Source organism: Bombina bombina, chromosome 10, assembly GCF_027579735.1.
Source record: "Bombina bombina isolate aBomBom1 chromosome 10, aBomBom1.pri, whole genome shotgun sequence".
NCBI classification, from domain to species: domain Eukaryota; kingdom Metazoa; phylum Chordata; class Amphibia; order Anura; family Bombinatoridae; genus Bombina; species Bombina bombina.
In genome coordinates this window covers 90436613-90508701 of record NC_069508.1, presented here as the reverse complement: position 1 = coordinate 90508701, position 72089 = coordinate 90436613, and the positions used below count along the sequence as shown (strand labels likewise).

Below are 72089 nucleotides of genomic sequence, written 5' to 3'. Positions count from 1 at the left end.
TTATTACATAATGATACAGGAGTCCAGGGGCACGATCCGATATACGGCGTAGTTTTCGGGGCAAGCGAGGGAACCCGCGCCACCCTTAATTTCACCTCGCACATCGGGGTATTACATATACTGCGCCGTCAGATGCTAAAGTGGCGTAAGTAGGACAAACTGGTGTTCTTCCGAAAAGTGCGCAAATACACATTTTACTCGTCGCAAGTAACTTACGCCTGTATTTTGTCCACGTAAAGTCTCAATAAAGAGTAGTTTTATGCAAATTAGGCTAACACTCGTAAAAATCACCCACGACTACATCTAAAAATGCGCCACGTAATTACGCTATTTAAAAGTCATATATAAACCCATGCGCAGCCGCCATTTTCTTCAGTGTGTTTGGATGGTTCGTTAAACTACAGCACACTACAGTGGAGTGGAGGATTAGTCAGAGTAGAGAGAGAGAGGTGCAAACAGAGGAGTTATTTAGGTTGCATTGTTGGTTGTTTAAGCTTGTACACTTACACATATTTTTACATATTGCACATACAAATTACACAACACTTTTTTTTTTCTAACACCTCACACATTTTATTTCAATTTTACAGTGTGATAGGCTGAGTGTTTGGTTGTGATTGTGTGTGATTGAACTGGGAGTGAGTGTGGCTGTGTGAGTGTGTGTAGTGTGAGGATGGCAATGAGAGGTAGAGCTGAGGGGAGGAGGGGAGAGGAGTGGCAGGGAGTGGAGTATTGTAGAGGACAGGAGGAGCAGCGTGGTCCCCATCAGGGAGTAAGTGGAGTAGGGAGAGGGAGAGCTAGAAGGGATGATGGGAGGGGAGATGTCCAGAGACCAGGCACATCTAGAAGAGGGACAGAGGGTGCATATGGGGACAGAAGGGGGGAGGAGGGAGAGGATAGGGAGGAACCCACACCAGGGACATCACAGGGAACAAGCCAGGTGTCCACAGAGGATGAGAGGATGAGATGTCCAAACTTTTCATTCAATGAGAATGTTGCCCTAGTCCAGGCCATCAAGGACAACCACAGTGCCCTCTTTGGCCAGGAGAAGGGCACAGGTGTTGCCAGAAGGCGAAAAACAGCATGGTTGGCGGTAGAGGATGCCGTCAACAGTGTGGCCCCGCAGAGGAGGACTGTTGAGGGCCTTAAAAAAAGGTGGAATGACTGTAAGAGGTGGGTGAAAGAGAAGATGGGGCAGGAAGCCATGCACCAGAGGGGGACAGGCAGTGGTCCACACCTGGACACAGAATACAACACCTGGCAGGAGATGATACGCAGGTCCCTGAGTATCACAGCAGTCCGTGGACTTCCAGGGGCTCGTGACTCAGGGGCTGCAACCACAGCACATCATGCTGGTGAGTAACATCCCACACACCAGTATGATATGTATTTGAGATATAACATCTTTTAACGTCACACATTCATGTACACAATGAGGAGCATGGTATTTGGCCTACTAACAAAAACATCTACAATTATATTTGACATTAATGCTACTTAACACAATGCAATTCATGATATGAGGTGGAATAGTGCAATACTAACATGTCTCAGAGTAACACAGGCCACAAGCCACATGTAGAGTTTTCAGTAAATGGACACTATAGCCATTCCAATACTTTTAGCTAAGAAAGCAGGTTCTGTGCCTATATCAGGCTAAAGTAAATTGTGTGACCATAGTGTCACTTAAAGAACACATTTTTTCCATCATTGACATGTACACATAACTATTGTATGAAACACATACCTGTATAGTGTGCAGATTAAAATCCCTCATATCACAAATCACATTGTGCACATGCATGTTATAGAGTTTGACATGAGAATGAGTATAGGCCCTAGAATGTATCAATGACAATGTACATTGTATGCCCACATGGACATGGACATATATATGACTGTACTAATCCCTCTAATCATTTGACTCCTCCACAGAACCTCCTGTCACCAGGCTGCAAACAGGTATGCCGCCACCTCCACCACTACCACCAGTCACAGGCATGCAGCCACCTCCACCACCACCACCAGTCACAGGCATGCAGCCACCACCAGTCTTCAGGCAACCACGTGATCATTATGCTTCCAGGCATGAGCAGGGTTGGATGGCTTCAGTTGAGGACCCGGCAAGGCTAATGGCCAGATGAATACTCTTCTTTTGGCTTTGAGGGGGAGCCAAGTCAGCCACAAAGGGTCCATGTCTTTACCCCCCAACACAATATCATGGGATTCATGGCTTTTACACACAGGGGATGTCACAAGAAGTGCAAACTGGACAGGCTGAGTGGTCACACACTGGTCATCAATGGGACTACCAATCCACCCTGAGAGCTCCACCATCCTCTTCCCTTGGGAGAGCTCCACCATCCTCTTCACTTGGGAGAGCTCCACCATCCTCTTCCCTTGGGAGAGCTCCACCATCCTCTTCACTTGGGAGAGCTCCACCATCTGCAGATGAGCATATAGCTGAAGATATCCGTCAAGCACCAGCAGATGCAGCTGAAGATGTCCCACAAGCACCAGCAGATGCAGCTGAAGTTGTCCCACAAGCACCAGCAGATGCAGCTGAAGTTGTCTCACAAGCACCAGCAGATGCAGCTGAAGTTGTCCCTCAAGCACAAGCAGATGCAGCTGAACCTGCACCTCAAGCACCTAGAAACCCTGCTGCTCAAGAGCCTGTGGATGAACTGTGTTCTCCCCTGGGTGAGGAATACATTTCACTCCAGAGGAGGCTCGTAACAAGCTGTTAGAGCAGACAAAGAGGCCAACAGAGGTTTCACAGGAGCCAAGAGAGGTTACTCAAGCATAGCATAGAGCTGCAGAGGGACATGGCAGCATCATTAAATGGAATTGTTCAAAACCAAGCGCAGATGATGAGAATTCTGTCTGATATGCAGATGCAGACAGATAATAGATGGCGGGAACAAAATCAACTCTTGGGTGTGTTGGTTACACACCAGCAGGACACTGCCTCCAGCCTATCATCTGTGACCAGCATTCCAGCAGAATCATCTGAATCTTCACAAACCAGGAGAACAAGGAAATCCACTACAGTCACCTCAGTCCCCTCATCCAAGAAGCCTAAAAAGAAATAAATATTCTTATAGTTCACAATAAATCTTGTCCTCTGTTATTTACCATATAATTGTCATCCACATCCATGTGAGGGGTGTTTTAGTACACTAATATTGTTTAAAAATATAATAAGGCCTGTGTGGAAATGGGCCCAAAAAGGTAATATTATCATGTTTATGACAAATTCATGTTCTATAAACAACATCACATAGTTGTGTATGAAGGGTGCATATAGTAATATTCACTTCTAAGATGTAATTTAAGGTTTCTCACATCCAATAGAAATTGACACATGGGCAGGGATAGGCATGAGCCAAGGCTGTGGCGGACATTTTCTAAAGTAAAGACCTTTAGTGAAGGACACCTTGCCTATCCCTGCAAATGGGTATATATATCTAAATATAATGTATTTACAGAAGGTGTGAACATAAGGTATAAAAATCTATTTTCATTCTTCTTAATGATAGTCAATAAATCATAGTGACCTAAACATGAATTAAACTAATGAAATATTTTCAGTAATTAGGGTGGTTAAGGGAAGGGGGGTGGTAGTAGTTTCACTTACATGCAGTGGAAATCCGCAGTATGTAATTCAATGACCAGCTGCAGCAGGGGCAGTAGCAGGGGCAGCACCATGACCAGGGACCGCAGCAGCAACTATAGAATCAGCATGTATAGACGGAACAACAGGGGCTTGTAGGGCTTCCAGCACCCCTTGTGCCCTATGATGCACCCCTTGTGCCCCATGATGCCCCCCTTGTGCCCTATGATGCTGCTTCTCTATGGAAAGCAGGGGAAACATGGTGGCTAATGAGGATGTGCATTGGCGGGTTTTTTTAGGCTTCCTGTTCAGAGGTTGTGCTGTTTGTGATTGGTTTGACACACTTGCAGGGGCAGGAATAATAAATGCTTGGGAGAGGATTATGTGATACCAAACCCGCGCAAAAAACGGCATTGCCGGCTTTTGCGGGCGGCGCTGCATATCGGATGGGGCCCCAGGTCTCCTTGTGATTCACTTCAGCTGGCGGTTTAGTACAGGCACGCCTGATAATTTAGAGCTTATTGTAGAAGCTCTACTAAATGTGAATAAGCAGTTAGCAAAGAAATTAGAGAAAAATGTTGAATGCATCGTGGACATTGTGAAGCATAGTTTAAAGAAATGAAGCCAAAAATGAAATACTTTGTCTACTCCAGATTTTATTTATTGTATAAAAAAATAGATAATCCTTAAAGGGACACTGAACCCAAATGTTTTCTTTCATGATTCAGATAGAGAATGCAATTTTAAGCAACTTTCTAATTTACTCCTATTATCAATTTTTCTTCATTCTCTTGCTATCTTTATTTGAAAAGAAAGAATGTAAGTTTAGAAGCCTGCCTATTTTTTGTTCACAACCTGGGTTGTCCTTGCTGATTGGACAGCACAAATAAACAAGTGCTGTCCATGGTCTGAACCAAAAATGCTCTGGCTTCTTATCTTAGATGCCTTTTTTTTCAAACAAAGATAACAAGAGAAGAAGAAAAATTGATAATAGGTGTAAATTAGAAAGTTGCTTAAAATTGCATGCTCTATCTAAATCAGAAAATAAAAAAATTGGGTTTAGTGTCCCTTAAACCATTCCCTAGCATTGGATAACCAACACGGTTATATTCATATACTTTTTTTTTTTTTACCTCTGATTACCTTGTTTCTAAGTCTCTGCAGACTGCCCCCTTATTTCAGCTTTTGACAGACTTGCATTTTAGCCAATCAGTGCTGACTCCTAGGTAACTCCATGGGAGTCAGCAGACGTATATGTGACACACATGAACTAGTACTGTCTAGCTGTGAGAAATTGACAAAATGCACTGAGATAAGACACGGCTTTCAAGGGCATAGGAATTAAAATATGAGCCTATCTAGCTTTAGCTTTCAACAAAGAATACCAAGAGAAAAAAAGCAAGTTTGATGATAAAAATAAATTGGAAAGTAGTTTTAAGAATGCATGCCCTATCTGAATCATGCAATTTAAATTTTGTCTAGACTGTCCCAGTTTAAGGAACATGAAAGAATTAAACTTTCTTTTCTTAGATACAGAATGCAATTTTATGAGATGTTTCTATTTATTTCTATAATCAAATTTACTTAGTTTTTTGGTCTCCTTTGTTGAAAAGCATACATAGGTAGGTACATGAACAGCAATGATCTACTGAAAGCTAACTCTAACTATATAATTAACCCCTTTGCAAGTGTTAGTTGTATGTAATAATAAAATGCTGTAACCCATTTAAGCATTTTTGGCACTTTTATGTCCTATTAAAGGGACAGTCTAGGTCAAAATAAACTTTCATGATTCAGATAGAGCATGTAATTTTAAACAATTTTCCAATTTACTTTTATCAGCAATTTTCCTTTGTTCTCTTGGTATCCTTAATTGAAAGCTTAACCTAGGAGGTTCATATGCTAATTTCTTAGACCTTGAAGGCCACCTTTTTTCAGAATGCATTTTAACAGTTTTTCACCACTAAAGGGTATTAGTTCATGTATTTCATATAGATAACACTGTGCTCGTGCACATTAAGTTATATGGGACCAGGCACTGATTGGCTAAACTGCAAGTCTGTCAAAAGAACTGAAGTAAAGGGACAGTTTGCAGAGGCTTAGATATGAGATAATTACAGAGGTTAAAAGTATATTAATATAACTGTGTTGATTATGCAAAACTGGGGAATGGGTAATAAAGGGATTATCTATCTTTTAAAACAATAACATTTCTGGTGTAGACTGTCCCTTTAATTCACCTAGCACTAGCTATATATCAATTTTAGCTAAATTGTTTCCTTCACAGAGGTATTGCACTATTTTACTACTATTATGGTTTCAGATTTATTTTCAATATATTCCAATTTTTTTTATTGTCACATCTTTATAGACCTCAATTTATATGTTTGTAAATTAAGCAGTTTGTTGTGTAAATAAAACTATTTCTTAAATCATTATGAACTTGGTGTTCATGTTAAAGGGATAGTTAACCCCTTCCCACCGTTAGGACGTCCCATGTCTTCCTAACTGCCCTATACTTAAGCCCTGTTAGGATGAAATGGAACGTCCTAGCTGTTTGGCTGTCCTGGGGTTAAAAGGACAGTGTACTTTAATATTGCATCTCCTTTAATGTGTTCCCAATTACTCTGTTTACCTACTGGAGTGTATTAAATTGTTTAGAAAAGGCTCCTTCAGCTTTATCTTCTCATTTGAAATGGCAGATTTTTCCTATTTTTTCCATCTACTGTATCCTCCTCCCCCACATATAGTGAACATTTCTGGACTTAAGTTATGGTTGAAAAAAAGAGAGGGGAAAAAAGTAAACAAGGTTTAGATAAAATAATTCTCTGTGTGATGTTGTGAGGTACTAAAATCTTCATTTATGTTTCATAGGCAACCCTTTCTGCTTGCAGGTTTAATGTTAAGACCTGCAGTCAGTGATGACTGTGTCACTGCTGTTGGGTGTGATTCTTTCAGAACTTGTTTCTGGGGAATCCACCCAGGATGAGATTTAGGATTTGTGATGCAGCAGTGGAAATTATTTGTGTTTATGACAAGAATACTGAATTAGCTGTGCATTGTCTGAAGTCTTGGTCTGCTGACAGTTTCTAAATGCAGCCTGTTTTCTCTGCTTTTCCAGGGTAAATCTGTTTGTGCCTGGACTGATTGCAGCTATTATGAAATTAATTTGTATACAGCGCCAACATTACACAATACAAGCTCCCAAAATGAGATCCCTAAAAACTCAAAGATAATAGATATAAATAGAAGGAGGGAGCGCCTAAAAAAGGCTAAAGTATCTACATATGCTAAAATATCAAAGATAAAAATTAATTTATTACAGACTTAACATACGGTAGGGTACCATATATACAATTCAGAATGACAGCTAAAAACTATTAAAACCAATTAAAACCAATTATGATCAGTTGATTAGGGGTAGGTCAATTCCTCAAGACAAGTTTCATCAAATTTGTGAGGAAATAATATAGCTACTACTAGATGAAATGCCAGTGACACGTTTCTTAATTCAAGCAGCACCCAGGAAGATTACATTGGTAAACATTGGAACCCATTGGGCATATCTACAAGCTAATACAGTGTGGAAATTTACGGCTAGATTTAGAGTTTGGCGTTAGCCATCAAAAGCAGCATTAAGGGGTCCTAACTAGTGATGGCGCGAACCTAAAAATTTAGGTTCACGAACGGCGGACTCGAACTTCCGCAAATGTTCGCGAACCGGCGAACCGGGCGAACCGCCATTGACTTCAATAGGCAGGCCAACTTTAAAACCCACAAGGACTCTTTCTGGCCACAATAGTGATGGAAAAGTTGTTTCAAGGGGACTAACACCTGGACTGTGGCATGCCGGAGGGGGATCCATGGAAAAACTCCCACGGAAAATTACATAGTTGATGCAGAGTCTGGTTTTAACCCATAAAGGGCCTAAATCACCTAACATTCCAAAATTGTTTGGAATAACGTGCTTTAAAACATCAGGTATGATGTTGTATCGATCAGGTAGTGTAAGGGTTACGCCCGCTTTACAGTGACAGACCAAACTCCCCGTGTAACGCACCGCAAACAACCGCAAACAGTCCATTTGCACAACCACGAGATAGATAGATTTGATAGATAGATACATTGAAGGCAACTTCAATTAGATTACACTAGCAGACTGATGTTTCACAGTCAAAAAATATTTTTTTTAAATATTTACACTACTGTTATAACAAATATGATTGGTGGCACTAGTTGGCAAGTGGGCCTGGCACACATGCTGGGAGGAAGGCAACTGCAATTAGATTACACTAGATGACTGATGTTTCTCAGTCAAAAAAGTTTTTATTTTAAATATTTACAATACTGTTATAACAAATATGATTGGTGGCACTAGTTGGCAAGTGGGCCTGGCACACACGCTGGCAGGCAGGCAACTGCAATTCAATTGCACTAGCAGACTGATGATTCACAGTCAAAAAAGTTTTTATTTAAAATATTTACACTACTGTTATAACAAATATGATTCGTGGCACTAGTTGGAAAGTGGGCCTGGCACACACGCTGGCAGACAGGCAACTGCAATTAAATAACAATAGCAGACTGATGTAAAAGTTTTTTTTTTTAAAAAGTTACACTAATGTTACAACAGATAGGAGTGATGGCACTCAGGATAGAAGTATGCACAGTATGTGCTGGCAGCCTGACACACAGGCTGGCACTAGTGGCAGGCTGGCCTGGCAACTAAAATTAAATAACACTAGAAGACTGATGTAAAAGTTGTTTTTTTTAAAATTTAAACTAATGTTACACCAGATAGGAGTGGTGGACTGGCACTGAGGATGGAAGTAGGCACAGTATATGCTGGCAGCCTGACACACAGGCTGGCACTAATGGCAGCCAGGCTGGCCTGGCAACTAAAATTAAATAACACTAGAAGAGGACTGATGTAAAACATTTTTTTTTTTTTAATTTACACTAATGTTACACCAGATATAAGTGGTGGAAAAAAGAGCTATTAATCACACTATATGATGTGGGCCTGACATACAGGCCTGATGGAAAATTAAATTAGATTACACTAGCAAAATGATTTTAAAGTTTTTTTTTTTTAATTTACAATAATGTTAAGCAGATATGAGTGGTGGCTGGCACAGCAATTAACCACAGTATATGCTGTGTGAGCCTGAGACACAGGCCTGATAGAAAATGAAATTAGATTACACTAGCAAAATGATTTAAAAGTTTTGTTGGTTAAATTTACACTAATGTTAAGCAGATATCAGTGGTGGCACTAATCACAGTATATGCTGTGAGCCTCACACACAGGCTGAAAGCCAGGCAAATGCAAATAAAAATCCAAAAAAAAATGACTGAAGTTATAGCCCTAAAAAGGGCTTTGCAGCAGAGATTAGATGAGTCCTTACAGCAGAGATTAGATGAGTCCTTCAGGACTATAGTGGACAGTAAATACACTAGCCTAGCTATCTATTTCCCTATAATGTCAGCAGCAACACTAAAGCTCCTCTCACTAAGAAAGCAAGATCGTAATGAATCTAAAATGGCTGCTGCCAAGGAGCTGGGAGGGTCTGTGAGGGAGTGTCTGCAGCTGATTGGCTCAAATGTGTCAGAAAGCTGTGAGATACAGGGTCAAAGTTTCCTCAATGATGACACATAGGGGGTGGATCGAACATCGCATATGTTCGCCCGCAGCGGCGAACGCGAACAAGCTATGTTCGCCGGGAACTGTTCTCCGGCGAATAGTTTGCGACATCACTAGTCCTAACGCTGCTTTTTACCGCCCGCTGGTATTTAGAGTCAGGCAGAAAAGGGTCTACCGCTCACTTCCTTTCCGCGACTCCAGGCTACCGCAGATCCCCTTACGTCAATTGCGTATCCTATCTTTTCTATGGGATTTGCCTAGCGCTGGTATTTGGAGTCCTGGAACAAGTGAGCGGTAGAGCCTCTACCAACAAGACTCCTACCGCCAAAAAAAGTCTGTAGTTAAGAGCTTTATGGGCTAACGCCGGAACATAAAGCTCCTAACTACTGTGCTACAAAGTACACTAACACCCATAAACTACCTATGTACCCCTAAACCGAGCCACCCCCACATCGCCAACCCTCTAATAAAAATTTTTAACCCCTAATCTGCCGACCGGACACCGCCGACACCTACATTATAGCTATGAACCCCTAATCTGCCCCCTCAACGTCGCTGCTACCTTACCTACACTTATTAACCCCTAATCTGCCGACCGGACCTCGCCGCCACTATAATAAATGTATTAACCCCTAAATCGCCACACTCCAGCCTCGCAAACACTATAATAAATTTTATTAACCCCTAATCTGCCCTCCCTAACATTGCTGCCACCTACCTACAATTATTAACCCCTAATCTCCTGCCCGCAACGTCGCCGCTACTATAATAAAGTTATTAACCCCTAAACCAAAGTCTAACCCTAACCCTAACACCCCCCTAAGTTAAATATAATTTAAATTAAATTAAATTTAATCAGCCAATCGTATTGAGCTCGCATTCTATTAGCTGTTCCGGATAGAACTTCAATCTGATTGGCTGATTGCATCAGACAATCATATTTTTCCTACCTTAATTCCGATTGGCTGATAGAATCCTATCAGCCAATCGGAATTGAAGGGACGCCATCTTGGATGATGTCACTTAAAGTTAGCGTCATTGTGTTCGAAGACTCCGGATGAAGAGGATGGCTCCGCGTCGGCTCCTTCGAAGATGGCTCCGCTCCGGATGGATGAAGATTGAAGACGCCGCCTGGATGAAGACTTCTACCGGATGAAGGACCTCCTCTGCGCACCTTGGATGAAGATTTCGGCCCGGTTGGGTGAAGACGACTCAAGGTAGGGAGATCTTCAGGGGGTTAGCATTAGGTTTTTTTAAGGAGGGTTTGGGTGGGTTAGAGTAGGGGTATATGGGTGGTGGGTTTTAATGTTGGGGGGGTTGTATTTTTTTTACAGGTAAAAGAGCTGATTACTTTGGGGCAATGCCCCGCAAAAAGCCCTTATAAGGGCTGGTAAAAGAGCTGATTACTTTTGTAATTTAGAATAGGGTAGGGCATTTTTTATTTTGGGGGGATTTTTTATTTTATTAGGGGGCTTAGATTAGGTGTAATTAGTTTAAACTTCTTGTTATTTTATTTTTTATTTTTTGTAATTTAGTGGGGTTTTTTTGTATTATAGATTAGTTTATTTAATTGTATTTTAGTTTAGCTATTTGTAGTTAATTTATTTAATTAATTTAATCATAGTGTAGTGTTAGGTGTATTTGTAACTTAGGTTAGGATTTATTTTACTGGTAATTTTGTACTTATTTTAACTAGGTAGCTATTAAATAGTTAGTAACTATTTAATAGCTATTGTACCTAGTTAAAATAAATACAAAGTTGCCTGTAAAATAAATATAAATCCTAAAATAGCTACAATGTAATTATTAGTTATATTGTAGCTATATTAGGGTTTATTTTATAGGTAAGTATTTAGTTTTAAATAGGAATAATTTATTTAATTATAGGAATATTATTTCGTTTAATTTAAATTATATTTAACTTAGGGGGGTGTTAGGGTTAGGGTTAGACTTTGGTTTAGGCGGCAATGTTAGGGAGGGCAGATTAAGGGTTAATATAATTTATTATAGTGTTTGCGAGGCAGGAGTGCGGCGGTTTAGGGGTTAATACGTTTATTATAGTGGCGGCGAGGTCCGGTCGGCAGATTAGGGTTTAATAAGATTTTGGTAGGTAGCGGCGACATTGGGGGGGGGCAGATTAGGGGGTAATAAATATAATATAGGTGTCGGCGATGTTAGGGGCAGCAGATTAGGGGTTCATAGGGATAATGTAGGTTGCAGCGGTGCCCGGAGCGGCATATTAGGGGTTAATAATATAATGCAAGTGGCGAGGATGTCGGGGGCGGCAGATTAGAGGTTAATAAGTGTAAGGTTAGGGGTGTTTAGACTCGGGGTTCATGTTAGGGTGTTAGGTGCAGACTTGGAGAGTGTTTTCCAATAGGAAACAATGGGGCTGCGCTAGGAGCTGGTGTTAGGTTTTTTTTCCAGCCAGCTCAGCCCCATTGTATCCTATGGGGATATCGTGCACGAGCACTGCTGGTATTGAGAGTTGAAGGGAAGGTAAATTATGCTCAACGCTCCCTTTTCTGAGCCTAACGCAGCCACTCAGACAACTCTAAATACCAGCGTTGTCTTAAGGGTGCGCTGGAAAAAAAAGCAGCATTACCTACGCGGGTCTTTACTGACAAAACTCTAAATCTAGGCGCTAATTTTTGAAACTCTAATTCATCCCAATTTTACAATATCTCTACTAAGGACAACACTGGTGACTATTGTTTTTTAGATTGTTTTTTAAATGTATATGTTTATATTGGTATATTTTTATATATCTCTTACTGTGAGATTCTGGTTGCCTTTTTTGCATTGTGTATTTGTTTGTATATATATGTGTGTGTGTGTGTGTGTGTGTGTTTCTGTGAATATATATATATATATACAGGGAGTGCAGAATTATTAGGCAAGTTATATTTTTGAGGATTAATTTTATTATTGAACAACAACCATGTTCTCAATGAACCCAAAAAACTCATTAATATCAAAGCTGAATAGTTTTGGAAGTAGTTTTTAGTTTGTTTTTAGTTATAGCTATTTTAGGGGGATATCTGTGTGTGCAGGTGACTATTACTGTGCATAATTATTAGGCAACTTAACAAAAAACAAATATATACCCATTTCAATTATTTATTTTTACCAGTGAAACCAATATAACATCTCCACATTCACAAATATACATTTCTGACATTCAAAAACAAAACAAAAACAAATCAGTGACCAATATAGCCACCTTTCTTTGCAAGGACACTCAAAAGCCTGCCATCCATGGATTCTGTCAGTGTTTTGATCTGTTCACCATCAACATTGCGTGCAGCAGCAACCACAGCCTCCCAGACACTGTTCAGAGAGGTGTACTGTTTTCCCTCCTTGTAAATCTCACATTTGATGATGGACCACAGGTTCTCAATGGGGTTCAGATCAGGTGAACAAGGAGGCCATGTCATTAGATTTTCTTCTTTTATACCCTTTCTTGCCAGTCACGCTGTGGAGTACTTGGACGTGTGTGATGGAGCATTGTCCTGCATGAAAATCATGTTTTTCTTGAAGGATGCAGACTTCTTCCTGTAAAACTGCTTGAAGAAGGTGTCTTCCAGAAACTGGCAGTAGGACTGGGAGTTGAGCTTGACTCCATCCTCAACCCGAAAAGGCCCCACAAGCTCATCTTTGATGATACCAGCCCAAACCAGTACTCCACCTCCACCTTGCTGGCGTCTGAGTCGGACTGGAGCTCTCTGCCCTTTACCAATCCAGCCACGGGCCCATCCATCTGGCCCATCAAGACTCACTCTCATTTCATCAGTCCATAAAACCTTAGAAAAATCAGTCTTGAGATATTTCTTGGCCCAGTCTTGACGTTTCAGCTTGTGTGTCTTGTTCAGTGGTGGTCGTCTTTCAGCCTTTCTTACCTTGGCCATGTCTCTGAGTATTGCACACCTTGTGCTTTTGGGCACTCCAGTGATGTTGCAGCTCTGAAATATGGCCAAACTGGTGGCAAATGGCATCTTGGCAGCTGCACGCTTGACTTTTCTCAGTTCATGGGCAGTTATTTTGCGCCTTGGTTTTTCCACACGCTTCTTGAGACCCTGTTGACTATTTTGAATGAAAAGCTTGATTGTTCGATGATCACGCTTCAGAAGCTTTGCAATTTTAAGAGTGCTGCATCCCTCTGCAAGATATCTCACTATTTTTGACTTTTCTGAGCCTGTCAAGTCCTTCTTTTGACCCATTTTGCCAAAGGAAAGGAAGTTGCCTAATAATTATGCACACCTGATATAGGGTGTTGATGTCATTAGACCACACCCCTTCTCATTACAGAGATGCACATCACCTAATATGCTTAATTGGTAGTAGGCTTTCGAGCCTATACAGCTTGGAGTAAGACAACATGCATAAAGAGGATGATGTGGTCAAAATACTCATTTGCCTAATAATTCTGCACACAGTGTATATATAAAATGTATATTTTTGTGTATATATATATATATATATATATATATATACATATATACTATTTAGGAGATAGAGTTCATACGTATTTTATGAACCAAAGCAGGACTTGGGCCGCACTGGATACTTGTAACCACACTATTATTGCATCAGTGATACACTCACAGAGTTTGCCTTAACATATATAGTTTTATTAAAATAAAAAGCCACAAACAAGAACAGATGATAGTTCCGTACAGAGGTATATATAAACTGTCACAGTTCCCCCAAAGAAAAATCAGCATGCTAGCTTGTGAATAAGCTGGCTATTCAACAGTCCACCTGAGTATCCGGGCACTTAGTGTTTGCAACATGCTCCGGTCAAAGTGAACAATAATACCGTCCTTAACCCTCTTTAGCTCCGGATGCTTTTCTGGTACCGGACTCCATTTTGTCTAAGTGTGTCAGTAATGGACAGTAGATAAATGCCAAGCTTCTTATTTCTTTGCGTGATTAGGGGACCACTGGGTGCAAGACTTATTGCTGCACGGCTTACCTTCACTTTTCCGATATCACTACGGGTACCTTCCGAACACATATCCCTTCCGTAGTATAATCAATTGTGAAGCAAACCAGCCTGTGCAGCGCTTCACTTGACACGCCAGTAGTGTGTAGACCGACTCTCACGGAAACCACCAGAGCTGCTCCACCATGATAGCGTTATTATTGACGGTATTATTGTTCACTTTGACTGGAGCGTGTTGCAAACACTAAGTGCCCGGATACTCAAGTGGACTGTTGAATAGCCAGCTTATTCACATGCTAGCATGCTGATTTTTCTTTGGGGGAACTTTGACAGTTTATATATATCTCTGTACGGAACTATCATCTGTTCTTGTTTGTGGCTTTTTATTTTAATAAAACTATATATGTTAAGGCAAACTCTGTGAGTGTATCACTGATGCAATAATAGTGTGGTTACAAGTATCCAGTGCGGCCCAAGTCCTGCTTTGGTTCATAAAATACGTATGAATAAAGCATTAACAAGGGGCGCCAACATAGTGTGAATCGTTCAAACACAAATGGGAGTAAAAGGTGTACAATGCTGCCTGATGATGCCTGATGAAACGGTCTTCTATAGACTGAGAAACGCGTTGCAAATAAACCACTATTTGTCTTTTAAACCACGACCCGGCTTTTGTGGTATTTTTGTTCTTTGAAAAAGACACCTACTCCTGAACCTGTGCACTGACACCGTCAGCTTCCTGAAACGAATTTCTATTGTGAGAGCAGAGTTGGGGAAAATTCTCTGGTTTCCAGAAGCACATATCTGGCTTTTGGCCTTTAAGATTACCAGTGCTACTCTCCTGTCGTCCATCTTGATTCTGTGGGTTTCCCAGGTGAGACCTCCAGCGTACTGACTGCTGGTAATGAATGTCAGCCTGCCTGTCAGCACCTTATTGATTTAAGGTGCCACTTCTCTTGTGAGTAGTATATTGTACACCTTTTACTCCCATTTGTGTTTGAACGATTCACACTATGTTGGCGCCCCTTGTTTATGCTTTATCCTAGACACCTGACCCATTACACCGTGGACACAAGTGGAGCACGCCAAACATCAAAGTACCATAGCATTGCTATTTTTGTTTCAGATTTGGACATTTATTTTATCATGTCTTATATGGACACTGACACGAACTCTCTACCATCATTATAAGCATATTTTATATTATTTGGTGATTTTATTTTCTGCACATTTATGTATGTACAATTTTTACTATTTATACTCTGATTTCTATTTTTTTTTATTATTCACTAATAGTCGCTTATTTTTGAGGACATACACAAATTGATTACAATATTTCATTTGGTGTTTAACAGCGCATCCTCTCAGTATTTTCCTTCTTAGGAATTACTTTATAAATACGTATGAACTCTATCTCCTAAGTAGTATATATATATTTTGGGACTGCTGGCACAGATTAATGTTTTTTATACATAGCAATCTGAGTGCCCCCTGCCCTATGTATTATTTATCTATCTATCTATCTATCTATCTATCTATCTATATATATATATATATATATACATATGTGCAGGGCCGCCATCAGGGGGTGACAGGGGTGACTCCTGTCAGGGGCCCAATGGGCTAGGAGGGCCCCATGAGGCAAGAACTAAAAAAAAAAAAAATATTTTTTTTTTTTTAAAATTTTGGCAGCCACCAGTGGGTACTACAGCAGAGTGCTAATTGAGCATGGGAAATGTTATTACAATGAGTAAAGTATTAGCATTTGAGAGGATTTCTGAGTGTGCACTAAACCACTATGCACAGTGTAAGACAGACTTGGCACTTTGCTTGTAGAGTGTGTGCCTGAGTCAGACGGCTGATCACTTTCATTTGCAGAGGAGGTAGGAATTACTTAGCAAATGTTTTTTATTTCTTTGTGCAATTTAAGTTTGTAACTTCAGTGTGGTAGTAGTTGTATGGTGGGGCCAGGGGTCCATAAAAACACATTTTTTAGCAGCAGTGTATTTATGATTATTTGACAATGCTGTAGAAATTCTATATTTAAAACCATGCAGAAATGTTTCCTCCTCAATACACAAATTATATATATAACATTCCAGTTTACTGCCCCTTTATGCAAGGACTTTCCAGATACAAGGAGGCATTTTATCTAAGATTTTTACATCTGCATAACATGTTATACTCTCAGACTAAGATTGTTCAGTGTTGGAAATGAGACAGGTTAACTTAAAACTGTTCAGTTTACTCTACAACTGACTTAATTTTGAAATGCATACCATCAATCTTAAATCCTGCATTTAACCAGATCTAATGGCATGAGTACCACAGCTTATGGTTCCACCAAGACCATATAGAGTACAGCATTTTCAAAATCCACAAGTACAGCTGACAGATGGGAACATTTGTACACTATATTTGAAGTGGTGCTCTTGGTTGGGGAAAATGGAGAAAATATCAAACATACATATGTCAACCTTTTAAAAATACTTTTCTTCATCTAGCCATCTACCCAGATCATTAATGTACAATTTTGAATTCACAGAATTATTTTTGTTTGCACATTTACAAATATGATTCTTTAAAAAGTGATCTCTTAATTTCTGCATTTTTTTATCATGCATGTCACACACTGTTGATTTAGGGGATGCAAGGGTGGGTGTGTATGTCTTTGTGCATTTTCTGTGGATGTCTGTGAGGGTGTGTGCATATGTCTTTGAGCTTTTTCTATGGGTGTCTCTGTGAGGGTGGGTGAGTGTTTGTCTTTGTGTATTTTCTCTGGATGCCTCTGTGAGGGTGGATGTGTATGTCTGTGTTTTCTGTGGATGTCTCTGTGAGGGTGTGTGTGTGTGTGTGTGTGTTTATGTATGTCTGTGTTTTCTGTGGATGTCTCTGTGAGGGTGTGTATTTTCTGTGGGTGTCTCTGTGAGGGTGTGTGTATGTCTTTGTGTGTTTTCTGTGGATGTCTCAGTGAGGGTGTGTATGTATGTCTTTCTGTGTTTTTGTGGGTGTCTCTGTGTGTGTGTGTGTGTGTGTATGTCTTTGTGTGTTTTCTGAGGCTGTCTCTGTTGGTGTTTCCTTGGGTGTATGTGCAAGTTTGAGTTTGTTTGTGTGTGTGTGTGTGTCCATTGTCTGTTAATTTTTAGGACATTTTGATCTTACTATTGATTATTCACATCTTTCTACAGACTTTGAGACTAATGAGACCTTTCCGGAAGTCACCAATCTACTATTTAACCTTTAAATTATTGTTTAGGCAGTTCAGAGCCCTTCCTTTCAGCCACTGCATGCTGTTGTCATCATCATTTACTTGGTATCTTCCTTTACAAAAAGATAATCAGAACTCCATATTTTGTTTTCTAAATCTCCTTTTTTTTTTTTTACAAAACTGTAGTTTACCTTATTACTTGTCAGGTCAATGTAAACCAGTGCTAAGTGTCTGTTTGGGTGTCTGTGTCTGAGTTTCTTTGCGTGTTTCCTAGAGTGTCTATATGTGAATTCTTATGTGTGAGTGTGTGTGTGTTTCAGTGTATGTTACTACCTTTACAACATTTCCAAGTTTAAACAGACACTTAAGAATAAAGTGCATATAAGTTTTAGTCACTTGGTCAAAAATTGCACATGTCAAAGGAGGGGGGGGCCCTGATCAATGGTTAAGTCAGGGGCCCCAAAATTTCTAGTGGCGGCCCTGCATATGTGTGTGTGTGTATGTGTGAGTATATATATATTTTTTTATATATATACTGTATATATATATAAAATGTAAATTTGAGTGTGTGTGTGTGTATGTATGTGTGTATATATATATATATATATATATATATTTATAAGTACAACACACAGAAAACCTGTCTCTCACCAGCAGATTCACAGTAATGTTTAAAAGCAAAACTAGGGGAAGTCAGTTAAATTTGGCGCCAAAGGATCAAGCCAAGGACCAGGACAAGGTCCCCCCCTTCCTGGGACCCTAAACCAGCACCCACACAATGCATACATCCAAACAAACCAACTGGGAACAATCCCAGGGTGACACAGGCTTTGTAACCTCCCCTAAGTAAATACAAAACCCAGGAATGGACCACACTCACAGACTGGACTGGGTACACATCCTAAGCCACAGCAAACTCCACAGCCCTGAACACTGAAAGACAGCTGCAAAGTTCCCAGCAGCCCAGGCAGTTAACCCCAGAGCAGCCTGGGTTACAGGCCCACAGGGAAGCATTACAAACATTATCAACACAACATATATACTGTATATATATATATATATATATATATATATATATATATATATATATATATATATATATATATATATATACAGGGAGTGCAGAATTATTAGGCAAGTTGTATTTTTGAGGATTAATTTTATTATTGAACAACAACCATGTTCTCAATGAACCCAAAAAACTCATTAATATCAAAGCTGAATAGTTTTGGAAGTAGTTTTTAGTTTGTTTTTAGTTATAGCTATTTTATGGGGATATCTGTGTGTGCAGGTGACTATTACTGTGCATAATTATTAGGCAACTTAACAAAAAACAAATATATACCCATTTCAATTATTTATTTTTACCAGTGAAACCAATATAACATCTCAACATTCACAAATATACATTTCTGACATTCAAAAACAAAACAAAAACAAATCAGTGACCAATATAGCCACCTTTCTTTGCAAGGACACTCAAAAGCCTGCCATCCATGGATTCTGTCAGTGTTTTGATCTGTTCACCATCAACATTGCGTGCAGCAGCAACCACAGCCTCCCAGACACTGTTCAGAGAGGTGTACTGTTTTCCCTCCTTGTAAATCTCACATTTGATGATGGACCACAGGTTCTCAATGGGGTTCAGATCAGGTGAACAAGGAGGCCATGTCATTAGATTTTCTTCTTTTATACCCTTTCTTGCCAGCCACGCTGTGGAGTACTTGGACGCGTGTGATGGAGCATTGTCCTGCATGAAAATCATGTTTTTCTTGAAGGATGCAGACTTCTTCCTGTACCACTGCTTGAAGAAGGTGTCTTCCAGAAACTGGCAGTAGGACTGGGAGTTGAGCTTGACTCCATCCTCAACCCGAAAAGGCCTCACAAGCTCATCTTTGATGATACCAGCCCAAACCAGGACTCCACCTCCACCTTGCTGGCGTCTGAGTCGGACTGGAGCTCTCTGCCCTTTACCAATCCAGCCACGGGCCCATCCATCTGGCCCATCAAGACTCACTCTCATTTCATCAGTCCATAAAACCTTAGAAAAATCAGTCTTGAGATATTTCTTGGCCCAGTCTTGACGTTTCAGCTTGTGTGTCTTGTTCAGTGGTGGTCGTCTTTCAGCCTTTCTTACCTTGGCCATGTCTCTGAGTATTGCACACCTTGTGCTTTTGGGCACTCCAGTGATGTTGCAGCTCTGAAATATGGCCAAACTGGTGGCAAGTGGCATCTTGGCAGCTGCACGCTTGACTTTTCTCAGTTCATGGGCAGTTATTTTGCGCCTTGGTTTTTCCACACGCTTCTTGCGACCCTGTTGACTATTTTGAATGAAACGCTTGATTGTTCGATGATCACGCTTCAAAAGCTTTGCAATTTTAAGAGTGCTGCATCCCTCTGCAAGATATCTCACTATTTTTTACTTTTCTGAGCCTGTCAAGTCCTTCTTTTGACCCATTTTGCCAAAGGAAAGGAAGTTGCCTAATAATTATGCACACCTGATATAGGGTGTTGATGTCATTAGACCACACCCCTTCTCATTACAGAGATGCACATCACCTAATATGCTTAATTGGTAGTAGGCTTTCGAGCCTATACAGCTTGGAGTAAGACAACATGCATAAAGAGGATGATGTGGTCAAAATACTCATTTGCCTAATAATTCTGCACTCCCTGTATATATATACAGTATATATTATATATGGTGTAGTTTTCCCATATTATGATGTCTGCAAACTAGTCATTTTCTAAAAATACTTGGCGTGTTTAAAAAACAAGGTATGATTTGTTTGAGTACCTCAAGGAAAAAAAGTAAAAATTTTTATAAATACCACAAGTGATAAACAATTGAAAAAAAGAAAACATAAATTTAAAAAAAACCTTTCTAGGACAGGGTGTGAATTTGCTCACCTATGAAATGGTTAAACATTTTTGTTTTCTTTTCTGAATGCTTAGCAGAGCTTTTGTAAAAAAACTATAAAATATCAGACGTCTCTCTTAAACTACCAGACTGTATTGAATTACTTGGAAATACCATAGACTCCGATTTTCTTGTTAGAATAAATGCTACAATGCATAAATATCTTCATCAATTTTCTTGGCTGCAATATAAGGTCAAAGGTAACCATAAAACAAAAGGATGATGATGGGTTTTCAATCCCATTTGCCTTTATAGTTCATCTTTCCATCCCATTTGCCTTTATAGTTCATCTTTCCATCCCATATGCCTTTATAGTTCATCTTTCCATCCCATTTGCCTTTATAGTTCATCTTTCCATCCCATATGCCTTTATAGTTTCTATCCCACCCAGTGACAAATGTTATCTTGTAACATATGAAATGACATTTTCTTTTTTTCTTATTACATAATGATACAGGAGTCCAGGTCTCCTTGTGATTCACTTCAGCTGGCGGTTTAGTACAGGCCCGCCTGATAATTTAGAGCTTATTGTAGAAGCTCTACTAAATGTGAATAAGCAGTTGGCAAAGAAATTAGAAAAAAATGTTGAACGCATCGTGGACATTGTGAAGCATAGTTTAAAGAAATGAAGCCAAAAATTAAATACTTTGTCTACTCCAGATTTTATTTATTGTATAAAAAAATAGATAATCCTTAAAGGGACACTGAACCCAAATGTTTTGTTTCATGATTCAGATAGAGAATGCAATTTTAAGCAACTTTCTAATTTACTCCTATTATAAATTTTTCTTCATTCTCTTGTTATCTTTATTTGAAAAGAAAGAATGTAAGTTTAGAAGCCTGCCCATTTTTGGTTCACAACCTGGGTTGTCCTTGCTGATTGGACAGTACCAATAAACAAATGCTATCCATGGTTCTGAACCAAAAATTGTCTGGCTTCTTATCTTAGATGCCTTCTTTTTTAAATAAAGATAGCAAGAGAACGAAGAAAAATTGATAATAGGTGTAAATTAGAAAGTTGCTTAAAATTGCCTGCTCTATCTAAAGCATTACAGAAAAAAATTGTGTTTAGTGTCCCTTTAACCATTCACTAGCTTTGGATAACCAACACTAGTCTCTGCAGACTGCCCCCTTCTTTCAGCTTTTGACAGACTTGCATTTTAGCCAATCAGTGCTGACTCCTAGCTAACTCCATGGGCGTCAGCACACATATCTGTGACACACATGAACTAGTACTGTCTAGCTGTGAGAAATTGTCAAAATGCACTGAGATAAGAGGCTGCTTTTAAGGGCGTAGGAATTAGCATATGAGCCTATCTAGGTTTAGCTTTCAACAAAGAATACCAAGAGAAAAAAGCAAGTTTGATGATAAAAATAAATTGGAAAGTTGTTTTAAAAATGCATGCCCTATCTGAATCATGCAATTTAAATTTTGTCTAGAATGTCCCTTTAAGGAACATGAAAAAATTAAACTTTCTTTTCTTAGATACAGATTGCAATTGAGATGTTTCTATTTATTTTTATAATCAAATTTACTTAGTTTTTTGGTCTCCTTTGTTAAAAAGCATACCTAGGTAGGTACATAAACAGCAATGATCTACTGAAAGCTAACTCTAACTATATAATTAACCCCTTTGCAAGTGTTAGTTGTATGTAGGGTCAGTGCAATAATAAAATGCTGTAACCCATTTAAGCATTTTTGGCACTTTTATGTCCTATTAATTCACCTAGCACTAGCTATATATCCATTTTAGCTAAATTGTTTCCTTCACAGAGGTATTGCACAGAGGTATTGCACTATTTTACTACTATTATGGTTTCAGATTTATTTTCAATATATTCCAAAAATTTTTTATTGTCACATCTTTATAGACCTCAATTTACATGTTTGTAAATTAAGCAGTCTTTTTGTGCAAATAATAATATTTCTTAAATCATTATGAACTTGGTGTTCATGTTAAAGGGACAGTTAACCCCTTCGTACCGTTAGGACATTAGGATGTTAAGACGTCCCATGTCATCCTAACTGCCCTATACTTAAGCCCTGTTAGGATGAAATGGAACCGTTTGGCTGTCCTGGGGTTAAAAGGACAGTGTACTTTAATATTGCATCTCCTTTAATGTGTTCCCAATTACTATTTTTACCTACTGGAGTGTATTAAATTGTTTATTAAAGGCTCCTTCAGCTTTATCTTCTCATTTGAAATGACAGATTTTTCCTATTTTCTCCAACTACTGTATACTCCTACCCCACATATAGTGAACATTTCTGGACTTAAGTTATGGTTGAAAAAAAGAGAGGGAAAAAAAGTAAACAAGGTTTAGATAAAATAATTCTCTGTGTGATTTTGTGAGGTACTAAAATCTTCATTTATGTTTCATAGGCGACTCTTTCTGCTTGCAGGTTTAATGTTAAGACCTGCAGTCAGTGATGACTGTGTCACTGCTGTTGGGTGTGATTCTTTCAGAACTTGTTTCTGGGGAATTACCCAGGATGAGATTTAGGATTTGTGATGCAGCAGTGGAAATTATTTTTGTTTATGACAAGAATGCTGAATTAGCTGTGCATTGTCTGAAGTCTTGGTCTGCGGATTGTTTCTAAATGCAACCTGTTTTCTCTCCTTTTCCAGGGTAAATCTGTTTGGGCCTGGACTGAATGCTGCTATTATGAAATTAATTTGTATACAGCGCCAACATTACACAATACAAGCTCCCAAAATGAGATCCCTAAAAACTCAAAGATAATAGATATGAATAGAAGGAGGGAGCGCCTAAAAAAGGCTAAAGTGTTTACATATGGTAAAATATCAAAGTTAAAAATTAATTTATTACAGACTTAACATACGGTAGGGTACCCTATACACAATTCAGAATGACAGATAAAAACTATTACAAACAATTCAAACCAATTATGATCAATTGATTAGGGGTAGGTCAATTCCTCAAGACAAGTTTAATCAAATTTGTGAGGAAATAATATAGCTGTGTATAAAAATAAGTGTCCAAAAAAATAATTATATATATATATATATATATATATATATATAGAAACACATAGATATAAGGAAAGTTGTAGGTAGATATTATTTAGCTTTGGAATTCAGTACGCTGTCGTCCTCACAGCGTGTAACAGTGTATCCGGAGATCCGACACTCGGCGTGGGGGTTGTCCCCTTAGGCAGTTCACTGTTAATTGTATCAGAGAGAAAGAGGAAAGAACTCCCAAAAGCTAAATATTGGTAACAATATTAGCAATATTGTAGGCACTAAAGTTATTTAGCAGTATTTCTGGTTACAAAGTCAACACGCTTAAATCAGAGATCCTATGGATACACAAAAACAAGGATAGCACGACACAATATAAACTAAGAGAGGTCACGAGTATAAGATACTTAGGAATTATGTTACATAAAGATCCTAAGTGTTGGTATCAACTTAACTTTATGCCCTTCTTCTCACGGATTAAAACTAAGCTGCAAAATGGGCGTTACTTCCAATCTCCCTGTCAGCTAAAGTTGCGATGATCAAATCTATCCTATTTCCCCAGATAATTTATATTATGAATAACTTACCATTATTCATCAAGGCAAAAGATATTAAAATATTTAATCAATTATGTGCTACATTTCTTTGGAGCAAGTCGCGGCATATGATAGCTATTAAAAAATTGTCACAACTAAAGGACCTTGGGGGACTAGCTTTCCCAGACATCAAGTTATATAACATGGCCATCTTAGCAAGGAATGGGGTGGATTGGCTTCAGTCTGCCGAGGTACTAACTAACCTAACTTTGGAAGAGAGCTTGATATACCCGTTCTCATGTAAAGCAATTTTACATTGCACTCTCGTAGATCTTCCAGACAACATTAAAAGGTTTATTAGTATCTACAACGTGGTTAAAGCGTGGCAAAAGTCATGTAAATATCTCAAAATTAATTTTTACTTTTCCCACCATCTTCCGATCAGAGGGAATCCTGAGTTTACAGCTGGATGTGACTATAAGGTATTTAAAGAGTGGGCGGATAAAGGACTTGATAAGTTAATACAAATTTTTGATCAAAGGTTTAACTTAAGAACCTTTGAGAGCATTGCCAGTGAATTTGATCTCCCCAAGAAGAGTTGTTTTGCATACCTTCAAATACGCCACTTTGTCAACAAAAAATTCAAGTTAGGGATCTGGCCGATAGGTCTTGAACAAATTGGAGACTATATCAATGTATATAATCAAGGAAAGCACTCAATTTCATTGCTATATAAAATCTTATTGGCAAAGCAAGGACAATTAAATTGTGAACAATACATAGGCTACTGGGCAAAATATTTTCCAGAACTTAACTGTGATCACATTAAGAAGGGTATCAAATGGCTGATTGAAGCTCCACTTCGTTCCTCCTGGCATGAATCTTTTTTAAAACTACTTAACATTGCCTATATCTCACCGAAAAAACTGGCAGTATGGTCTCCTGAAATTACTGGAATATGCTATAAATGTTCAATGCCTAAGGCAGATTTGATGCACTGTTTCTGGTTATGCCCAAAAATAAGACAATTTTGGCAAAAGGTCAACTTCTGGCTAAATAAATTCTGCTCTGAATACCTAGTTTTGGAACCTACAAATATTTTTTTCCTAAATACAACAGCTCAGAATCATGATTTGATTAATACTAGTATACTTATAGGTCGCAATTTAATATAATGAAATTGGAAGCAGACGAGATCACTACCTTTCAAGGTATTCCTAGAAGCAGTGAGACAACAGATTATGTTTGAACAATATAATACCCCAAACCTACATAACAAATCAACTCAACGTTTCTTTAACAAATGGGTAAAAATTATACAGACATACCCGCTTCCCATACAATATATACTTACTAAGGCATTCCATAAAACAGAATACTTTGAAGGTCTGATACTAAGAAAACTATTTCCAGTATCCTGGTTTTGAAAAGTTCCGCACCATAAGACACCTTTCTTCTGGCGCGGTGGAGGAGGAGGAGGTTGAATTTAGTTATTTTTTTTTTATTTTATTTTTTTCTCTCTTTCTTCTTTTTCTCGCATCTTGCTCAGGTCAATAAGAATAATATGCAGTATTTCTATTTATGTGCAACACAGTATTTCGGGTTTTGTTTTTTTCCATGTCTACAATTTTTATTTAGTATATGGTGCCTAGAAGGTAATGGGTATGGATCTAGAGTTATTCTGTAGGCATAAGTGTTATATATCTATTTTTTATTTTGAATACATGACTGGAAAAATTTTACCCTGCGTGGTGCACAGTGTGAGCAAATGAGCTCTGTTATAGTTCTTTTGACATTTATGGAGAACTAAATAAACACGTTAAAAAAAAAAAAAAAAGCAATATTGTAGGCTAAGATACAGCACTATGCACAGCACTTTTAAAACATTGATAGAATCATTTATTGATATACATTAAAAGTCCACACATAAATCGTGTATAAGACAAACTCACGAGTTGCTGACAGACACAGGCACAAACAATGATGACGTCAGCTGACGCGTTTCATGCCGATAGTCGCTTTCTCAAAGATAGCCAAGGAGGGTTCCTAGTAAGGCTTAAATAGCCATAGGTTATTACTGGTACACATCCTGGCTTAATGACATATAGTATCAGCTGTGCAAGCTGCCGCCCATATGATCAAGTCATTCATAGTTAGCCAAGTAAAAAGTATAGCGCTTCTATGATGAAGTGCTGGGCGGAAAAGATACAACTAGATCATAGGTTGCACAGCTGAAACACACCTATCGCTATTTAAGCCTTACTAGGAACCCTCCTATATTTCTTTTGGCTTTATGCTACCTGTTTATATGTACAGGGAGTGCAGAATTATTAGGCAAATGAGTATTTTGACCACATCATCTTCTTTATGCATGTTGTCTTACTCCAAGCTGTATAGGCTCGAAAGCCTACTACCAATTAAGCATATTAGGTGATGTGCATCTCTGTAATGAGAAGGGGTGTGGTCTAATGACATCAACACCCTATATCAGGTGTGCATAATTATTAGGCAACTTCCTTTCCTTTGGCAAAATGGGTCAAAAGAAGGACTTGACAGGCTCAGAAAAGTCAAAAATAGTGAGATATCCTGCAGAGGGATGCAGCACTCTTAAAATTGCAAAGCTTCTGAAGCGTGATCATCGAACAATCAAGCGTTTCATTCAAAATAGTCAACAGGGTCGCAAGAAGCGTGTGGAAAAACCAAGGCGCAAAATAACTGCCCACGAACTGAGAAAAGTCAAGCGTGCAGCTGCCAAGATGCCACTTGCCACCAGTTTGGCCATATTTCAGAGCTGCAACATCACTGGAGTGCCCAAAAGCACAAGGTGTGCAATACTCAGAGACATGGCCAAGGTAAGAAAGGCTGAAAGACGACCACCACTGAACAAGACACACAAGCTGAAACGTCAAGACTGGGCCAAGAGATATCTCAAGACTGATTTTTCTAAGGTTTTATGGACTGATGAAATGAGAGTGAGTCTTGATGGGCCAGATGGATGGGCCCGTGGCTGGATTGGTAAAGGGCAGAGAGCTCCAGTCCGACTCAGACGCCAGCAAGGTGGAGGTGGAGTACTGGTTTGGGCTGGTATCATCAAAGATGAGCTTGTGGGGCCTTTTCGGGTTGAGGATGGAGTCAAGCTCAACTCCCAGTCCTACTGCCAGTTTCTGGAAGACACCTTCTTCAAGCAGTGGTACAGGAAGAAGTCTGCATCCTTCAAGAAAAACATGATTTTCATGCAGGACAATGCTCCATCACACGCGTCCAAGCACTCCACAGCGTGGCTGGCAAGAAAGGGTATAAAAGAAGAAAATCTAATGACATGGCCTCCTTGTTCACCTGATCTGAACCCCATTGAGAACCTGTGGTCCATCATCAAATGTGAGATTTACAAGGAGGGAAAACAGTACACCTCTCTGAACAGTGTCTGGGAGGCTGTGGTTGCTGCTGCATGCAATGTTGATGGTGAACAGATCAAAACACTGACAGAATCCATGGATGGCAGGCTTTTGAGTGTCCTTGCAAAGAAAGGTGGCTATATTGGTCACTGATTTGTTTTTGTTTTGTTTTTGAATGTCAGAAATGTATATTTGTGAATGTTGAGATGTTATATTGGTTTTACTGGTAAAAATAAATAATTGAAATTGGTATATATTTGTTTTTTGTTAAGTTGCCTAATAATTATGCACAGTAATAGTCACCTGCACACACAGATATCCCCCTAAAATAGCTAAAACTAAAAACAAACTAAAAACTACTTCCAAAAATATTCAGCTTTGATATTAATGAGTTTTTTTGGGTTCATTGAGAACATGGTTGTTGTTCAATAATAAAATTAATCCTCAAAAATACAACTTGCCTAATAATTCTGCACTCCCTGTATATTGTACACCCTGATCCATAAAATCGCCCATTTCTGGTCCTTCCTGTAAGGTAAGGTATTAGAACTGTGGCTGTGGCTGCGATTTTCACTAAGTGGACACAGGTATTTGATATTTGGTTATTACTCATATATGTATATAAGTTTGTATGTTTAACACCTCTTGTTATGCTGATGAAGGGGAGGAAATCCCTGAAAATGTTACATTAAAGAGAGCTTTGTTTTTTTACCTTCAAAAAGTCCTGTGAGTGCATTTGTATTGCAAGGAGTATATATATATATATTTATACATATAAAAATATAGTAAAGCAAATAGTGTCAGCACTAATTGATAAAAAAAATTCCACTTTATTGAGGTAACAAAGTTAAAAACAGCAACGTTTCGAGTCAACACAGACCCTTAGTCATGCTATGGATTATGGGAAATCACCTTCTTATATAGCACCTGTATATTAATTAGCTTGATTTATCTGTACACATTCTAGGTTCCATTTTGGATATTTGCCCCCTAACGGGTCAGAATGTTCAGCAGTAATCTTTGTACTTAAATCACAGCCTTTTTTATGTATTAATATTTCTATCTAGTGATTATAACCCAAGACTATACTTCAACACATATTATTAAAAACATTTCATACAAAATTACAAAATTACAAAATTACTATAAAAACAAATGAAGATCATAGTCTTTGTTTAGACCATTCGGACTAAGTGTTTTTAGATGCTGTATCCACCATACCTCCCTTTTTTTTAGCAGTAACTCTCTGTTACCCCCTCTTCTTTGTTTTGGCATGTGGTCAATTATTTGGAATCTTAACCTTTCTTTGTATGTAATATGTGTCTTGGAACAAGAAATAGTTAAGATGTAATATAATATTCAGCATTTCTTCTATAAAGTCACATTGTGTATTAGTATATACCTGATCCTTTTTAATAAGATCCAATACTGATTGTACTCCTGATTCATGTGGGATTGAAGTATATAAACTCACTATGTCTAGTGTGAATAATATATCATTCGCACTTACTATCACCTCATCTATTTTGGTTAAAAAATCCCCTGTGTCTTTTAGAAAGGATTTCTGACCTGCCGCTATGGGATTCAAGATTTTGTCTAGAAAAATTTCTATATTGGCAAAGACTGATTCTGTGCTCGCCACTATGGGTCTACCCGGTGGCTCCTTCAGGTTTTTATGGACTTTCGGAGTGGTATAAAATAGAGGTGTGATGGGGTCTTTCTTAGTTAGAAACGTGGCTAGATCTTTGGTAATAACTTTATTAACCAAAGCTTTATCAATTACTGCCGCTATTTCTTTTTTAATATCTGGTAAAGGGTCATGGTCTATTATTAAGTACACTCCACCATCTGATAGTTGGGTGAAAATTTCCTGTATATAATATTCTTTATCTAACACTACCACCACACAGCCCTTATCAGCATTTTTAATCTCAATTAAATTGTTTTTAGATAGATCTTTCAAAACTTTACGTTCTGCTGCAGTGACATTAGAACTTATTCCATGTTTAGGTGTTATATACAATTTATGAATGTCATCTTGAACTTACTTGATGTATGTTTCTACCCCAGAGTTAGAAGTACTGGGTACAAATTTAGACTTATTTGTCAGTCCTAAAGGTTTAATGTCAAATGTCCCTCTTTCATCCAATGTATTACTAGGTCCTTTACCATTATTAATATCTAATATATTACCAAAATGTGCTTTTAACCTTAAGTTTCTAAAAAAGCGGTACAAATACTTCTCTATGGTAAATTGATTTGCATATACAGTTGGACAAAAAGATAACCCTTTATTTAGAACACTTAGTTCATCTTTAGTGAGTTCATATTTGGAAATATTTATAACCAATGTCTCTGCCAAAGCTGACATCTCACGCTGATTAATATCACTATATGTTGTATTATCTGTTGTACTTGATGTTATATTTTGTACGTTACCATCTTCATCACTCCCGGCAGTTTGTAGTGATACACCGAAAGTCCCATTCACTTCTTGCGGCCCCTTGGAAACCGCCTGTTCCTTAGCCTGTTGGATTGTCGGGGATAAGTGCCTCCCCTCCGGTATCAGCATCTGTTCCCATATATAAAAACTCCTCCGATGAGGATGAGTCACTATTCACTGCCGTTGTTTTCTCCATAGTGTGTCTCATTCCTTGCCATGTTCCGCGTCCTCTTCCTGGTCGCCTCCTTCCGACGTCATAGATCTCATCCTCATTGGTCCAGCGGTACACATGATTTGCTTTGTAATCCTCGTCATCCCGATTGAATTTATTTCTCTTGATATCTTTTAACTCCTTCTGGTAGTCATCAAGGATTTTATCTATCTCTTTCTTTGTTTTAGCCAAATCATCAGCAGAAAAGTGAGTATTTACTTTATTTTCACTCTCAGATACCACTGCTTTTTGTATCTCAATTTCTTCCTGCAAGCATTCCACTGTCCAAACGATAATGTCAAATGAACATTTGTTCAGAATACATTCAATTTTTTTTTATACGTGTCATTGTTGGTCATAATTGTCGGTCTCAGCTTTATTCTTAGACCCCTTGGGATTCGTCTCACACGGAAATATTCCGCCAGAGTAACACTATGCAGTTCATATGACAAAAGCTAGAACCTAGAATGTGTACAGATAAATCAAGCTAATTAATATACAGGTGCTATATAAGAAGGTGATTTCCCATAATCCATAGCATGACTAAGGGTCTGTGTTGACTCAAAACGTCGCTGTTTTTAACTTTGTTTGTTACCTCAATAAAGTGGAATTTTTTTTATCAATTAGTGCTGACGCTATTTGCTTTACTATATTTTTATATATGTGGGCTGGCAGACCCCACTCAGCGTACGTGCACTACTCTAATTCTGCTGAAATATGCTGGAAAAAATGCTGAAATAATAGCATAAAGAAAGGTGCTGGACTTACCTGTTGAAATTGTGTCTATATTTTCCTGCCACAAGTTACGTGCACCTGAGGATAAAATAGAGGTAACAGATGAAGATACGGATGTTTTTTCATATTTTGACTTAGATGCCTCAAGAATCACAGCTCTGGCAAGGGGTCCAAGAGATTTCCTAAAAGGTATATCAAATGCTAACATTGTTAGAGTTTGGGAAAAGGCAAGGCAAAAGCTTTTGTCATATGCACTGCATAGTGTTACTCTGGCGGAATATTTCCGTGTGAGACGAATCCCAAGGGGTCTAAGAATAAAGCTGAGACCGACAATTATGACCAACAATGACAAGAATAAAAAAAGATTTGAATGTATTCTGAACAAATGTTCATTTGACATTATCGTTTGGACAGTGGAATGCTTGCAGGAAGAAATTGAGATACAAAAAGCAGTGGTATCTGAGAGTGAAAATAAAGTAAATACTCACTTTTCTGCTGATGATTTGGCTAAAACAAAGAAAGAGATAGATAAAATCCTTGATGACTACCAGAAGGAGTTAAAAGATATCAAGAGAAATAAATTCAATCGGGACGACGAGGATTACAAAGCAAATCACGTGTACCGCTGGACCAATGAGGATGAGACCTATGACGTCGGAAGGAGGCGACCAGGAAGAGGACGCTGAACATGGCGAGGAATGAGACACACTATAGAGAAAACAACGGCAGTGAATAGTGACTCATCCTCATCGGAGGAGTTTTTATATATGGGAACAGATGCTGATACCGGAGGGGAGGACAGAAACACAAGTGCCGGAGGCACTTATCCCCGACAATCCAAAAGGCTAAGGAACAGTCGGTTTCCAAGGGGCCGCAAGAAGTGAATGGGACTTTCAGTGTATCCCTACAAACTGCTGGGAGTGATGAAGATGGTAACGTACAAAATATAACATCAAGTACAACAGATAATACAACACATAGTGATATTAATCAGCATGAGATGTCAGCTTTGGCAGAGAGGTTATAAATATTTCCAAATATGAACTCACTAAAGATGAACTAAGTGTTCTAAATAAAGGGTTATCTTTTTGTCCAACTGTATATGCAAATCAATTTACCATAGAGAAGGATTTGTACCGCTTTTTTAGAAACTTAAGGTTAAAAGCACATTTTGGTAATATATTAGATATTAATAATGGTAAAGGACCTAGTAATACATTGGATGAAAGAGGGACATTTGACATTAAACCTTTAGGACTGACAAATAAGTCTAAATATGTAAACAGTACTTCTAACTCTGGGGTAGAAACATACATCAAGTTAGTTCAAGATGACATTCATAAATTATATATAACACCTAAACATGGAATAAGTTCTAATGTCACTGCAGCAGAACGTAAAGCTTTGAAAGATCTAGCTAAAAACAATTTAATTGAGATTAAAAATGCTGATAAGGGCGGTGCGGTGGTAGTGTTAGATAAAGAATATTATATACAGGAAATTTTCGCCCAACTATCAGATGGTGAAGTGTACTTAATATTAGACCATGACCCTTTACCAGATATTAAAAAAGAAATAGCGGCAGTAATTGATAAAGCTTTGGTTAATAAAGTTATTACCAAAGATCTAGCCACGTTTCTAACTAAGAAAGACCCTATCACACCTGTATTTTATACCACTCCGAAAGTCCATAAAAACCTAAAGGAGCCACCGGGTAGACCCATAGTGGCGAGCACAGAATCAGTCTTTGCCAATATAGCAATTTTTCTAGACAAAATCTTGAATCCCATAGCGGCAGGTCAGAAATCCTTTCTAAAAGACACAGGGGATTTTTTAACCAAAATAGATGAGGTGATAGTACGTGAGAATGATATATTATTCACACTAGACATAGTGAGTTTATATACTTCAATCCCACATGAATCAGGAGTACAATCAGTATTGGATCTTATTAAAAAGGATCAGGTATATACTAATACACAATGTGACTTTATAGAAGAAATGCTGAATATTATATTACATCTTAACGATTTCTTGTTCCAAGACACATATTACATACAAAGAAAGGGAACAGCTATGGGCTCCAATGTGGCCCCCTCATACACCAATATATTTGTAAGCCATTTCGAAAATAGATATGTTAATCTTAATAATAAATATCAAAGTCATTGTAAATTATGGCTACGCTATATAGATGATATATTTGGCGTATGCGGGGGTACATTGGAGACCCTAGAGAACTTTGTGGAGGAATTAAATAACTGTACTACAAGCTTACAATTTACTATCAGTCACTCACAAGTGAAAGTGAGTTATCTTGACACTCTGGTATATAAAAAAGATGACCTTCTAGTAACAGATCTATACTGTAAACCAACTGATTGCAACACATTACTTCATTTTGACAGTTACCACCCATGCGCAATGTAAAAGAGAAAGATCTACAAGAAGTAAGATTGAAACAAATGGGTACAAAATTTACAGATAGAAGTTATCCACAAACAGTTATAACCACCAGTGAACAAATAGTTAAATCTAAAATTAGAGAGACTCTGGATCCAATAGCCACAGAAAGTAAAAGTAAAAATAAAAATCAGATTGACAAAAAACAACTTATCTTTTCTTCAGTATATAACCAATTCAGCAGTGACATCACAAAAATTGTTAAAAAAACATTGGTATATACTGAATAAAACCAATCCACATATTGAGGAGTTCTGTAAACCACCAATTAATTCCTACAAACGGGTCAAAAATATCAGAGACCTAGTGGTGAAATCAGATGTGGGGACAAATAAGAAAGATACTATAAATTATCTCACAACAGCTAACAGAGGGTCATACCCCTGTCTTAACTGTGCTCAGTGCAACTCCATGATCAAGGGAAAATACATAGCACAGATAAATGATAATAAAAAACGTGAAATTAAAGGCCTGTACACATGTAACACTGATTATTTGGTTTATATCCTTAAATGCCCATGTGGGCGGGGCTATGTGGGAGAGACCATTAACCCCATTAAAGACAGGATAAGTGCCCACAAGTCCTCTATTAGATGTAAAGACATGACACTTCCTGTATCATCCCATTTTATTAATGCTGGACATACAGTTAGCCAGTTAAGATTCCAAATAATTGACCACATACCAAAACAAAGAAGAAGGGGTAACAGAGAGTTACTGCTAAAAAAAAAAGGGAGGTATGGTGGATACAGCATCTAAAAACACTTAGTCCGAATGGTCTAAACAAAGATTATGATCTTCATTTGTTTTTATAGTAATTTTGTAATTTTGTAATTTTGTATGAAATGTTTTTAATAATATGTGTTGAAGTATAGTCTTGGGTTATAATCACTAGATAGAAATATTAATACATAAAAAAGGCTGTGATTTCAGTACAAAGATTACTGCTGAACATTCTGACCCATTAGGGGGCCAAAATGGAACCTAGAATGTGTACAGATAAATCAAGCTAATTAATATACAGGTGCTATATAAGAAGGTGATTTCCCATAATCCATAGCATGACTAAGGGTCTGTGTTGACTCGCAACGTCGCTGTTTTTAACTTTGTTTGTTACCTCAATAAAGTGGATTTTTTTTTTATCAATTAGTGCTGACGCTATTTGCTTTACTATATTTTTATATATGTGGGCTGGCAGACCCCACTCAGCGTACGTGCACTACTCTAATTCTGCTGAAATATGCTGGAAAAAATGCTGAAATAATAGCATTAAGAAAGGTGCTGGACTTACCTGTTGAAATTGTATATATACAGGGAGTGCAGAATTATTAGGCAAGTTGTATTTTTGAGGATTAATTTTATTATTGAACAACAACCATGTTCTCAATGAACCCAAAAAACTCATTAATATCAAAGCTGAATAGTTTTGGAAGTAGTTTTTAGTTTGTTTTTAGTTATAGCTATTTTAGGGGGATATCTGTGTGTGCAGGTGACTATTACTGTGCATAATTATTAGGCAACTTAACAAAAAACAAATATATACCCATTTCAATTATTTATTTTTACCAGTGAAACCAATATAACATCTCCACATTCACAAATATACATTTCTGACATTCAAAAACAAAACAAAAACAAATCAGTGACCAATATAGCCACCTTTCTTTGCAAGGACACTCAAAAGCCTGCCATCCATGGATTCTGTCAGTGTTTTGATCTGTTCACCATCAACATTGCGTGCAGCAGCAACCACAGCCTCCCAAACACTGTTCAGAGAGGTGTACTGTTTTCCCTCCTTGTAAATCTTACATTTGATGATGGACCACAGGTTCTCAATGGGGTTCAGATCAGGTGAACAAGGAGGCCATGTCATTAGATTTTCTTCTTTTATACCCTTTCTTGCCTGCCACGCTGTGGAGTACTTGGACGTGTGTGATGGAGCATTGTCCTGCATGAAAATCATGTTTTTCTTGAAGGATGCAGACTTCTTCCTGTACCACTGCTTGAAGAAGGTGTCTTCCAGAAACTGGCAGTAGGACTGGGAGTTGAGCTTGACTCCATCCTCAACCCGAAAAGGCCCCACAAGCTCATCTTTGATGATACCAGCCCAAACCAGTACTCCACCTCCACCTTGCTGGCGTCTGAGTCGGACTGGAGCTCTCTGCCCTTTACCAATCCAGCCACGGGCCCATTCATCTGGCCCATCAAGACTCACTCTCATTTCATCAGTCCATAAAACCTTAGAAAAATCAGTCTTGAGATATTTCTTGGCCCAGTCTTGACGTTTCAGCTTGTGTGTCTTGTTCAGTGGTGGTCGTCTTTCAGCCTTTCTTACCTTGGCCATGTCTCTGAGTATTGCACACCTTGTGCTTTTGGGCACTCCAGTGATGTTGCAGCTCTGAAATATGGCCAAACTGGTGGCAAGTGGCATCTTGGCAGCTGCACGCTTGACTTTTCTCAGTTCATGGGCAGTTATTTTGCGCCTTGGTTTTTCCACACGCTTCTTGCGACCCTGTTGACTATTTTGAATGAAACGCTTGATTGTTCGATGATCACGCTTCAGAAGCTATGCAATTTTAAGAGTGCTGCATCCCTCTGCAAGATATCTCACTATTTTTGACTTTTCTGAGCCTGTCAAGTCCTTCTTTTGACCCATTTTGCCAAAGGAAAGGAAGTTGCCTAATAATTATGCACACCTGATATAGGGTTTTGATGTCATTAGACCACACCCCTTCTCATTACAGAGATGCACATAACCTAATATGCTTAATTGGTAGTAGGCTTTCGAGCCTATACAGCTTGGAGTAAGACAACATGCATAAAGAGGATGATGTGGTCAAAATACTAATTTGCCTAATAATTCTGCACTCCCTGTATATATATATATTGTAATACTTAAACAAGAATTGTGTGAAAAATCTTTTCAACACTAAGTTCCCTATATCCAGCAGCAGATCATAGGTTATAAATCAATAAACTAGTATTACCATATTTTGGGACTATGTCTATTGGAATTACCACACAATTATTACATACTAGTCATAATAAATAACGACAAAAAGAAAAAGAAAGAAATTAAACATTTGCAATATGTTTACTGAAATTACCTTAAGAAAGCCAGATAACAAATTAATAATATACGAACGTGGGCCCACTTATGTATTTAAATATTGGCCAATATTTCAAATGTCCATTTGTAGACTTTATCCTTATATATTCAAGGTAGTAGTATTCTGAAAATATTGTTAATGTTCTTAACATATGGGATTTCATTTATGTTAGCCGTACAGCGGGCTTATCCTTTGCTCGCATAGAAAAAAGTTCTCAGCGATATTGTATGAGAAGGCTTTTCAACACTCTAGGGGTGGGATAACATTGTAGCAATTTCTATAACAATTTCTTGTAAGCTAGTAAGTTCATCAAAGTATACTCTTGTTTTTGTTTCTAATTGTGTCACAGCGTGACGCCTCAAGGGATTATGGCTTCAGAGATTTTTTACAAATACACACCTCCTGCTCACCTTGCTAGGCTGTCTTTCGCAACTTTGGTCACATCACAAAACTTATTTTACCTTGATTGTAGCTTGTCTCCGTTATCCATATATAAAGAAAGTTACTCAATTGTCTTCTTATTTGTGAAAATCCGACCCTCAACGAATGGACCTTACTCAGAAATCACTGTTGTTTTCCGGTCTTTGCTTTCGGTTAATCCAGCTTGTTCATGAGGGCTCAGCTGTAGCCCTCAGTTTGAATTTCATGCAGCTACGCGCGTTTCACCCTTACGGTTATTTGCATAGGGCTTCATCTGGCTTCATTTCTATCTGGTCCTAGTGCCGACCTTTTATTTGATTTTTGAATCTGTTCCGCCCATAAGGTGAAATAAATATTTACATATTGCTTCAATGTATTACTTTATATTTTAATTCCGTTATACATCTTTGTTGTTGTAACAACCTTTAATAAACCATTTTCCAAATATACATTAATTGTTTATTTTACATATTTATGACTGGCAGATTACTTTCATTTCTATATACTGTTATCTCATATATAACATCATAATCGATGAAGAATTTACACCATTGGTGAAGATATTTAACATTCCATTTATTTTATAACATTTGGGAAATGCAAACTTAAATTGTTTAAGTACTTTTATTTTAATATTATTTTGGTTTTGACGGAATTACTGAGTGGTTGGGTTAAAGATAGAATTTTTTCTCTTTTTATTAAATTAGACAGCAATAATAAAAGGACTCTTTCTATTGTTATTAAGTGGTAGGGGACAACCATTATTGTCATGATTTAATTTTCTTGAAGAAAAGGAGCATAATTTATCTCCTCATTCAGTCCATAAGGTTTCAAAGCTTTGAGATCATATATCCACTTACATTGTTTTTGAAGCAATCTATTATCAAAGTTGCCACCCCTTGCTGATGTATCTACTTTTTCCAACCCCAGGAATTTCAAGGTTTCCTCATCACTATTGTGAAATAACTTAAAGTGTCTTGCTACACTACTGGTTTTAACTTTATTGGAAATGTCTCTTTTATGTTCCTTAATCCTTTCTTTCAATTCGCGATAGGTTTTACCTACGTAGTACAGGGGGCAGCAACAAAAGATTAAATATATAATTCCTTCACTTCTACAATTAATTCTTCCTTTTATTCTATAGCTTTGACCACTTTTATCTACAAAGCAAGTGCCTTGTTGCATATTGCTACAAACTGAACATTTATTACATCTGAAATTTCCTTCCCTTGTTTGATGCTTTCCTAACCAACTACTTTTGAATGTATCTATATAATGGCTTTGAACCAGTTTATCCTTGAGGTTTGGAGCCCTTTTAGCTGACATTAGGGGTCTATCTCCCACATAATTAATGATCTCCTTCTCTAAAGTCAAAATTGGCCAATGTTTGTTTAGTACGGCTCTAATATGCTGCCATTTATTATTGTACTTTGAAATAAATCTTATCTTATTGTCTTGATTTGTTTCTTTAGTCTTGTATAGCAATTCTTCTCTATTTCTTTTAATAGCTGACACATATGCTTTTTTGAGTACATTATTAGAGTATCCTCTGTTTCTAAATCTTTCTCTTAAGGAGCCAGCTTCTTCTTTAAATTTAGTTACATCTGAACAATTCCTGTGATGTCTCAAATATTGTTCTTTTGGAATATTGTTTATTAAGGAGGGTGGGTGGTTACTCTCGGCCATTAGTAGAGTATTTCCTGACGTTTTTTTCCTATAAGTACTGGTACATATTTTATTATTCTGTATATTAATCCTTAAATCCAAGAAGGTTATTTCTGTCTTATTAGATTCATAAGTAAATTTAAGATTGTAATTGTTTATGTTAATTTCATTCATAAATTTTTTTAACATTACTTCTGTTCCTGACCAGAATAATAGGATGTCATCTATGAAGCGAAGCCAGAGCTTGATGTTATCCCCCTGGCTTCCCCCATAGATGACATCCTTCTCCCATTTGCCTAAGTATAGGCAAGCATAGATGGGGGCACAGCAAGTTCCCATTGCCGTGCCCCTCACCTCTTGATAAAACTTACCTCCAAATGTGAAGAAATTTCTTTCCAATACAAAATTCAAAAGCTTACTCACATATTTGGTGTGCTTTGAGAATAGGTGGCCTCTTTGATCTAAAAAATATTCACATGCCGCTATACCTTTCTTATGTGGTATTGAAGAATAAAGTGACTCAACGTCTATTGCCACTAGTATCCACTCATTCTCAAAACACATACCTTCAATGATTTTCAATACATCCTGAGTATCCTTCACATATGAAGGCAAATTTAGGAGACTGGGTCTAAGTATATAGTCAATGTATTGTGATGCTTTTTCTGTTAAGGAACCTTGACCTGAAATTATTGGTCTGCCTGGTGGTGGAACTTTACCTTTATGGATTTTTGGTATTGTATAGAAAGCTGATAATTTAGGAAATTTTACTCTTAACATTTCCACTTCCTTTTTATTAAGTAAGCCTCCATCTTTGCCCTTCTTAATAAATTTTTCTAATTCATCCTTATATGTTTCTGTTGGATTAGTTTTAAGAATCATGTATTGTTTTCTATCCAAAAGTTGTTTAGAGCATTCTTTTATATAATCTGTGGTTCTCAGTACTACTACATTACCGCCCTTATCGGCTGGCTTTATGGTAATTGTTTTATCATTTGACAAGGACTTAAGTGCTTTTCTTTGTTCCTGTGTTAAGTTATCATTAAATGCTGTTGCTATATTTAATTCATTAATATCTGCCTCAACTAATTTTACGAAATTATTCACACAAGCCACCTGTGAAAGTGCTGGCATGTGAGAGAAATTATTTTTAAGAGTGGTGTGTCCAATTTTTTGTTGCTCAGGGTTCATCTCCTCTGCTAATTCTTCTAACTGTGCTAAAGTTGCTCTATCATGAATATCTAACATTTCAGTAGTGTTTGTATTTTTAGTGCTAAAAACCTTTTTCAGGACTATTTTTCTAGCAAACATATGGACATCTTTTACTATTTCAAATTTATTGCATTTGTTTGTTGGTACAAAGTTTAGTCCTTTTTCTAATACTTTAATTTCACTTGTTGTTAAAACTCTGTTGGATAGATTTATTACGTCTTTATTTATTTCTGTACTTGCTGGTTCCTCAATGGGTACCTCTGTTGTTTTTCTGTAGAATCCTCTCTTATGCTTTTGTCCCCCTCTCCTTGTCTTGTTCTTCTTCTCCTGAATAAAAAACCTCTTCTATTATAATTCCCTCTTCTCCTAGAATTATCTGCTGATGTGCCTGAAGTGTCTGATTCTGAACTACTTGATTGTAGATAAGTATACTCATATACTTTTCCTTCCTGGTAGTCCCCCCAATCTCTTTGGAATTTTCTTTTCTTTCTATACTTTATTTCTTCATGGATTTTTCTAACTTCCATTTGGACTAAGTCCAACTGTCTACGATATTCTTCTAGACTTTCCCATTTTTTTAATTTTAATTCTAGTTCTTTTATCTCATTTTCTATTTTTAATTTCCTTAATTCATTTTCACCCAGCATTAATTTCATCCAATTCAATGAACATTTATTTGCATATTCCTCCCATTTTTGTTTAAAATTCTCTGTAAGAGGATCATTTAGATTAGTTCCTGGTCTTTTTCTAATCCTGAGACCTCTTGGTATCATTTTTGCTTCTGTATATTTTGTTAAACTTGAAATTTCTGTTCTTTTAACAATTTCTGTTTATACTCTTTAAATGATTTATATATGTTATCTGTAGTATTTGAATCCCTATTCTCAGTAGATATATCTGATGTAGAGAATGTTTCTGCCATATCATATTCCCATTCTTGTTCATTAAAGAATGCCATCTTAATTTAATCACTCCCTAAACAAATATGGATGACTATATTTTAGAAGTGTGCAATCTAGATTTGAAAGATCCCTTAAGGAGATCAAAAGGAAATAAGTTTTTAGAATTATCCATTTCGCACTACCTCTTGTTATTAACACTCTAAATCCTTCTAGTGGTCTGACTTGTAAGTTAATATCAGAACCACCCTGTGCACGGAGGGAAGAGAAATATAAATTGTAATACTTAAACAAGAATTGTGTGAAAAATCTTTTCCACACTAAGTTCCCTATATCCAGAACCAGATCATAGGTTATAAATCAATAAACTAGTATTACCATATTTTGGGACTATGTCTATTGGAATTACCACACAATTATTATATACTAGTCATAATAAATAACGACAAAAAGAAAAAGAAAGAAATTAAACATTTGCAATATGTTTACTGAAATTACCGTAAGAAAGCCAGATAACAAATTAATAATATACGAACGTGGGCCCACTTATGTATTTAAATATTGGCCAATATTTCAAATGTCCATTTGTAGACTTTATCCTTATATATTCAAGGTAGTAGTATTCTGAAAATATTGTTAATGTTCTTAACATATGGGATTTCATTTATGTTAGCCGTACAGCGGGCTTATCCTTTGCTCGCATAGAAAAAAGTTCTCAGCGATATTGTATGAGAAGGCTTTTCAACACTCTAGGGGTGGGATAACATTTGTAGCAATATCTGTAACAATTTCTTGTAAGCTGGTAAGTTCATCAAAGTATACTCTTGTTTTTGTTTCTAATTGTGTCACAGCGTGACGCCTCAAGGGATTATGGCTTCAGAGATTTTTTACAAATACACACCTCCTGCTCACCTTGCTAGGCTGTCTTTCGCAACTTTGGTCACATCACAAAACTTATTTTACCTTGATTGTAGCTTGTCTCCGTTATCCATATATAAAGAAAGTTACTCACATGTCTTCTTATTTGTGAAAATCCGACCCTCAACGAGTGGACCTTACTCAGAAATCGCTGTTGTTTTCCGGTCTTTGCTTTCGGTTAATCCAGCTTGTTCATGAGGGCTCAGCTGTAGCCCTCAGCTTGAATTTCATGCAGCTACGCGCGTTTCACCCGGCTTCATTTCTTTCTGGTCCTAGTGCCGACCTTTTATTTGATTTTTGAATCTGTTCCGCCCATAAGGTGAAATAAATATTTACATATTGCTTCAATGTATTACTTTATATTTTAATATTGCGAGGATTCCTTTATACATCTTTGTTTGTTGTAACAACCTTTAAGAAACCATTTTCCAAATATACATTAATTGTTTATTTTACATATTTATGACTGGCAGATTACTTTTATTTCTATATACTGTTATCTCATATATATTTGCCTTCATATGTGAAGGATACTCAGGATGTATTGAAAATCATTGAAGGTATGTGTTTTGAGAATGAGTGGATACTAGTGGCAATAGACGTTGAGTCACTTTATTCTTCAATACCACATAAGAAAGGTATAGCGGCATGTGAATATTTTTTAGATCAAAGAGGCCACCTATTCTCAAAGCACACCAAATATGTGAGTAAGCTTTTGAACTTTGTATTGGAAAGAAATTTCTTCACATTTGGAGGTAAGTTTTATCAACAGGTGAGGGGCACGGCAATGGGAACTTGCTGTACCCCCACCTATGCCTGCCTATACTTAGGCAAATGGGAGAAGGATGTCATCTATGGGGGAAGCCAGGGGGATAACATCAAGCTCTGGCTTCGCTTCATAGATGACATCCTATTATTCTGGTCAGGAACAGAAAACATTTTATGAATGAAATTAACATAAACAATTACAATCTTACATTTACTTATGAATCTAATAAGACAGAAATAACCTTCCTGGATTTAAGGATTAATATACAGAATAATAAAATATGTACCAGTACTTATAGGAAAAAAACGGCAGGAAATACTCTTCTAATGGCTGAGAGTAACCACCCACCCTCCTTTATAAACAATATTCCAAAACACCCTAACATGAACGCCGAGTCTAAACATCCCTAATCTTACACTTATTAACCCCTAATCTGCCGCCCCCGACATCGCCGACACCTGCATAATATTATTAACCCCAAATCTGCCGCTCCAGACACCGCCGCCACCTACATTATACTTATGAACGCCTAATCTGCTGCCCCCAACATCGCCGACACCTACATTATAGTTATTAACCACTAATCTGCCACCCCCAATGTCACCGCAACTATATTAAATGTATTAACCCCTAATCTGCCGCCGCCAACATCGCCGCCACTTTAATAAAGTAACACCTAAACCTAAGTCTAACCCTAACCCTAACACCCCCCTAACTTAAATATAATTACAATAAATTTAAATAATATAACTACAATTAACTAAATTATTCCTATTTAAAACTAAATATTTACCTGTAAAATAAACCCTAAGGTAGCTACAATATAACTAATAGTTACATTGTATCTAGCTTAGGGTTTATTTTTAATTTACTGTCAAGTTTGTCTTTATTTTAAATAGGTAGAATAGTTATTAAATAGTTATTAACTATTTAATAACTACCTAGTTAAAATAAAGACAAAAGTACCTGTTAAATAAAACCTAACCTAAATTACAATTACACCAAACACTACACTATAATTAAAACAATTCCCTAAATTATCTACAATTAACTACAATTAAATTAAATAAACTAAAGTACGGAAAAAAAACAATAATTACAAGAATTTTAAACTAATTACACCTACTCTAATCGCCCTAATAAAATAAAAAAGCCCCCCAAAATATTAAAAATCCCTACCCTATACTAAATTACAAATAGCCCTTTAAAGGGATTTTTGCGGGGCATTGGCCCAAAGTAATCAGCTCTTTTACCTGTAAAAAAAAAAAAAATACAATACCCCCCAACATTAAAACCCACCACTCACACACCCAACCCTACTCTAAAACCCACCCAATCCCCCCTTAATAAAACCTAATACTAACCCCTTGAAGATCACCCTACCTTGAGATATCTTCACCCAGCCGGGCACAAGTGGTCCTCCAGAGGGTCCGAAGTCTTCATCCGATCCGGGCAGAAGAGGACCTCCAGATGGGCAGAAGTCTTTATCCAGGCGGCATCTTCTATCTTCATCCATCCTGAGCGGAGCGGGTCCATCTTCAAGCCAGCCGACGCGGAGCATCCTCTTCTTCCGACGACTCCCGACGAATGAAGGTTCCTTTAAATGACGTCATCCAAGATGGCGTACCTTGAATTCTGATTGGCTGATAGGATTCTATCAGCCAATAAGAATTAAGGTAGGAAAAATCCTATTGGCTGATCCAATCAGCCAATAGAATTGAAGTTCAATCCTATTGGCTGATCCAATCAGCTAATAGAATGCAAGCTCAATTCTATTGGCTGATTGCATGACGTCATTTAAAGGAACCTTCATTCATTGGGAGTCATCGGAAGAAGAGGATGCTCTGCGTTGGCTGGTTTGAAGATGGACCCGCTCCGCTCCGGTAGGATGAAGATAGAAGATGCCGCCTGGATGAAGGTCGTCTGGAGGTCCTCTTCTGCCCGGATCGGATGAAGACTTCAGACCCTCTGGAGGACCACATGTGCCTGGCTGGGTGAAGACGTCTCAAAGTAGGGTGATCTTCAAGGGGTTAGTGTTAGGTTTTATTAAGGGGGGATTGGGTGGGTTTTAGAGTAGGGGTGGGTTTTAGAGTAGGGGTGGGTGGTGGGTTTTAATGTTGGGGGGGTATTGTGTTTTTTTTTTACAGGTAAAAGAGCTGATTACTTTGGGGCAATGCCCCGCAAAAGGTCCTTTTAAGGGCTAGTTGTAATTTAGTATAGGGTAGGGATTTTTATTATTTTGGGGGGCTTTTTTATTTTATTAGGGAGATTAGATTAGGTGTAATTAGTTTAAAATTCTTGTAATTATTTTATTTTTTTCTGTAATTTAGTGGGTTTTTTTTTCGTACTTTAGTTTATTTAATTTACTTGTAGTTAATTGTAGTTAATTTAGGGATTTTTTTTAATTATAGTGTAGTTAGGTGTAATTGTAATTTAGGTTAGGTTTTATTTTACAGGTACTTTTGTCTTTATTTTAGCTAGGTAGTTATTAAATAGTTAATAACTATTTAATAACTTTTCTACCTAGTTAAAATAAATACAAACTTGCCTGTAAAATAAAAATAAATTATTAGTTATATTGTAGCTATATTAGGGTTTATTATATAGATAAGTATTTAGTTTTAAATAGGAATAATTTATTTAATTGTAGTAATTTTATTTTGTTTTATTTAAATTATATTTAAGTTAGGGGGGGTTAGGGTTATGGTTAGACTTAGATTTAAGGGTTAAAACATTTAATATAGTGGCAGCGACGTTGGGGGTGGCAGATTAGGGGTTAATAAATGTAGGTAGGTGTCGGCGATGATAGGGACGGCAGATTAGGGGTTAATAAAATTTAACTAGTGTTTGCGAGGCGGGAGTGCGGCGATTTAGGGGTTAATATATTTATTGAAGTTGCGGCGATGTCCGGTCGGCAGATTAGGGGTTAAAAATTTTAGTTAAGTGTTTGCGATGTGGGGGGGTCTTGGTTTAGGGGTTAATAGGTAGTTTATGGGTGTTAGTGTACTTTTTATCACTTTAGTAAAGAGTTTTATGTTACAGCGTTAGCCCATAAAACTCTTAACTACTGACTTTTAAATGCGGTAGGAGTCTTGACAGGAGAGGGTGTACCGCTCACTTTCTCCAAGACTCGTAATACCGGCATTAGGAAATTCCCATTAAAAAGAGAGGATACGCAATTGACGTAAGGGGATTTGCGGTATGCTCTAGTCACGGAAGAAAAGTGAGAGGTACACCTGTATCTGCCAGACTCGTAATACCAGCGGGCATTGAAAAGCAGCGTTGGGACTTCTCAAAGCTGCTTTTTAAGGCTAACGCAAGACTCATAATCTAGGCGTATGTCAACACATCTGTGAAAGCAGCACAGCTAATCACAAGAGTAATTGCTATAACATTAAAGGGACATATTCATGTATATCTGCAAATGTGGTATTCATGATACATTGCACTACATGTGAAGCGGGATGTTATATTGGAGAAACAAGCCAAAATCTGCACCTACGGATGAACTTACATAGACACTCAATCAAGAACCACTGTGAAACAAAATACTGTACCCCTGTTGGTCACCATTTCACCCAACCTGACCACTCCATCCAAATCCTCAAAATCAAAATTCTCAGAGGCAACTTAAAAAACACCATGGAAAGAAAAACCTTTGAAATTAAAATGATAATGCACTTTAACTTGCTAAATTCTAGACTAAATGTGGATTCTGGTTTCTTAACTCATTATCAAATTTTTTTGTAATGTACTTCCATATACTGTAGTCAATTACATTATATATTCCACACTCTCTATGTATAGGTACGCAGGTAAGCCTATGTCCACACTTTTGTCATTATTATTATTCCCCCCTTTTTTTCCTTTCTTTCCTTTCTCCTTTTTTGACTATCTTATATTCCCCTGTATACCTAATTTCCCATCTTTATTCATATTGATTCTATGTTGATATATGACTTTATGTCAGTATATGCTTTGTATATAACCATATTTTTCCCCTGCCTGTTATTTTTTACTGACACTATCTGCCTGTCTTCTAAACCCCAATCATGATTTTTACGACACCCCCTCCTCCCCCTGTATTCAGACCTCAGTAACACTTTGGCCCCTATTTATTATAGGTCTTGCAGACCTGATCTGACGGTTCAGGTCCACAAGACCTCGCTAAATGCGGAGAGCAATACGCTCTCCGCATTTAACATTGCACCAGCAGCTCACAAGAGCTGCTGGTGCAATGCCGCCCCCTGCTGACTCGCGGCCAATCGGCTGCCAGCAGGGAGGTGTCAATCAACCCGATCATATTCGATCGGGTTGATTTCCGGCGATTCCTGTCCGCCTGTTCAGAGAAGGCGGACAGGGTTATGGAGCAGCGGTCTTTAGACTGCTGCTTAATAACTTGTGTTTCTGGCAAATCTGAACACTCGCTAAAAAAAACGGGCCAACAAGCTCCCTACGGAGCTTGTTAAATGGGCCCCTAAGTCTTTTTAGCCTGTGTTTTAAGATATAATCTGTAAATTCCATCAAATTGGTCAGTATTGCTTCAGACTTGAAAAAGGAAGACACTCTTCCGAAAGCTTGTCGTCTTATAAATGTATAGTCCAATAAAAAAGTATCATTTCTCAATGCAATACTCTTGTTATTTTGATATCTAAATCTCTGGACTAACACGGCTACTAAAATCAACGTATATATATATATATATATATATATATATATATATATATATATTTATATATATATTTTTTTATATATATATATATATATATATATATATATATATATATATATATATATATATATATATATATATATAGGCATAAATGAGGACACTCACAGGACTTTTTGTATATTTACAAAAACTCTTTCCTTATTGTACAAATATCCTCAAACATTGTTGATGTTTCTGCTATTCATGTAAGCCTTTTTCAAGACAACCTATAGAAACAATATTTATAATCAATTATAAGCATTCTTTATACACACATTTAATATTTTTACACAGTTTGACAAAGCACTAGTACCTTATCCTAAACTTCCCATTATGTGTTTATTGCCTCATATGTACATATACCTTTAAATCACCCCTGTTGCAAGTGGTAACATTTACAAATCAATTTGTGCTTAACTAAGAAAAAAACAAAAACAAAACAATACAACTAAAAACGGTGGCAATATTTATCACATACCCCTGGGGGGAACCACACTCCGTTAACAATACCATTTGCAGGAAACTCACTCTCTATACATTATGCTATTATTAGCGCTCCATGAGACCCCTTGTCAAATAATAATAGACCATCATACTTGCATAAACATTGTGCGTAGCTAACATATGAATGTATTCAGTAATTATACTATGTAGTACACATTAATTGACCCAGTTTCTTTCAAAACTTTAGCCTGAACCTACCTCAATTTGAACCCCTGAACTGCGTTCTAAGACGCCATTCCCAAGCAGCATGTATTGAATGCCGCTCTTGTTCTAACTAAAATACAGCAGTGAGTTAGCCAATAGTGATGCCACATCCGTCAATCCTGGGGGAGTGTCAATCTTTCCCTATTACTATTGGTGATCGTCGTTGGGGGAAATCATATGCAATGTAGGGATTGAGTGCAACAAATAATCAACTTTGCTCTGTGTTGCAACATTATAGCTTGCATACTGTTTTCCCAATGTGTGCATAAGCTCTGGCATGGCCATATCAAAAGTTTCTAAGCACGCAATCGTCATCTGCCTAGACTCTTTCACATTGCCTTTAACACAGCCTTAAACTTATATCCTCTACGTAAAAATTAGGAAAATTGCTTAACATTTATTTTCTTATTCTTTGTCTATTCAAACATACTAGTTTCTCAGTTACAAGTTTAAGCAACTTATTTATCGGACAACACTTGTTTATAATTTTACTCATACAACAAAGCTTTATATCTGCTGTTCCAAACTTCAGTCATTATGATTTTATTACACTACAGAAAGTATTGGTCTTCTTATGCATTCAAACCTTACTTCACAAAAATAATGAGTAATCAAAGTGAGTGTTTTGCCCCTTAAGGCTGTGACACACTGCAAGCGATGAGGTGCGAGGTAAAGCAGCTGCTTCGTTCCGCGTTGCATCGCTTCTGAAGTTCAAATATTTAATCTCTGAGCGCTTAGCTACACGACCTGATGCAGCAGAGTGCTCAGAGATGAAAAGGCAGTACACACTGAGCGCACACAGCTACATGTACACGTTGCGCGCCGCTCCGCTTGCAGTGTGTCACAGCCTTTAGGGCTCATAGTGCCCAACCTGTGAATCCACTGGGCCTCTCTCTTTAATAATTATTCATCCCTATTTCCTCCCTTTCTCAGGGGGGGTCCTGTCTATTATTGTGATTCGCCAGGTGTTTTCTGAACAGGATGCAGGTCTTACCCACATAATATTTTCCACATGGGCAAACAATGATGTAAACTTCAAAATCCAAAGAGCAGGTTAGTTTGTGCCTAATGGAATATTTTTTCATGCTAAAAGGATGTTTAACCCCTTAAGGACAAGGCCATTTTTCAATTTCTTTCCCTTAAGGACCAAGGCTATTTTTACATTTCTGCGGTGTTTGTGTTTAGCTGCAATTTCCCTCTTACTCATTTACTGTACCGACACATATTATATACCGTTTTTCTCGCCATTAAATGGACTTTCTAAAGACACCATTATTTTCATCATATTTTACAATTTACCATAAAAAAAATTATAAAATATGATGAAAAAATGGAAAAAAACACACGTTTTCTAACTTTGACCCCCAAAATCTGTTGCACATCTACAACCACCAAAAAACACCCATGCTAAATAGTTTCTAAATTTTGTCCTGAGTTTAGAAATACCCAATGTTTACATGTTCTTTGCTTTTTTTGTAAGTTATAGGGCAATAAGTACAAATACCACTTTGCTATTTCCAAACCATTTTTTTTCAAAATAAGCGATAGTTATATTAGAACACTGATATCTGTCTGGAATCCCTGAATATCCCTTGACATGTATATTTTTTTTTTAGTAGACATCCCAAAGTATTGATCTAGGCCCATTTTGGTCTATTTCATGCCACCATTTTACCGCCAAATGCGATCAAATAAATAAAATTGTTCACTTTTTCACAAATATCAGGTTTCTCACTGAAATTGTTTACAAACAACTTGTGCAATTATGGCACAAATGGTTGTAAATGCTTCTCTGGGATCCCCTTTGTTTAGAAATAGCAGACATATATGGCTTTGGCGTTGCTTTTTGGTAATTAGAAGGCCGCTAAATGCCGCTGCGCACCACATTTGTATTAGGCCCAGCAGTGAAGGGGTTAATTAGGTAGCTTGTATGGAGCTTGTAGGGTTAATTTTAGCTTTAGGGTAGTGTAGTAGACAACCCAAAGTATTGATCTAGGCCAATTTTGATATGTTTCATGCCACCATTTCACCGCCGAATGCGATCAAATAAAAAAAATTGTTCACTTTTTCACTAACTTTGGGTTTCTCACTGGAATTATTTACAAACAGCTTGTGCAATTATGGCACAAATGGTTGTAAATGCTTCTCTGGGATCCCCTTTGCTCAGAAATAGCAGACATATATGGCTTTGGCATTGCTTTTTGGTAATTAGAAGGCCGCTAAATGCCGCTGCGCACCAAACTTGTATTATGCCCAGCAGTGACAGGGTTAATTAGGTAGCTTGTAGGGAGCTTGCAGGGTTAATTTTAGCTTTAGTGTAGAAATCAGCCTCCCACCTGACACATCCCACCCCCTGATCCCTCCCAAACAGCTCTCTTCCCTCCCCCACCCCACAATTTTCCCCGCCATCTTAAGTACTGGCAGAAAGTCTGCCAGTACTAAAATAAAAGTTTTAATTTGTTTTTTTTATTATTTAAAAAAATAATAATGATATTCTGCTGTGTAGGATCCCCCCCTTAGCCCCCAACCTGCCTGATCCCCCCCCAAAGAGCTCTCTAACCCTCCCCCCACTAACTATTAGTAACCATTTTGGGTACTGGCAGCTGTCTGCCAGTACCCACTTTGCAAAATAACTTTTTTATTTTTTATTTAAACCTAACATTTTCTGTAGTGTAGCTGCCCCCCTCCATACCCTACACCCTCCCCCTCCCAGATCACCCCCAGATCACTCCTTGATCACCCCTCCACCCCACCACCCTCTTCCAGCCCAAAAAAATTCACATAATTGTGTTAGATCGCGATCGCGGCGCGCGATCGCGCACCCCGCCCCTCACCTTCAGCGCGCGCTCCCCGCGCGCACCCGGCATAGTGAACAGCCGGAAGGAAGTTCCCCAGTGATGGGCCACCCACCCACCAACGATCAGGCACCATCACTGGCCGATGCAGAGAGGGCCACAGAGTGGCTCTCTCTGCATCGGTGTGCCTAAAAAGGTATTGCAGTGATGCCTCAATATTGAGGCATCACTGCAATACCTTGAAAGCGGCTGGAAGCGATCAGGATCGCTTCCAGTCGCTTGAAACCCTTAACGACGTACAGGGTACGTCTCTGGTCTTTAAAGACCAGTTTGTGTAAGACGTACCCTGTACGACATGCGTCGTTAAGGGGTTAAAGGTATTGCCAGACAACATTGTATTCCAAGTGACACAGTTACCACATTTAAAACACCCCATTTGTTCTTCGTAACCATTTTTTTTTATTTATTGAACATCATTCTTCACCAACATGGTTCCAAAGCTTCTGCCTTTCTTATACACCATGCGGGGAGGTTTAGTTTTCCCAAAGGGCAAAGAGGAGTCCTCAGATAATATAAACTATTTTTCTGTCAAGGTCTTCTTGATCATTGCACTGGCTGGTGTATACGTGGTGATAAAATTCAGGACCTGTTCCTCCTGTTTTTGTCTTCTACTATTGGTAGTAAGCTGACCCTGATCCAAATGTTCAATTTCAGCCCACACCTTTTCAATGTCTCTCAATTTGTAACCTCTGTCTAGAAACATGTTTTTCATCAAATTATATTGTGATAATTTGTCATTTATATCTGTATTATTCTGTATCACCATCAACAGTTGCCCTTTTTCAACTGTGGAGGGTAAAAGCTCTGAAATTTTAATAGGGCATTCCTATCCGTGGGCTTTGAATACAACCTGGTGTATCTAAAAATTTTATTTCACTATTACTAAAATCCATTTTAATTTGTACATTTGACAGATTATTATTTTTTTTTTTTTTGCCATTCTACAAATTCTACTCCACTGCCCCCCCAAAAAAATATTAGTAGATCGTCTATATATCGACGATATAGTAAAATATTTAAATTGTTTCCCAGGAATACAAACCTGTCCTCGTACCATGACATGAACAGATTTGCATAAGCTGGGGCCATTGGAGACCCCATGGCCGTACCTATCAATTGTAAATAATATGTGTTTTCAAACCTGAAATTGTTGTGGGTTAGGCAAATATTCAGGAGCTCAATAATGAATTCAACAGGGGGACCGGTGTATTTTTGATCAGATACCTACTTATCTCTTACAGCGTCCAAACCCAATTTGTGGGGAATAATAGTAAATAGACTGACCACATCCAGAGTGGCCAGTATAATACTAACTGGCAAGGTTTTAGCTTTTACGATCTTAATTAGTTACATTGAATCTAATAAAAATGTCTTAGTTTTTTTAACTGTTTCCTGAAGGTGCTAATCCACAAACTGAGCAACACTTTGGTATAATGACCCAATTCTAGAAGAATCCTTATGTATTTTTGGAATGGTATAAATGTGAGGATTTTTGGGGTGATCAGTGATCATGAACTTGTAGAGGGTTTCATGTATAAACCCACTTTTTAGGGCATGTAATGCATATAATAGATTATGAATATTATTTTAATAGATTGTCTTGAAAAAGGCTTACATGAATAGCCAAAACGTTGACATTGTTTGATGATATTTGTACAATAAAGAAAGAGTTTTTGGAAATATACAAAAAGTTCTGTGAGTGCCTCATTTATGCCTATTTGAATGACTATAATAATACTTACCTGGCAGGGAGTCTTAGCCATGATTACTAAGGTGACTCTCTTAGGGCAAGGCTGGTTCATTGCACTATGAGCTCGCTGACCTCTGCGATTTCCCCACATGTGGAAAACTCAACTGCACAATTTATGGTAGTGGGTGACTGCATGCGCACTTTCCCCTAAAAAAAAGAAGAAAAAGAATGAATATTATTGGAGGAGACATACGGGCCATTGTTTTATTTTGAGCGAGTGAGTGCATCGAACAGGAGGATTACATTTACAAATCCAAGTGGTTTGTGTCTTTGCACCCTCAAAGAATAGAAGAACATTCCTAAACATTCCTGCCGGCATCAGGTTCACCCTGAATGTTTGGCCTTTTTCAGTTATTTATCACATAGCCCACGGTGGAGATAATAAAAGAAGCAGGGATCACCAATGGATACCAAAGCAACTCCTCTATAAGTGGGGGTCATTAACCATTCAAGTCCTTGAAGCTGAAGATTGATGATGGACTTTTTGCATATATGGATGAGGATGCAGAGAGGATTTTGCAGGCCTGTGAAAATGAGATGATTGGGGAATCCCCATTAAATGTATACAACAGGTTGCTAAATATGAAAAGGAAAGAAGTGGATTATACCTGTCTGAATATTTTAAGAAAAAACAAATACCCCGGGGATTCGGGATTAAGAACTTACCCACTATTGGGCGTAACAATGTGGACTTTTGCAAAAAATGCTGTTGTATAGCAAACAAAACATGTTAGCTATTGACACCAGTGGAGGAGAATTTAGTGGACCAGAAGGACGGTTCCAATACCATCTCTGTCACCCCCAGAGAAGCAGGTAGGGTACAGACTAGGTCACAGAACAAACCTCCGATTTTTTAAAAAATGGAGGGAGGCAAAGACACAGACATTACATCAGTCTGGGGGGAGTACCATAAGGACAAAGACCTAACTGCTGAGTGTGTGGTTATCAATCTCAGCAGTAGAGTTTTGAATACAGAACAGATAGCTCTCCTTAACAAAGGTTTCAACTATGCCCCTACCCCAAGGATTGATGAATTTTCGAATCATGTAGATTTAAACAGATTTCAGCAACAGTTAAAACTTAAGGACATGTTTCAGAAGTCAACCAGTAACTACACACATACAAAATTTAAGTCCAAATCTAAATCCATACAGCCATTAAAACATACACGACAGTATGTGCTAGACAGATCAGCAAGGGATGTAATGCTATTAACAATCGTCACTGCAATATAAGTGACCAGGAATGGCAGGCTTTACAATTTTTCAGAGATGCCACTTTGATTGTCATCCGATGAGCTGACAAGGGCGGAGCAATCATAGTCCTTGACCACTTTTATTACAGAGAAGAATTGTTGAATCAATTAAAAGATGGTGAAACAAATTATGTGTTGCCAAAAAAATCCACATTGGAATATAAGGTGTCCTTGGACAAAATTCTTTTGATGGCTCTACAAATTGGATTTATAGTTGAAACCCTCTACAAGTTCATGTTCACTGATCACCCCAAATATCCTCACATTTATACCATTATAAAAATACATAAGGATTCTTTTTTAGACTCCCATGGTGACCAATTGTGTCTGACATTGGGTCAAAATACCAAAGTGTTGCCCAGTTTGTGGATTATCACCTTCAGAAAACAGTTAAAAAAACTAAGGCATTGTTATTAGATTCATTGGAACTAATTAAGATCTTAAAGGCTAAAACGTTCCCAGTTAGTATTATACTGGCCACTTTGGATGTGGCCAGTCTATATACTATTATTCCCCACAAATTGGGTTTGGGCTCTGTAAGAGATAAGTTGGTATCTGATCAAGAATACACCGGTACCCCGGTTGAATTCATTATTGAGTTCCTGAATATTTGCCTAACCCACAACTATTTCAGGTTTGAAAACACATTTTATTTACAATTGATAGGTACGGCCATGGGGTCTCCAATGGTCCTGGCTTATGCAAATCTGTTCATATCATGGTACGAGGACAGGTTTGTATTCCTGGAAAACAATTTGAATATTTTACTATATCGTCAATAAATAGACGATCTACTAACCATTTTTTTAGGGGGGGGGGCAGTGAAGATGAACTTGTAGAATGGCAAAATAAATGAAATAATAATGTATCAAATGTACAATTTAAAATGGAATTTAGTAATAGTGAAATACAATTTTAGATCTTTGTATCTATAAGCAACCAGATGAACAGGGTTGTAAATTAAACACCAGGTTGTATTAAAAGCCCAAAGATAGGAACACACTATCAAAATTTCAGAGTTGAAAATGGGCATTTTAAATCGCAACTGTTGAGGGTGATACAGAATAATACGGATAAAAATGAAAAATTATCACAATATCATTTGATGAAAAAAAGCTTGTAGACAGGGGTTACAAATTGAGAGACATTGAGAACGTGTGGGCTGACATTGAACATTTGGATCAGGGTCAGCTTACTACCAATAGTAGAAGACGAAAACAGGAGTAACAAGTCCTGAATTTTGTCACCACGAATACACCAGCCAGTACAATGATCAAGAAGGCCTTGACAAAAAATTGGTTTATACAATCTGAGGACCCCTCTTTGCCCTTTGGGAAAACAAAACCTCCCCGCATGGTGTATAAGAAAGGCAGAAGCCTTGGAACCATGTTGGTAAAGAATGATGTTCAATCAGAATAAAAAAATTGGTTACACAAAGGAAAAATGGGGTGTTTTAAATGTGGTAACTGTGTCACTTGCAATACAATGTTGTCTGGCAATACCTTTAATCATCCTTATAGATCGAAAAAATATTCCATCAGACACAGACTAACCTGCACCTTGGATTTTGTAGTTTACATCATTGTTTGCCCATGTGGAAAATATTATGTGGGTAAGACCTGCACACCCGTTCAGAGAGCGCCTGGCAAAACACAATAGTACCATCAGGGCAGCATTTAAGGATGGAAGTAGTGACCAAACTGTGGCTTGACAATTTTTGGAAAATTTGTCACTCAGTTGCTGGGCTCAAAACAATGTTAATAGACAGGATCACCCCCCCCCCCCCCACCCCAAGAAATGGAGGTAATATTGATGAAGAATTATTAAAAAGAGAGGCCCAGGATCCACAGGTTGGGCACTATGAGCCCTTCAGGCTTAAACACTCAGTTAGATTACTTGTTATTTTTTTTAAACTTGTAACTGAGACACTAGTATTTTTGTATAGACAAAGACTAAGGAAATAAATGTTAAGCAATGTTCTTAATTTTTACATACAGGATATAATTTTAAGGCTGTGTTAACGGCAAAGCATACACTAATTTTCATATAACTGCATGTAATTGACACTACTATAAAGAATAAAATGCACAGATACTGATGTAAAAATCTAGTATAAAACTGTTTAAAAACTTACTTAGAAGGGGGAACTTCCGGGCGGCGGCTATGTTAGGTCGCAACTCTGGGAACTGGAGTATTTTCTAAACCTAATCTACCAAATATCTGTAAATATTTGAGACATCTAATATTTTTTATTTTTTTTTCAAAGCTTTATTAAGGTATATCAAGTATACAAACATGGTGTTAGACACCGATTATTTCTCAAAAGTTATACAAAAAGTAATAAATTCCAGTCTATATCATTAACTGGTGCAAATCACCCACCAAACCCACCTCAGCTCAGTTCTTTCATTTTACTGATATTCATTTTCTGTCCGTATCTGTAAAAGGCTAATCCAGCCACTCTTGGACCAGTAGATGATTGATCATGGTTCCGAATCGGGCAGGTGGCGGTAGGGTAAGTAGAGTGTTGAACATACAGTTGGATTGCATAATAATAATTAGCTTGTGCAGAGCAAATCCGGCACCCAGCTGCCAGTCCGTGTGGTATGTGGTGCTTCTACTATCTGCAACCCTAGTGGTCATGGAATAGGTTATGTGTGGCAGTGTACTGTTCACTGGCAGGTGTCCCTGAGTGAATCCCTGTAAATGAGTCAATTTTCCTGGTGGTAGCGCTGTGGAAGTGCCAGGAATTGTGACTGTCACAATATATATATATCTTTGCTTGCATTCCATCTCATTGTCATATACTCATGTTTCTCTATTTTACCCATCCTAAGAAAGTGATATCTCTCTAATATTAACAAACTCTCTACCTGTGTTTTCCAGGATGAGATTTCTGGTACTTCAGGGGATTTCCATTTTTGAGGTATCATCATCTTGGCACTATTGAGCATAACATAGAGAAGCGATTGCTTTATGTCATCTCTGGTATATGGAAGATTATGAAATAGCAACAGCCCTGGTTAATTTGATATGTTTGTTTCTAAGGTTTTGTTAATGTGTGTGACTACATCCCTCCAGAATGTGCCCAGTCTATCACACCCCCACCATATATGGAGCATATCTGCTGTCTGTCCACACCCCCTCCAGCAGTGACTATTGGCATGCTTATATATCTTTTTGAGGCGTATTTTAGCAGATACTGAAGTTTTTTTATGGTTTTGGAATATTTTTTACCAATCTTTTGGGGTGATATTGAGGCCTAGCTCTGTGGGCCATTTGTAGCAGTATGTTGGGAGGGGATCTGCTGTGTTGTCTGTGAGGATCTTGTATAATGCTTATATAGTGTGTCGGGGGTATTGGGGTAGTGCACATAAGGTCTCAAAGGTTGTCAACTGGCATGTCATATTGTGTTTTTGCTTATGTGTGTTAAAGTAGTGGGTAAGTTGTGCATATGTAAACCACAACATTGGATCCTCGGCTATCTTATCTTTTAGCTTTTGTTGCGATAGGAGTTTCCCTTCTGGGGTAATGCTCTTTAGCGTGCAATCCCTTAGTTGTGGCGGACCCAACAGTCCCATCTTGATTTTGGGTATGAATGAGAGGTCTGGGTTGTTAATAAGGGGAGTTAGGGGCACGGGTCTTGTTGTAATGTGCGTGCTGGTATTCACCAATGCATCCCATTGGAGAAAGAGTTCATGCAGCAGTGGGAAATCCCATATTATGTTTGGTCTGTGTGTTGGACTCAGCCAAGCCATCCCTCCCACATTGTCTATCTGAAATATTTCCCTGTCTAATTGAACCCATTGCTTGTTGTTTGAGTTATGGCTCCAATCTATTATTCTCTGTAACAATATTGCTAATCTATATCTCCGTATTTCTGGTAGTCCCAGTCCCCATTTAATGTTTTTTTTTAGTGGATTCTGCTTACCTAGAAGTTAAGGATTCAATGCAACTATTTATTTTCACTCCAGCCCCAGTGTTCCGGGACAAATAGAGGTCTTAGGTGGAAGGTAGAGGACCTCACAGAAACCCCCCTCGATGGTAACGCTCTTGGATCCGCCGAGTAAGCAGTGTTATCTTGCTTGTCACTGCATTTTTCCCTACCCAGCTTATCTCAACTCTATCTACCTAATATGGAGACCACTACTCTTCTTAATGCGATAACTACCTTACTGGATAACCACAGCATAGCTTTCATCCAGACCATCCATGAGGCATTCAGCCCCTCCTCTAATATCGGCTTTACAGAGAGTCCATCACTGAGCATGGAGCTGCGCAGAATGTGGTTAGCACTACCGAAGTGCCCCAGCAATGAATATCAACTCTGCCTCCGACTTACTACACTTTAGATGTGGACGACCTAGCTCTGCCTGGACCCATACAAGATTTGCACAAACTACCACTCCAACAAGATGGCGCCCACCTGACAGTAAGTGATCCGGCTCTTCTAAACAAAGTGAATGATTATGGGGAAATATCTGGGACTGCCTTAAAGGGACTGGGAGTCGGCTACACAGAGCTTTTTTGTTGTCAGATTCAATACGCTTGAACAAAAGGCAGACAACAGCTACAATAAGTCTGCCAGAAAACAACAGAAGCAGCGATAGGTTGGAGTTAAGCCACAATCAAGTCACACAGTGGCATAGACTAACAGAAAGCTTGCTAGAATGTATTGTTCCTCAGAAAACATGGCATGGAGAGGGATAAGCAAGAAATGTTAATCAGGACTGATGCTTTTGGGATCTGATTGGTAATATTGAACTAGTGTGATCTGTTGTAATATGATACTCCTACCTTGTGACACTACCATCAGTATGAGTCCTGAAATGGATACACAGGCTATTGGGTCCTTAAAGACTTTTAGTCTGAGACTCCCCTAATAGTTATAGACTGCACTTACCTACACACCATTGCGTTTTGCATACTATGTACTTCCAGCCCTAGCAGCGTGAAGGAACTTATGGCACCCATATGTTCTCTAACATGTAGGATTCTTAAATACTGATCATAGCAGTGTCACCTGCTTAAACACAGTTAAACCTGTTATGGACGGTAGACATGCTATCCTGTCATAATTCATCAAATTGTGTCTTTATATAGTGACTGTAACTTCTCAGAATATCTAGCTTCTATCGTAAGTAGTTAACTGTGTTACCATATTTCAATATTGTAAGCTGCCTACTATGTCCTTTTAAATGAATAGCCACCTTTGGATGAATACGATGACATGTAGACAGACATTGTATTGTTATTTTAAAATAGACACAGTCTAGTCAAAACCTTGAAGCTACTTGAGTACAAATTCTAGATAGGTCACTGCAGCCCTAAGGGGAGGGGGGGAGATTCCTTGTGATACTAGAAAACTAAACTATGCCATGTCCACATATACTGCCCTATACCTGATAGCCTATAATGTAGATAGTGTACTAATACCTTTAATATAAATTGGCAACTCCAAACTAGTTACAGCACATATATTGTCCTTGGCTCCTCCGCTTCCTAGTCTCCCTTCATCTTCCTCCAGAAAGATGATATATGCATCTGCATCAGCGATCCACACTGTTAGCTCTACAGATCTCAATTCATAATTATAGTCATATATTTCCCTTTGGCATCTTTTTTTAATTAAAAAAATATATATATATTATATCCAAACTATTGCTCTGTGTGGTTATCCTGAAATTCCTTAATTTACGGTCTCCTTCTAATTATCCCTGCTAATTATAGAAAATAGATCTGCAGATGGCCCTTCTACTCCTGGTCCCTTACTATCCCTATTCTAACTTCATATCACAGTTAACAGCCTATATAAGGCTAATGCATTTTAGTAAGGGGAAATGTCGGTTTCTCAGGAGTCAGATTCATGCTGAGCTTCATGGAAGGTTCTCGAGTTATATAAAAAGTTATTTAAATTCTTATAACTATTCTATTATATATATATATTTTTTTTTCAATATTGTTTTGATGTTAATTGCTTTGTTCTCCCACTGACATACTGTTGCACTAGTTGGTTGAGGTCCATGAGTAACGTCCAAAGATTAGGGAGAACAATTCCATCTCTTACAGAAAAATTAGAAAATATGAGGTTTAATTTTAGCATGTTCAACAAAACCGTGATGTAACGGATATGATTGTATATTTTGGTCAAAGTGTCTGATGTGTTCTTTTTCTGTATTTTTGTATGGCGCTTGAATTATCATTTGTCTGTTGAATCGCATATGTAACCTCAATAAAAATTATTAAAAAAAAAACAAAATTAGAAGCTCTCAGTTTAGCTCTGTTGAAAAGGTAGCTGGAAAGCCCACTGCAAGTGGCAAATAAGACACTCCCCCCCTCCCCCTTCTTTTACAAATGAAAAGACCCTTTTCACAAACAGGAGCAAGCTGGAGAAGGGAGCTGACGGTATTCACATAAAACTTTGGGGCTTGGTTATGAGTCTGAAAATCAGAGAAATGTTATTTCAAAATAAGCAAAACTATACATTTAAAAAAAAAAAAAAACAACAACTTTATGGGCTATATAAATAGATCATCTACAAAACATTTATGCAAAGAAAAAATGATTGTATAATGTCCCTTTAAAGGCAAAGGGAAAGAGTCTAGCCAAATGACGATTGCGTGCTTAGAAACTTTTGATATGGCCAAGCCAGAGTTAATGCACGCATTGGGAAAACAGTATGCAGGCTATAATGTTGCAAGACAGCGCAAAGTTAATTCTTTTTTGCACTCAATCCTTACATTCCATATGATTTCACCCAATGACGATCATCAATAGAAATAGGGAGAATAGACACTCCCCCAGGAGTGATGCGTGTGACGTCACTGTCGGCTAACTCACTGCGATATTTTAGTTAGAACAAGAGCGGCATTCAATACACTGCTGCTTGGGAATGGCGTCTTAGAACGCAGTTAAATGGTGCAAATTGAGGTAGGTTCAGGCTAAAGTTATGAATGAAACTGGGCCAGTTAATGTGTACTAAGGAGTATAATTACTGAATACATTCGTATGTCAGATACGCCCAATGTTTATGCAAGTATGATGGTCTATTATTATTTGACAAGGGGTCTCATGGATTGCTAATAATAGCTTAATGTATAGAGAGTGAGTTTCCTTCAAATGATATTTGTTAACAAATTGTGGTTCCCCCCAGGGGTTATGTGATAAATATTGCCAGTGTTTTTAGTTGCATTGTTTTTTTGTTTTTCTTAGTTAAGCAAAAATTGAATTGTAAATGTCACCACTTGCAACAGGGGTGATTTAAAGGTATATGTACATATGAGGCAATAAACAACTCATAGGGGCCGATTTACTAAAGTGCGGACGGACATGATACGATGTAGTAAATCATGTCCACCACACATCGATAAATGCTGACAGCATTGTCTTTAAAAAGGCTTACATGAAAAGCCGAAACGTCGACATTGTTTGATGATATTTGTACAATAAAGAAAGAGTTTTTGGAAATATACAAAAAGTTCTGTGAGTGCCTTCAGTCACCTATTTGAATGAATATTATTGTAGGAGACACCCGGGCCATTGTTTTATTTTGAGATAGTGTGTGCATTGAACAGGAGGATATATGTGTGTTTGTGTGTATATATATATATATATATATATATATATATATATATATATATATATATATATATATATATATATATATATGTATATATATACAGTATATATATATATATATATATATATATATATATATATATATATATGATAGAAATAAAAAAGATCAGCGCTAGAAGTTTATGAGTGTGCTGTTGGTCTTAATATATCTTCCCATCCACTACTGGAAAATATATGTATATGCAGGACCCTTGCTAGTTAAGCATCAAACAGTCTCATTCAGTCAAGTATGGCAAGTCTATGGATGTATATTGTTCATTAATATCCACAATGCTAGTTCCTGTGTGCTGTGGAGGAGTAGGCTGCTCGTCTGAGAGAAGAAGAAAGATCCCCCGCAGGGCAAGGTTCCTCTTAGTGATCTAGAAGAGTGTGAGACAAAACAAGCGCCCAGAGGCACACTTCGTGTAGTACGTTTAGATAAATAACTTATACTTTAACAGTTGGAAAAAATCCGCTCTCACCTGATTCAACCTCAGCTTATGAGGTATGTAATAAGCGCTTCTGTTTATATACTCAGGTCTCGTATCGCCCTCCTATAGGTCCTCAGGTCTCCAGTTCCTCCTTGGAGTCTGCAGAGTGTTCCTGGATCTCTGCAGCCTATATCTAGAAGGGGACTTGCATTCAATCTTGGACGATCACATGAAGAGGACCTCCTTGTTGCCGAAGACTGCCCCCCGCCGGAAGACTGCTCTGCACCTCCGGGAAGAAGATAGAATGTGACCCTGCGATAGAGGAAGATGGATCCGCCTGGATGAAGACTTTGCTCCGTCTGGGCTGGGTGGCGTGCAGTAACCAAACACGGTTACTGCACGCCACCCAGCCCAGACGGAGCAAAGTCTTCATCCAGGCGGATCCATCTTCCTCTATCGCAGGGTCACATTCTATCTTCTTCCCGGAGGTGCAGAGCAGTCTTCCGGCGGGGGGCAGTCTTCGGCAACAAGGAGGTCCTCTTCATGTGATCGTCCAAGATTGAATGCAAGTCCCCTTCTAGATATAGGCTGCAGAGATCCAGGAACACTCTGCAGACTCCAAGGAGGAACTGGAGACCTGAGGACCTATAGGAGGGCGATACGAGACCTGAGTATATAAACAGAAGCGCTTATTACATACCTCATAAGCTGAGGTTGAATCAGGTGAGAGCGGATTTTTTCCAACTGTTAAAGTATAAGTTATTTATCTAAACGTACTACACGAAGTGTGCCTCTGGGCGCTTGTTTTGTCTCACACTCTTCTATATATATATATATATTGTTTTATATATACACAAAGAGAAGCACACTGACAGGAACAAACAACCGGCTCAATTACATTGTTAGCCTATTTTATGGCAATTTACCACCATGGTGCAGATTCTTTTAGTCCAGTAATGCTTTTCACAGAGTAGAACATTCCTGTAGGATATCAGTCTGATCCTGCCTATTACGGTCAGTCCAGCACCGAAATACCAGTCAATTCCTCTCTGAACAAGCAACACAGCAACCCCAGACAATCGTTTCGGCCTTCATTGGGTTTGTCAGTGAGGTGTAGCCATATTCCTATAAGCATACTGAGCAAGGAGTCCACGTCTGGTTTCCCTTTTTTCTCATAGGGAGACTAAATATACAAAGAGAGAAGCATATATTGGCTTTGATACAAGGAGAGGTAAGTTTAATGCTCTCATACCGGGTAAACGGGTCAGTACTAATTTTAACCAGGATCTGTGAAGTTTGTTCTCCCACAGGGAGGAATTGGAAATAAAGGAGCTTAGATTATGGTGGGACATTGAGTTTCTGCAATAGTATATAAATAAGGAGAAAGTCCCTCGAGGGCTCCATATGAAGAAATAGCCTGCATATGCCTCTAAAAGGGAAGACTTCATGTCTGAATGGAACAGTTCTCTCACGGCTTGCTCAATTACTCTAATGAAACAACTATTGAAAGAAAAAAAGAGTTGATCATGAAAATATGTTGCTTGAAATTCAAGAGTTGAAATTCAAAATGACTGAGTTTTAACAAGATGCTAAGTATAATTATTACCAAAAGCAATTAAATGACACCCTCAGCAAAGTGGATAATGAACTAACTGAATAGAAAATTAAGAATAGTGATGTTGCGAATAGTTCGCTGGCGAATAGTTCTCGGTGAACATAGCTTGTTCGCGTTCGCCGCGGCGGGCGAACATATGCGATGTTCGATCCGCCCCCTATTCGTCATCATTGAGTAAACTTTGACCCTGTATCTCACAGTCTGCAGACACAATTCAGCCAATCAGCAGCAGACACTCCCTCCCAGACCCTCCCAGCTCCTGGACAGCAGCCATTTTAGATTCATTCTGATCCTGCATTCTTAGTGAGAGGAGGGATAGTGTAGCTGCTGCTGATTTTATAGGGAAATTGATTGCTAGGCTAGTGTATTCAGTGTCCACTACAGTCCTGAAGGACTCATCTGATCTCTGCTGTAAGGACAGCACCCCAAAAAGCCCTTTTTAGGGCTAGAACATCTTTTTTTTTTTGCCTGTGTAATTTTGACTGTGAAACATCAGTTTGCTATTGTAATCTAATTGCAGTTGCCTGCCTGCAGTGCCGCCACTCATATCTGTTGTAACAGTAGTGTAAATTTTGTAAAAAAAAAACTTTTTTGACTGTGAAACATCAGTCTGCTAGTGTAATCTAATCTATAAGCAGTTGCCTGCCTGCCTGCCTGCCTGCCTGCCTGCCAGCGTGTGTGCCAGGCCCACTTGCCAACTAATGCCACCACTCATATCTGTTGTAACAGTAGTGTAAATTTTTTTTAAAAAAAAACTTTTTTTACTGTGAAACATCAGTCTGCTAGTGTAATCTAATTGCAGTTGCCTGCCTGCCAGCATGTGTGCCAGGCCCACTTGCTAAGTGCCACCACTCATATCTGTTGTAACAGTAGTGTAAATTTGGTAAAATAAACTTTTTTGACTGTGAAACATCAGTCTGCTAGTGTAATCTAATTGCAGTTGCCTGCCTGCCAGCATGTGTGCCAGGCCCACTTGCCAACAAGTGCCACCACTCATATCTGTTGTAACAGTAGTGTAAATTTAAAAAAAAAAAAAAACTTTTTTGACTGTGAAACATCAGTCTGCTAGTGTAATCTAATTGCAGTGGCCTGCCTGCCAGCGTGTGTGCCAGGCCCACTTGCCAACTAGTGCCACCACTCATATCTGTTGTAACAGTAGTGTAAATTTAAAAAAAAAAAACTTTTTTGACTGTGAAACATCAGTCTGCTAGTGTAATCTAATAGCAGTTGCCTGCCTGCCAGCATGTGTGCCAGGCCCACTTGCCAACTAGGGCCACCACTCATATCTGTTGTAACAGTAGTGTAAATTTAAAAAAAAAAAACTTTTTTGACTGTGAAACATCAGTCTGCTAGTGTAATCTAATAGCAGTTGCCTGCCTGCCAGCGTGTGTGCCAGGCCCACTTGCCAACTAGTGCCACCACTCATATCTGTTGTAACAGTAGTGTAAATTTTTTTAAAAAAATTTTTTTACTGTGAAACATCAGTCTGCTAGTGTAATCTAATTGCAGTTGCCTGCCTGCCAGCGTGTGTGCCAGGCCCACTTGCTAAGTGCCACCACTCATATCTGTTGTAACAGTAGTGTACATTTTAAAAAAATAATAATTTTTGACTGTGAAACACCAGTCTGCTAGTGTAATCTAATTGCAGTTGCCTGCCTGCCAGCGTGTGTGCCAGGCCCACTTGCCAACTAGTGCCACCACTCATATCTGTTGTAACAGTAGTGTAAATTTAAAAAAAAAAAAACTTTTTTGACTGTGAAACATCAGTCTGCTACTGTAATCTAATTGCAGTTTGCGGTTGTGCAAATGGACTGTTTGCGGTTGTTTGCGGTCCGTTAAACGGGGAGTTTGGTCTGTTACTGTGAAGCGGGTGTTACCCTTACACTACCTGAATGATACAACATCATACCTGATGTTTTAAAGCACGTTATTCCAAACAATTTAGGAATTTTAGGTGATTTATGCCCTTTATGGATTAAAAACAGACTCTGCATCAACTATGTAATTTTCCATGGGAGTTTTGCCATGGATCCCCCTCCGGCATGCCACAGTCCAGGTGTTAGTCCCATTGAAACAACTTTTCCATCACTTTTGTGGCCAGAAAGAGTCCCTGTGGGTTTTAAAATTCGCCTGCCTATTGAAGTCTATGGCGGTTTGCTCAGTTCGCCCGTTCGCGAACGCAAAATTTTAGGTTCGCGACATCACTAATTAAGAAACATGAGAGAGACCACAAGGACTATGAGCTTAACATTGTGTATAGCTGGAATACTAAATCTAGACAAAATAAGAAACAACGTAAAAGAAATAGTAACAACAAAAGAAAAGTTACATTCTCTAATTTTGAAACTAGTAACTCTGTGGATACTCCAAGAGCCTCCACACCAGTTATACAGTTAACAGATGATAGTAATGAAACAACAGGGGGTACTAACCCTAAGACTGGGGTTTTACATCATTCCATTAGAGGAAGATTAGGTGTTACTAACATCAACACCAATTAATTGCATGATGAGAGCATTTTTCATTCTGAGACACCTTCTGCTTCAAAAAACTTAGAAGAAGCATCTCCCAACCGCAAGATATCCAAACAGGGGGCAAAAAAAAAGAATCTTTGTATAATACTGAATTTTCTCTTATTGATAACACTGCACCACTCGATATTAATATAGTTAACTTATCACAGACTAAACTAACTAAAATGGAAACAGAGGTACTTTCACTGGGTTTAGGATTTGCACCAACTGCAGACTTTAGATTATTTGACACCTTAGTTGATGTCAGTAGACTTACACATTCACTTACATTAAAAATAAACTTTCACTAAATAAAGATAGAAGTGAAATCAATGACGATTCTTTGCCTAATCAGTCAATAATAATGCAATCTGAGAGTATAGAAACAGATGATACGGAATCATGTGATTCACATCTCTTAAAATTTGATGAACAATGTAGTCTAATTTTGTTGCAGACCTTAGATAGAGAGAATGCTAGATATGACTCTAAAAATTTAAGAATCCCAGAATGCAAGCTTAAGGGGTCAGACCATACCTTTCATCCCATACAAATGAGGGGTGACTTTGTTGACACATTTTATAAGGTCATTAAAAGGGATCCTATTGCCCTGGCAAAATCTATAGAAGGCAAGAATATGAAAGGTGCTTACAAAATAATAAAAATCTTGTTATTTCCAAATCGGATAAGGGTGGCTCTATCTCTATAGTTGTCCGGGGGAGGTCTCGGGAAGGTTGAAGAAGCCAGAAGACAACTTACTGACGATAGTACTTACAAGAGAATCACCTTTCACCCAAGTAAAAAATACAAGAATGAGCTGAATGCCTTTCTTTCTCAGGCACAAAGTAGTGGCCTGATCACATTGAGTACAGCAGAATTTTTAATGGTACAGAACCCACAGGGGGGGGGGGGATACATTGGTATCCCCCCTGGAAGACCTATAATCTCTGGGGTGGGCACACTTGGGGAGAAACTGGGAGCATCATGGATTCAGTATTACAGCCTATAGTAAAACAATCTCCTGGATAAGTTAAAAATACTTAACATCTTTTATCCATGGTTAATGATGTAGTTCTGCAGGAAGAAGACATTCTTCTTTCAGTGGATGTATCTTTACTCTATTCCTGTATCCCATACAAATATGGGATTGAAGCATTAATAAATATGCTTTCTCTTTATAGTGATTTTGATGAGCAATATATTGAATTCAGTAGCGATTCTGTATACTTGCTGCTTACACATAATTATTTCTCTTTCGAAGGTTAGTTTTATGTGCAACAATGTGGCACAGCCATGGGTGTGAAATTCACACCTTCGTATGCAAATTTATATTTAAAAGTCTTCGAAATAGAAAAAAATGTTTACAGCTACTAATCCATACAAAGATCACATTAAATTCTACTCACGTTATATTGATGATTTGTTTAATCCCTGATTTTGTCAATTATCTGAATAATAACAACACAAATTTAAAATTTACTTTTGAATTTTCTAAAATGGAAATTCCTTTTTTTAGACTTACTTATCATAAAGGATCCTGTAAATCAGTCTCTAATTACCCAAACATACAGGAAACAGATATCAGAAAACACTATTCTAAGGGCTAACTGACATCCCCCAGTACATCTCAGCTAAGCCATTCCTAAAGGTCAGTTTATTTGCCTTAAGCATAACTGTACTAAATATGACACATACTGTAAACAGGCTGATGAACTAACAGAGAGATTGAAGGCCAAAGGTTGAATGATGAAATAGATAAAATAGAGAGATCAGATTTATTAATGGACAGGAATAAACCACAGACAAAGAATAAAGGTAGTACATTCAGGTTTATTACTACATATACTAAACAATACAGACAGATTTGTAACATTGTTTAAAGGGCTCTACCCATCTTAGAGAAGGATTCTCTTATAGGTAAACAGATAACTGACAAGGAAATACATTGCATTTCTAGAAAGCCCAAACCCAATGAGAATGTTCTCAAAAGGGATTTTAGCAGAATAAGTAAACCCATCATGAGCTGGTTAAATCCCAAAAAGGGTTTCTTCAAACCCTTGTCTCCAAGGGAGAGGATTTTAGCTCTAGCGTAACAGGGAAAAATGACAAGATATTTAACCATCTAAACAAAGATATGCCAAAAACAGTACACAGGGCGCACCATTCATCTTTTGAAGGATCGCATTAGGGAACATATAAATTCAATAGGAGCAGATCCCCCTAAAACACCTGTGGCAAAACATTTTGCTATACATAGAGAAAATAGCATAAGTGATATGTTCTCTTTTCATGCGATCAATTGTGTCCCTAATGATATCAGAGGTGGGGATAGATTAGCAAAGCTAAATCGAAAAAAAGGCTTACTGGATCTTTGCCTTAAAAACAGGAGTTCCTCATGGTGTTAATATGATCTGGGATCTTAAAACATATACGGTATATAGTTTTGACACAGCTTGATTATGTATTTGCTTAGCGACTTACAGTATATATATATAAATATATATATATATATATATATATATATATATATATATATATATATATATATATATATATATATATATACATATGTAGGGCTCTATTATATAGCTCTAGTATTCTATGCTAATACAAGTTATGATATGACAGCTAAAAACTATGGCCTAGATTTGGAGTTTGGCGGTAGATGGGCTGTTAACGCTCCGCAGGCTTTTTTCTGGCCGCACCATAAAATTAACTCTGGTATCGAAAGTTCAATAAAATGCTGCGTTAGGCTCCAAAAAAGGAGCGTAGAGCATTTTTACCGCAAATGCAACTCTCGATACCAGAGTTGCTTACGGACGCGGCCAGCCTCAAAAACGTGCTCGTGCACGATTCTCCCATAGGAAACAATGGGGCTGTTTGAGCTGAAAAAAAACCTAACACCTGCAAAAAAGCAGCGTTCAGCTCCTAACGCAGCCCCATTGTTTCCTATGGGAAATACTTCCTACGTCTGCACCTAACACTCTAACATGTACCCCGAGTCTAAACACCCCTAACCTTACACTTATTAACCCCTAATCTGCCGCCCCCGCTATCGCTGACCCCTGCATTATATTATTAACCCCTAATCTTCCGCTCTGTAAACCGCTGCAACTTACATTATCCCTATGTACCCCTAATCTGCTGCCCCTAACACCGCCGACCCCTATATTATATTTATTAACCCCTAACCTGCCCCCCACAACGTCGCCGCCAGCTACTTACAATAATTAACCCCTAATCTGCCGAGCGGACCTGAGCGCTACTATAATAAAGTTATTAACCCCTAACCCGCCTCACTAACCCTATCATAAATAGTATTAACCCCTAATCTGCCCTCCCTAACATCGCCGACACCTAACTTCAATTATTAACCCCTAATCTGACGACCGGAGCTCATCGCTAATATAATAAATGGATTAACCCCTAAAGCTAAGTCTAACCCTAACACTAACACCCCCCTAATTTAAATATAATTTACATCTAACGAAATTAATTAACTCTTATTAAATAAATTATTCCTATTTAAAGCTAAATACTTACCTGTAAAATACATCCTAATATAGCTACAATATAAATTATAATTATATTGTAGCTATTTTAGGATTAATATTTATTTTACAGGTAACTTTGTATTTATTTTAACCAGGTACAATAGCTATTAAATAGTTAAGAACTATTTAATAGCTACCTAGTTAAAATAATAACAAAATTACCTGTAAAATAAATCCTAACCTAAGTTATAATTAAACCTAACACTACCCTATCAATAAATTAATTAAATAAAATACCTACAATTATCTACAATTAAACCTAACACTACACTATCAATACATTAATTAAATACAATATCTACAAATAACTACAATGAAATAAACTAACTAAAGTACCAAAAATAAAAAAGAACTAAGTTACAAAAAATAAAACAATATTTACAAACATAAGAAAAATATTACAACAATTTTAAACTAATTACACCTACTCTAAGCCCCCTAATAAAATAACAAAGACCCCCAAAATAAAAAATTCCCTACCCTATTCTAAATTAATAGAGTTAAAAGCTCTTTTACCTTACCAGCCCGGAACAGGGCCCTTTGCGGGGCATGCCCCAAGAAGTTCAGCTCTTTTGCCTGTAAAAAAAAACATACAATACCCCCCCCCAACATTACAACCCACCACCCACATACCCCTAATCTAACCCAAACCCCCCTTAAATAAACCTAACACTAAGCCCCTGAAGATCTTCCTACCTTGTCTTCACCATCCAGGTATCACCGATCCGTCCTGGCATCCGGTGCTGAAGAGGTCCAGAAGAGGCTCCAAAGTCTTCCTCCTATCCGGCAAGAAGAGAACATCCGGACCGGCAAACATCTTCTCCAAGCGGCATCTTCGATCATCTTCCATCCGGTGCGGAGCGGGTCCATCTTGAATCAGCCGACGCGGATCCATCCTCTTCTTCCGGCGTCTCCCGACGAATGACGGTTCCTTTAAGGGACGTCATCCAAGATGGCGTCCCTCGAATTCCGATTGGCTGATAGGATTCTATCAGCCAATCGGAATTAAGGTAGGAATATTCTGATTGGCTGATGGAATCAGCCAATCAGAATCAAGTTCAATCCTATTGGCTGATCCAATCAGCCAATCAGATTGAGCTCGCATTCTATTGGCTGATCGGAACAGCCAATAGAATGCGAGCTCAATCTGATTGGCTGATTGGATCAGCCAATCGGATTGAACTTGATTCTGATTGGCTGATTCCATCAGCCAATCAGAATATTCCTACCTTAATTCCGATTGGCTGATAGAATCCTATCAGCCAATCGGAATTCGAGGGACGCCATCTTGGATGACGTCCCTTAAAGGAACCGTCATTCGTTGGGAGACGCCGGAAGAAGAGGATGGATCCGCGTCGGCTGATTCAAGATGGACCCGCTCCGCACCGGATGGAAGATGATCGAAGATGCCGCTTGGAGAAGATGTTTGCCGGACCGGATGTCCTCTTCTTGCCGGATAGGAGGAAGACTTTGGAGCCTCTTCTGGACATCTTCAGCACCGGATGCCAGGACGGATCGGTGATACCTGGATGGTGAAGACAAGGTAGGAAGATCTTCAGGGGCTTAGTGTTAGGTTTATTTAAGGGGGGTTTGGGTTAGATTAGGGGTATGTGGGTGGTGGGTTGTAATGTTGGGGGGGGGTATTGTATGTTTTTTTTTACAGGCAAAAGAGCTGAACTTCTTGGGGCATGCACCGCAAAGGGCCCTGTTCAGGGCTGGTAAGGTAAAAGAGCTTTTAACTCTATTAATTTAGAATAGGGTAGGGAATTTTTTATTTTGGGGGTCTTTGTTATTTTATTAGGGGGCTTAGAGTAGGTGTAATTAGTTTAAAATTGTTGTAATATTTTTCTTATGTTTGTAAATATTTTTTTATTTTTTGTAACTTAGTTCTTTTTTATTTTTGGTACTTTAGCTAGTTTATGTAATTGTAGTTATTTGTAGCAATTGTATTTAATTTATTTATTGATAGTGTAGTGTTAGGTTAATTGTAGGTAATTGTAGGTATTTTATTTAATTAATTTATTGATAGGGTAGTGTTAGGTTTAATTATAACTTAGGTTAGGATTTATTTTACAGGTAATTTTGTTATTATTTTAACTAGGTAACTATTAAATAGTTCTTAACTATTTAATAGCTATTGTACCTGGTTAAAATAAATACAAAGTTACCTGTAAAATAAATATTAATCCTAAAATAGCTACAATATAATTATAATTTATATTGTAGCTATATTAGGATGTATTTTACAGGTAAGTAGTTAGCTTTAAATAGGAATAATTTATTTAATAAGAGTTAATTAATTTCGTTAGATTTAAATTATATTTAAGTTAGGGGGGTGTTAGTGTTAGGGTTAGACTTAGCTTTAGGGGTTAATCCATTTATTATAGTAGCGGTGAGCTCCGGTCGTCAGATTAGGGGTTAATAATTGAAGTTAGGTGTCGGCGATGTTAGGGAGGGCAGATTAGGGGTTAATACTATTTATGATAGGGTTAGTGAGGCGGATTAGGGGTTAATAACTTTATTATAGTAGCGGTGCGGTCCGCTAGGCAGATTAGGGGTTAATAAGTGTAGGCAGGTGTCGGCGACGTTGAGGGGGGCAGATTAGGGGTTAATAAATATAATATAGGGGTCGGCGGTGTTAGGGGCAGCAGATTAGGGGTACATAAGGATAACGTAGGTGGCGGCGCTTTGCGGTCGGCAGATTAGGGGTTAATTATTGTAAGTAGCTGGCGGCGACGTTGTGGGGGGCAGGTTAGGGGTTAATAAATATAATACAGGGGTCGGCGGGGTTAGGGGCAGCAGATTAGGGGTACATAAGTATAACGTAGGTGGCGGTCGGCAGATTAGGGGTTAAAAAATTTTAATCGAGTGGCGGCGATGTGGGGGGACCTCGGTTTAGGGGTACATAGGTAGTTTATGGGTGTTAGTGTACTTTAGAGTACAGCAGTTAAGAGCTTTATGAACCGGCGTTAGCCCAGAAAGCTCTTAAC

The 72089-nt window shown here is 38.1% G+C and overlaps 1 non-coding gene across 1 annotated transcript; it reads left to right on the top strand.

Annotated features, from left to right (window-relative positions):
• The first annotated feature begins 52098 nt into the window (after positions 1-52098).
• Positions 52099-52264, top strand: LOC128641537 (U1 spliceosomal RNA). The gene has a single exon (XR_008399553.1). It is a non-coding gene; the product is annotated as a U1 spliceosomal RNA (small nuclear RNA).
• Positions 52265-72089: the final 19825 nt, after the last annotated feature.